This window comes from Onychostruthus taczanowskii, unplaced genomic scaffold, assembly GCF_017590055.1.
Source record: "Onychostruthus taczanowskii isolate IOZ18803 unplaced genomic scaffold, ASM1759005v1 scaffold17, whole genome shotgun sequence".
Classification (NCBI taxonomy): Eukaryota; Metazoa; Chordata; class Aves; order Passeriformes; family Passeridae; genus Onychostruthus; species Onychostruthus taczanowskii.
The window spans coordinates 9045941-9118029 of NW_024498906.1; the positions used below are offsets into that span (position 1 = coordinate 9045941).

Genomic DNA, 72089 nt, shown 5'->3' on the forward strand with positions numbered 1-72089 from the left:
CAGCTCCCTGCCTCTCAACTCCCTCAGCAGGAACAACGAGGTAAAACACATCAGTGGCAACTCCTGTGGGGCTTTTTTTCTAATATTCTTAGTTAGCTTGTGCTTTTCTCATTTCTGTGGTAGTTTCTGGGGTCCCTGTCGAAGGAAGGAAATTGATGAATCTGACTCCATGTTCTTAGAAGGCTAATTTATTATTTTATTATCTATATTATATTAAAGAATGCTATACTAAACTGTACTAAAAAATAGAGAAAGGATACAGACAGAAGGCTACAAAGAACGATAATGAAAACTCGTGACTCCTTCCAGAGTCCCGACAGCCTGACAGTGATTGGTCATTAAGTCAAAACAATTCACATGAAACCAATCAAACAACCACCTGTTGGTAAACAATGTCCAAACCACATTCCAAAGCAGCAAAACACAGGAGAAGAAAATCAGTTAATTGTTGTTTTTATTTTTCTCTGAGGCTTCTCAGCTTCCCAGGAGAAGAAATCCTGGCAAAGGGATTTTTCCAGAAAATATGACAGTGACACCTTTCCTGCTTTTTCTTCCCTCTTTGCCTAAGAGCCCACTCCTAATTTTTTCTAACTGAATTAACTAAGTTCAAACATTTTTTTCTAAGTAACTTTATTGAGAGAGTTATTTCCCTTCTAGCATGTTCTGATGTTGTAGCAGACAACTGTTATAAAGTACTTGCAACAAAACAAGACTTCCCTAACTTGGGTTTCATCAAAGGAAATACTTGTCTCTGCCTCTTCCCTCAGGTTGACTTGCTTTTTCTGTCAGAACTTCAAGTCCTACATGATATTGCAAGCCTGGTAAGGTGGTTGAAACATTTTCACCTGTCTTGTGTCACAAACTTCAGAGAACTTTAAAGTAGAGAAGCCATAGCCAGGATTGGTGGCAAGCAGTGGTACATATTCTAGTGTATCATCAGCTGGTTCCATCAATTTAAATAATGCATTCTGTTTGTATCAGCCCCATCACTGCAATTGTGAATGGGAACCTTAATCATCTGTAGTTTTCTTTTGTGTTGTGTTTGGTCAGAACAGGGGCAATTCTGAAATACTCAATGAAGAATTTGCTGGGCCTTTCTTTGGTGTCTAGTTTGAGAAGTATAATGGTAGCTAAGAACATGTTCTTTGCCCTGTTCACCATTTTACTTCAAAATATCACTTTATCTGAAAAGTCTGGAGTGACTTGTGCCATGAGTAGTGATGGTGGTAGAAGTACTCCAATGTAGGGGTGAGCTTTTAATTCTGAGGATCTTTTTACTAAGAAGCTGCTGTCTTGGTGCTCTGGTTTAGAGTTTGTTTTAGTGGGTCAGTGGTGTGTGAGTCCTTTTGTTTCATTTTGGTTTGGTTTTTTTCTGTGTGTCCTTTAGTCTGCAGCCCTTAACTACTGAAGTGAGAGTTGTGGAAAAATTCAAAAATTCACATTAGGTAAAGGGCTAGTGGTCTGTGTGTTCTTTAACCTGCAGCCCTTAACTACTGAAGTGAAAGAGAGAGTTGTGGAAAAATTCAAAAATTCACATTAGGTAAAGGGCTAGTGGAGAGAAATGGGGCTCTTGAGAAAATGAGGTAGAACAAGTTGGTTTTGTTTTGCAGGCTAGAAATGCTGCAGTTTAAGTAGTTGGGAAGATGGGATTAAATTCCTTGTTTCCAGAGGCTGTTGTCTTGTGCAGGCAAATATCAGTGCTGCATCTTCTCACCTGCAGAAATGCAAGAATGTCACTATTCTCCTTTGAGATAATTTGGGTTGTATTGGTTGGATTTTCTGAATATTGGGTGATACTTCTCAAATAAACTACTTTTGTACATGGACAACACAAGGTAGAAGTTGCAACCTACTGAGCTTTGCAAGGGCCAGCTTCAAACAGGGAAATGATAGCATCTAAGTCTTGTAGTTATGTAGTTTTGTTTTCTTGTGAGTTTTATTTTCATGGCAATTACAGAACAAAGATTCTGATGTCAATAAGTATTCTATGTCTGTTTAGTACAGCTCTCTATTACGTGGATGTAACCTCATGTTAGGAACAGATGCTACATAATGATCATCTGCTTTCTTCTGTAGAATTAAAAAAAGAAACAATTATGGACATCTTCTATTTAAGCTGGCAAGAATTCCATTTCCTGATTATGGAATATGATATATAAAAAGTGAGACAGGATTAGTCCAAGTAAATTGACTTTGTGCAATGTGTTTTTAAAGTAACCTGTGTATGAATTAATTTCTTTTTGCCCTCAATGTTTGTGCCCAAGCTGTCTCGACACAAGCACTTGGCCAAAGATCACTCTCCAGACCTTTATTCCCTGGAACTGTCTGGTTTGGAGGAGGTTGGGAAGCGATATGGGGAAGACTCTCAGCAGTTCAAGGATGCTTCTCAAATTCTTGTAGACTCTTTGCAAAAGGTATATTGTCTATCTAATGAGCAAAACTCGTGTTAATACTAAGAAAATAATTTTTATTTTAAGTACAAAGAAGTAACTTCATTAGTGCTGGCCTGCCTAATGCTTGTTTTTGTTATTTGGTTTTTAAAATGCTGTTGTTTGGTTATAATATTGAATGTCACATTTTGCCTCTCTGGAAAGTGTTGGCATGATTCTACAATGTGTTTAGATATTTTGAATAATGGAGTAGGGGTGTATTGAAACCTTGTATCAACATGACTTGATATGTTTGTTTTTCTTAAACAAACACCTTGCATTTGAAAGCACCAGAATGTCTCACAAAAGGAGGCTTTTTTAAATCTGGAAGTATCTTTATCCAAGATGAAGTGGTTAGTTTACCCGTGCTCACAAAGCTATGTAAATGTAAATTTCGAAGACTTTAAAATAACTGCTGTTCGTCCATCAGTGTGCTCAAGAAAGTAATTCCTCATTACATAATCATCAATTAAATTTTTATTAAGATCAGTCACTTTTGAGAGCTTCCAAAGTGTGATGAAAAAATGCAAACCCATCAATTTGTTAAGCCAAATACTTGTTTTCTCTAAGCATTGCTCTTTGGCCTCTTTGACCTTAAGCAATGTATTTAAATATTAGACATACTAGCATTTGGACCAGATTAAAATGTTCGGGTTCATAGTTTCCCAGTGGGAGTTTGAGAACCTAAATATTTTGTTGAAACTGACAGACACACAATTAAGAAATGATGTGGGGATGGGCATTTTGTAAAAGGGATAACAGAGTAAGTTTCAGCCCAGAAAGCAGGCATAAGCCACAGTCTGCTGAACAGTGACTGGGGCTTTGGAAAAGGCCTTGCAAACCAGGGGAAGGCTGACACTTAGTGAAATTCTAAAATAGTATAAACTTTCATAGCTTTCCATAATTATTCCTGAAGCTGACACCTTTTATTTTACTACATCTTGCTAACAAAACTGCTTAATTCCTGGCTACAGTCTACGCTTTTAGTTAAATCACCTTTTCTTTTCCAGTTTGCAGATGAGATGTTTAATCTGTATGGTGGGAATGCAGTAGTAGAAGTGGTGGCTGTGAAGGAGTTTAACTCTCCCCTCTCAAGGAAGACTCGCTCAATTCTCCAGGCTTCACAGGTAGTAGAGCCACGTTTTTCTACATCTCATTTATTAAAAGTGAACCAAAGTGTATCAGTTCACCTGAGTGTAACTTTTTTTTAAGGACTAAAACACTATGACTTTAAAAAAAGGTGTGGGTGCAGCTTAATTACTTGTCTTGATCTTCACTTTGTCATTCAGTAATTCCACTTGAGGGGGCCTCTGGAGGTCATCCAGTCCAACCTACTGCTCAAAGCAGAACTAATTTAGGAGCTAGATCAAGTTGCTCGGGTTCTTGTCCAGCCAGGTTCTTGGAAAGTCCATCCCTGGAAGTCCCACAGCCTCTCTTGCTCTAAGGCATTAACCACTTTCATGGGGAAAACTGTTTCCCTTATGCCTTGTTAGAATTTGCTTTTCTGTGTTGTCTCCCCAGTGCAGGCAAGTCCTGCCTCCCAGCTGTGGGAAACTTCTTTTCCTTGGCTGGACTCCAGGATGCAGTGGCCCTGTCATTCCAGAGGCACTGCTGGCTCCTATTCCCCTTGTCCTCCAGGAGCTCCAGTCCCTCTCTGCAGTGCCCAGCCTGTGCTGTCACCTGGGTTGTTCTGCCCCAGGTTCAGGACTTTGGATTTCATTTTCCTGTCACCTTCTTCTTTTGGATTCCACTGATGCCACTCACATAATCACTTTTTTGCATTCTGTGCCCTTGCATCAGATTTGTCTAGACAAAAGTGCATCTCTCTTATTTAACTTGCTTGGACTTTGGATGGAGTCGAGATGTTTGGTGTGCAAGCTCACTTTAAATTAATAAATATTTTCTTTATTGCAGAGTAAAAATGAAAATCCATATAACCTTGCCTATCCATACAACTACGACTACTCTGTAATCTTCAACATTGTTCTGTGGATGATGATAGGTCTTGCTTTAGCTGTGATAGTTATCTCCTACAACCTCTGGAACATGGATCCTGGCTATGACAGCATTATTTATAGGATGACAAATCAGAAGATAAGAATGGATTGAGCTGCACTGTATTTCAGCGCAGGAAGATCATGAAGAGCGTGGTGTCCTTTAACCTGTGTGGAAAACAAATGTTCTGACATGGTTAATTGTGGGAGTTTTTTAAAGGTGTATTTATTTCTAAGTATTTTTCCCCCTTTCAAGATTATTTTAGATGTTAGTAGTAGCACCAGATGGGATTTAGAAATTGAAACTTAAAGGTGTATTTATCTCTAAGTATTTTTTCCCCCTTTCAAGACTATTTTAAATGCCAGTAGTAGCACCAGATGGGATTTAGAAATTGAAATCTGCTTGTTTAAAAAAACCAAAACAATGCTCCCCAGAGTAATTGTTATTAAAGTGACATCATTCCATTTTTTTTATCTTGTAACATGAGTTTTTGAAATGCCCTGTACTGCCTCTCCCTGTGCAAACCAGATAAACTGAAATTATGATAGCAACATGTTGTTTGAAACTTTTGCACTGGAGGATCAAAAATTATAGCTAAATTGTTGTGTTGTATATTAAGAACCAGCTGTAAATGTTTGATGTAAATATTTATAATGGCTATATGTAACTTCAGAGAGGATAGTAAATATTCTTCAGTACAATACTAAATATAGAAGTATTTCTATCAGCCTAGGGCTCTAGTAGCATAGGTGGCATTTTGCTCTCATGTTGGTGGCTCAGAGGTGAGCTGTGCACAGAAGGATCCTTTCCCCAGAACTTCAGTGGTTGGGAGGTGAGTAACACTGGTGTGGCTGGTCTGTACAGTGCAGTCTGCAAATCCTGAAGTGGCACCAGTCTGGTCATGGTCTAATGTCACATACAGTTGAGAGTTCCTGTTATGATGCTTCACGTTCCTTCCATTTGTGTTGATGTTATTATATAAAAATAAAAAAAATCAGTTCTTTTTGATGATAAGAGTGGACCAACACTTGATATAAGTATATCTGGATTATAGTTCTGCTTTGACCATTCAATAAAACAGTTGTTCTGGAATGCATTTATTCCTGTGGCTTTTTAGATGTGGAAAGTTCTGTTTAGGATTTGTTCAGCTGACCTGGGCAGATGTGGCAGCATCTGATACGTGACAATGGCTCTAGGGCTGCAGCAGTTTAGTTTAAACTGTCCTTCAAAAGAAAAATAGCCTTGTGTGGATTTTCCTAAGCCAAATAATGAGCATAGTTAAAACAACTGGTTGACCTCTGGCTTGGGTCTTTTTTAAACCTACCTCTTTCTTAGAAACTCATTTGCTCTTATGGTGAAAGATCTTCCAGACTTAGAGCAGCATGAATGGAAACTACTTTTTTTATCATCTTGCCCCCTAATGTGCTAAACTTTCCCTGCTGTTAGGAGATAATTGTTTCACTTCCAGAAGAGGTGTTCTCACTGAATTAGTGTCATTTACTGGGAATGTCTGAACTGGGGGCATTCAAATTGTTCGTGTCTTGGAGATCCTGGACAGTGATTCAGGTTGAAATGGGCAAATTGCAGGTTTCCCTGAGTCCAAGAAATCCAGTTCACTAAATGTTGCAATCACTTGAAATTACTTTTAATGGCATTTAAAGTTAATCTGGATGATTGATACCAGTAGATGGAAAGGAAGAGTTGCACTGGCAGTTTCTCTGACAGGAATGTAATTACTGAAGATTCTGACATTACTGAACATTTCTGAACATACACCATGACAGAGTAGTCAAGGGGAGGCTCTCAGCCAGGTGTGAGAAGTAGGACACAGTGATTATGTCAATGATTATGGTTAGATTTATTGCTAATACAGTATCTAAATATTCCCAGTGCAGTATCTAACTAACAATTCTGTCATCTCTAACAATGGATTCAGAGGTTTGATCAGATTAGCAGTCCACTTCAGATACTGGTACAGAATTTTACAGAATCTGGTTGTTTAAGGGACTGTGTAATTAATGTAAGTATTTAACAGCTGTGTTTTAGTCAGTGTGAAGTTGGCAGTGTAGAATTTGTTTAAATGCAGGACCTGCCATTGAGATGGTCTCTGTGTGTCAGCTCTCTCCCAGCTGCTGCTGTAGGCCCTAATTTTACTTTTTAAAGCTGGTCTTAGACTACTTTGAAGGGCAAATTGCAATTCCCACTTTTCCTGTTAGTACCACATTTGTTCCTTCTCATGGCTGTAGGCCTCCAGCTGGTACTAAAGGTGCTTTTGAGCACTGTCATGTGTGCTGTCTTAAATACTAAATGCTTTGTGCAGCACAGGCTGCATTTTGAACCACTCCAGAGCCCCTGTACTTCAGTTTGAGTTAGGAAAGCCAGACAACTTTATTATACAACAGTATCACCCCAAGAATTGTAAAAAGATTTAAGTGATATGGCAAAAATCATAGGTTTTGTGCACAGAACTGTGACGAAAGCAGTGAAACTGTCAGGTGAAGGAAGGAAGAGAAAACAGGAGAAGCCAAGGTAGGAACAGGATGCAAGGAAAATAAGTAACGGTGTTGGGAACCCGTGTGCGCAAAGTGAGAAGGGCAGGAGGGTTGTTTTGCAGTATCTGGCAGCAAGCAGCTTTCACCAGGCTGGGACAGGCTCCACAGGGTGCTGTCAGTGGGATTTAGGATGCAACTGCTGCAGGAGTAGTGATCTGATCACCAAAGAGAGTTTTCCTTTGGGAGCTTGGCTGATGGCACAAAGGGTGATGTGTATTTGATTGGGTCTTCTGCAGACCTTGGTCTTAGGTTGTCCACTCTTTGGCTTGGGTGTACCTAAGCTGTTCTCAAGAAGTGCTGAAATCTCTGAAGAAGGAGAGAATTCTGAGTCAGAATTGAAGACTGAGTGTTGCTTTTGATACTTAGATTAAAAAGAGAAAATAAACCATAAAATAAAGGCTTCTTTGCACAGTCAGTATGCTGCTTTCTCTAGATAATGCCCCAAAGTCTAAACCTGGCAGAGGGAGGTGTAATCAGCCTTTGTGCCAGCATCAACCTTCCAGACTTCTCTGTGTCAGGAATGGCAACTTTCAGAGTTCTTGCATCTGTAGGAACACAGGCAAGGGAAGCCTAAAGCAGATCTGACATGTGTAAATGTTACATCTGAAAAAGGAAGTGGAAATGAAGAAACGACATTGAAATGCAAATGTTGAGCAACCTGGCAAGTGATTGCTGAGATTTATAGGTCACCCTTCATGGATCTAAGAAGAACTGCCAGAGTTTAGGTAAGGAGACAAGCATCCCTCAAAACAAAACAAAAACCCTCCAAAACAATGACATTCTGTATCCTATACTGACACAATTTTTGGCTATGGTGAAATGGGTGCTTTGAGCTAAAAGTCACAAATGTTCTCTAAGAAAAAGATTTTTTTTGCTCTAGTGAGGGTTTGGGACTCTCTTGCATTTTTATTTTCCCCTCTGCAGGCCCTGAATTATATTCTGAGAAATTTTCATCTTTGTGGAAGCAGGGAAGAACATTTCCACACAAGTATTGCAGGACAGAAATGGAGTGAGATCAAGGAAGACAGAAAGTGGAACAATGAGATTTGAAATCTGTCAGAACAAAAGAAACTTGAAAAAAAATGGGGAACACAGAAGTTTATTTCCTGTCCTGTTGTGCCACTAGTACAGAGCATCTCTGTGCAGGAGCTGAACGTTAAAGGGCTCCTACAGCTCATGGTGTGAAATCACCACCCTGGTGTTTCTGCCCAGACTTGTGCAATGTGTCCTGCCTGCCCAGGGCTGAGGGACAGGCACAGAAGCCCAGATGGCCACACTCCTCAAATAAACAAAGTGATGGATGGCACAAAGCCAAACATCCAAATAATCTGCCCCAGTGCCCTCTCCTACCTGACCTGCTGGAAAAGCAGCTGCTATAGATGCATGTGTGTGTGGCAGGCTGGAGATGGGGCTGTCTAAAACCAGGAATGCATGGACTTGCAGTGCTCTGGAAGTGTAGAGATTCTCCTGGATCTCTGTAACAACTCTCATGAGTTATTTTCTAGAATAGGTCAAAAAGGCATGCACTGCATCTGTATACTGCAGTGGCTGAGGACAGCACCTAGACCTAATCCCATCCTTAAACAGGGACTTGCCTGGCTTGTGTGCTTTCAGGGTTTAAAGAAATTCCTCTGTTGCTGAAGGATGGATTCACACTAAAGGACTCTAGCAATCAAATTTAGTATTGTTGATGTCACCCAACATCAACAAAAATACTTAGCTAAGTTCTTGGCATGAATACACATCTTAAAATGTTTCATAAGGGGAACAAAATTGACGGTTGCACAAAATTACAAAGGCAAATTCCACTTAATTATGCTCCAGTGCATGAATTTGTGATGACAGATTTACATGTCCTTAATCTAGTGAGCATATGCTTTTTATTAGGCCGGGGATACAGGAGCAGTGGCTAAGATAAATAAATTCACAGTATTTTAGCTGGTAGCTGATGGCCAGCACTGTAAATTCACAGACTTGAATGACTTCAATCTGCCAATCTGCTCACCTGATCAACCCCTGTGTTTTAAATACTTCTCTACACTGGCATGGTCCAAGTGCCCAAGCAATTGATATTAAAAATGTCTGCTGCAACACCTGGGTGGTCAGTCAGAGCATTTGGAACACTGGAGAGCTAAATGGGAGCTCCAACCACACCCTACAGCAGGTGACCAAAATCATGACTGTGGTACAGCATCAGCTTGGAAAGAAAAAAAACAGCTCTTAACTAATTCTGTCACTTTTAGACTCTGCTGTAGAAAATAAAAAAGGAAAAACATAAAAACATCTGTACCAATTATTTTACATGAGCCCATCCCAACTTTTCTGCAGGCTGCAGAGCCAAGAGGCAGCACATTCTGCTGCCAGTGCTGCCCGTAGCAGAGCTGCCAACTCCAGAGCACCTCTGACTCCTTTGGGACAGATGAGTCTGAACCACCTCTGCCCCACTGGTGAATGTGCAGCTCTCCCCTTGGGAAATCTCCAGGGAGCTGTGTCCTAGGCTGTGGTGGATTCCTTGGGAGCAGGGAGGCTCTGCTCCATGGCTGAATGGGGTCATGTTCCCCAGGGAAGCCTGGTGACACCCAAATGGCAGCAGCTCTGGATAACCTGACAGGAAAACAGGCTAGAAATAGGAAGTGCAATCAGCTGTCAGTCATGCAGAGAAGCAGATGGGGTGAGGAGGCTTAACTGGAAAAAGCACAAACTAAGATAAGCTTTCTCTGTATATGAAATGGTTTTGATCTCCTTCCTGCATGTTTGCATGCACACACATGGTGTTATATGGGTCTTTACAAATGAAGCCTTGGGAGAAGCTTCCTCCCCCCATTAAAAACAGTACTTTTAATAAAAAGTGAAAATATTTTTTGGCTCTTTCCATATATTAAAGGAGATTTGGGGGGGGGGGGGGGGGAATATGCTCAATATTTTGTAAAAATGAGGATTTATAAACTTAGAAGATGAACAGGAATACATCCACCTAAAAAAAGATGCCCATGAAAAACACCTGCAGGAAAACTGTGCCTACACCACTATCATCCCACAGGTGATGCTGACCAGAAGCTGTCTTTGATGTTTATTACTTCTGGAGAAAAACAAAATAATCCATCAAAAATAAGCACAAGTGAATTAGGAAAATAAGCAGGACACAAATAGTACTTTTGGAGTGCAAGAGCCCCAGTGCCAACCTGCAGCACAAGGGTCACTTTAATTTCACCTTTGTCCCTGAAGCACCTGAAGTGTTTTATCCAAGGGAATGGAAGAGTCAGCACTAAAGGGGAGACACAGGGAGCCAGAGGGGCTGACTCCTCACACTTCCCCAGCACACAAACAGCAGTGAGAAGCCTGAAATTTTAGAAAGTGATTTCAGGGCAGTGCTCCCTCCAAGTCTGCCTCCTCGGCCATCCCAGGGCAGAGCTGGAGTCTCCCGTGCTCCTGGTGAGGGGATGGCTGCCAGACAAACCACTCCATCCCGGGAACATCGCTCTGGAGAGCAGCCTCTGACATGTCACAACTGGAGTCATGATCTTGTCATGAGACCAGCTTCCTGTCTGGGACAGACTGTCCAGACTGGAACAGCACAAACAACCAGTCTGCACTTGCACTTTGCTTCCTTCTCTGCTCCCTTTCCCCCCGCCTTTTTTTTTTTTTTTTTTTTTTTTTTTTAAATTCTTTTTGGTTTAGTTTTGTTTTGTTGTTTGATTTTTTTTTTCTGTTAACCCAGAGGTTCCCAGGAATTCACCAGCACAGGAATTACCTTTATTTCTTCTTTCCACCCTGTGTTTGGCCACTTTCATGCCACAGATCTGGTTTTTTAAAAATTCCACAGCTGCTGAAATATTCAGATGGTTGGAAGTGGTGAAACAAGTCCTACTTGCCATCATTTCCAGCACTGTGTAGGAGTAATTGGTTACTGTAGCCTAAATTAACTATTTGGCAGAGGGGAAAATAATCTAAAAAGCGGAAGTCTTTAAATACTGACAAATTCCTTTACAAATTTCCCTGTAACGTACAGCTTAATCTTAGCTGGAAAATAAACACATATGCATTCTTAACTCTGGTTTTTTTGCTCCTCAAGCTCTTCCTCTCTGGTCTTTGTTAAAATTGACTTTAGTCATGTTTCTGTTTTCGGAAGCACTGTAGCCTCTGCACTCCAATCCTTCAAAAAGTCCTTTATAATCTGTACCTCTTGCCAGCGTTGGAGTAGCACAAATGAACAAGACTATTCTGATGGAATTAACTATTCCTATATAGGACATTATTCCTCAGGACATCCCTCACTCAGAGGATACATGAATAAATTCTCCAGGGCTGACCTGTTCCTGCACAGTTCAGGTGATCTTCATTTCATCAGCTTTAAGCTGTCCTCTGCCACTCCCTGAACTAGGCTGAGCCTGCATTGGCAACATGGGACACCCTGGCAAAGATTTGGGATGGGATGGGATGGGATAGAGGAGGTTACTTTTATTTATTTATTTGAAAGCCCGTGCAATTCAGATGGGGAGGGAAATTTGGAAAAGCAAAGAGAATCAGAGTAAGTCTTTGATCTCTTTAGTTGAAAATGAAGGTATGGAAAGCACTGAAGAACAACAATGCAGGAAGGATGTTCTGGCTCCCTGTCAGTTGCAGGGAGGATGTGCCAGCACCAGGGCTGGAAGAGAGGCCATGGGGAAGCAGCCAGGGGCTGTCCCTCTCTCCAGCCCTCTGCAGGACACTGGGCACCTCTGGGCCAGTCCCTGCTGCTCTCCTCCCTCTGCTCCCTCCACTCCTTCACTTTAACATCAGTCTTCAAAAGAGCTGAGGCTGTGTGGATTTTGTTGTTGTTCTTTGTGCCAAAGAAAGAAGCAAGATGCTTCTAAAATCACAACTTAAGAGCAGCTGCCTGACTCTGGTCCAAACTCTGCCCAAGGGACTGAAACAAGATGGGAAAAGGGCAGTTTTTTTCTTGGATTCTTACAAATATCACCTCATGCTCACAGCTTTCTCTGGCTGACTTCATCTCACAAAGCTCAGAGCAGTGAGGATCTCCACTAGTCTCCCTCCCTGGGGATTCAGGGAGGCCTTGGGAGTTTAGGCAAAAGCCTATAATTAAGACAGAGCCTGCCAAGTTTATAAACAGCATTTTACAGCGCATTTTCATGTAATGGATCTGGATTTGGAGACACAGGAGGGCACTGCCAGGCCTACATTTCTTATGGAATGCAAAGCAGAACCCCTTGTTTTATTTTTCTTTTAACAGCTGTATGAGCTGTGGCACCAACTGCACTGCAGACAGTGAATCTCGTGTCTCCCTCCCAAATCCCTTTGGCCATGAGGAAGAAGAAACTCTCGTTTCTGAGGAACACTGCAGCTCACTGAGGTCTCCAATCCCACAGGGAGAAGGGAAGAGCTGCAGCAGTGCCCCTGCAGGGCCATGACTGTGCTGAGCTCAGCTCTGGCACTGCTGCCCACAAACACCCTGCACAGTGTGGGGCTGTACAGGCTGTGTGCTGTGAAAGGAAAGAGGACTCTTGGGAAATACTCTGGTCAGGGTCACCTCTGTGACTTTCTGCTGATGTCTGTAATCCTAAAAGTTCAAAGGATGGAGGAGAGCTGCTGTGCTCCACCCAACTGGCCCAAAAACTTCCATCTGGCCACAAGTCAAGTAAATTTGCACAACAAAATCCACACAGCTGATGGGTCACCTCGGGCCTCAGCAAGCTCTGTCTGCAGTCCCTACCCACGATGAATGCCACTGGAGTTTGAAATTAAATTAAACAATCTGGAATAATCCTCTTCCAGGATGCCCAGGAGGTGCTATTTGCGTGCTGCAAACAACAGTGTGTTTGAACAAAAGGTTGATTCCTTCAACATTATCCCTGAAAATCTTCAGAAATCTTTCCCTGTTTGAGCAGCTGACTCTTGGGTAAGAGCTGCACACGGATGGTACCACGCTGTGCCAAGCTGTGCAGCGAGCAAAAGGCAGGAGGTGTGTAGGCAAACTCTGGGGTTTTTTTAAGGCACCCATCTGCAACAAAACAAAGCAGAAAAACAAATGCAAAAGTGTGTCAAGAAAAGCAACTTACAAACCCTATTCCACAGCTACCAGGCTGTTTTTAAATCTAAAATGAATTGAAGTTGACTATGACCAACTATGGATGGTTCTGGGCACCTAGAGCATAGAAAATAATTAATTTCTAAAGATTGCCCTGGTTCCTGTCTGTGAGATAACATGAAAGGAAAGGCACTATCCAGCTTAACAGTTGCTCCCAAGGTAAATTCCAGCCTACAGAAATCATAAGGAATTTATTGTTTCCAAGCATCCAGAACTACCCTGAATGTGCATATTAGGCCTGTACATTCATTGTGGAGCTCTGTGAAAGGGAGGGACTGTGCCTACACTGCAAAATGAGAGGACAGGGCCCAGTGTGGGCCCTTGGGTCAAACATCCCTGACTGACTCACACTCAAACTCTTCCACACCCACCCTGAGCCATTTCAGCTTGCAGAGATCTCACTGGAGCAGTCCCACACAGAGCCAGGGATCTTGCTGTCCTGCAGCTTCTGCACAGCAAGCCCGAGTCCCCTTTCTGGCCCACTTTATCTAGCAGAGGAAAACACACCCAAACAGAGACCACCCTTTGGAGACTCCTGCCAAGCAGAAAAGTTAATGCTGGGACCACTGCAGGGGCCAAGAGTCGCCTGGCAAAAGCCAAGGTCTAAGTTTGGGCTCCCAGCCGACTCCTGCCTGGCTGCTGGAGCTCTGTGAGGTGGAGAACACAAGGGCTGTTTCTCCACAGCAGCAGCTGCTGGGAGAGCCACTGAGCAGCTTCTGGTGTGGTGTCCTGGCACCTTAACTGAGAGCTGAACTGGAAAACTTGAACTCTCAGTGCAGAGCAGGCAGAAAGGGTAGAGCTGGGTTCAGACACAGGTTAGGTCTCAGCTTAGAGCTGGCAGCTCTCCTCTGGGCACTGAGGTGACAGCCAAGCAGGACTGAGCTAGGCTTAACCAGCTGCTTCAGTGTGGGGGGAGGATGTCTCACTAGTATTTGGAGTAACACTTCAGTTCTCACACAGTACTGTTGTCAAAATAGCTATTTTCACATAGCTAAATCCCTGGGTATCAGTCAGCTTTACAGGCTGTCCAAGGAGTTAAAGCATACATCCCCCTTTCCTTTTTTTCCTTCAAGATCATTGATGGCACATGTACACAAACACCTCTTTTCTTCGCCTTGTCCTTGCCCTCCTTTTGATGGGAGGACAGAGCACAGATGTAAGTAAACAAGATACGTCTGTCCTGCTAGCTGATGTTTACACAGATCAGCAAGTCAAAGTGTTGTTCCACAGTACCAGTGGGATAATCCCAGTCAGGTTGTGCAGTAGCTTCTGTGGGGGCACATGCACGGCGAGCAATGTGGTTTCCCAGCTGGGTGTGGAAACCATGACAAGTTCCTACAACATCTCAGCACTTCACAAGCAGAGGCCTCGTAGGTACAAGGGGGAGAGGGGTGGCTGGAGGCAGCCCTGCAGAAAGGGACTGGGGGAGTCAGTGTTGCTCCAGCAGCCAGGAGCGCAGAGCCCATCCTGGAGTGCTCCAGCCACGGCACAGTGAGTGCCAGCAGTGATTATCTCACTGCACTCTGTGCTGCCCCGTCTGTTTAACAAGGATGCTGAAATCCTTGAACGTGTCCAGAGGAGGGCAACACAGCTGGTGAAAAGGCTGGAAGGAATATCCTGTGAGGAATGCTTGAGGACTCTGGGCGTGTCTCCTTTAGAGAAGAGGCGGCTGAGAGGCGACCTCATTGCTCCCTGCAGCTTCCTGAGAGGGGGAAATGGAGAGGGAGGTGTTGAGTTCTTCTCCCTGGGATCCAGGGACAGGATGCATGGGAATGGTTCAAACCCACGCTGACAGGAGACATTTAGACTGGACATCAGGAAGCATTTCTTTACTGAGAGGATGGTCAAATGCTGGGACAGGCTTCCTGCAGAAGTGGTCAATGCCCCAAGCCTGCCAGTGTTTTAAGAGCATTTGGATTATGCCCTTAACAACATGATTTAAATTTTGGTCAGCCCTGAATTGGTCAGGCAGTTGGACTAAAAGATCCTTGCAGATCCTCTTCAAATGAAATATCCTATCCATCCTATCCTATCCTATCCTATCCTATCCTATCCTATCCTATCCTCTGTAACCTCTAGCAGCAAGGTGGAAGCTCACATGCAGAGCACACCAGAGGCAGCTCCACAGCTCCCAGCCCTGTGCCAGGCTGGCTCTGTCCCTGCTTTTTGGGATTTACATCAAAGATCTGTGCCAAAAGTGCAGCAAGGCCCAGCCTGGCCTGCAGCCCTCCAGCCACCCCCTCCGTCCTTCTGCAAAATTAGCTCCAAAGGACAGGAATGCTTTGCTTTGTCTCTTTTAAATGCTGCTTTGCCAGCTTGCCAGCTGCTTTCAGCAGCGTACTTGTGACGGAGGAAGCCTCAAAAATAAAGATGCAGGAAGGAGGGTTGCGCTGCTGAGGCAGGGCCGCAGCACCAGGAATGCCCTGGGCAAGGTGCTGGGGGCTGGGGGGCCCAGGGGGCTGCAGGTGAGGGATGGAACTCCCTGCCCACACACACCAGGTCATGACAACGTGGAGATTTGACTGCTTCAAGGCCACGGGCAGGTTTCCTGAGGGTGGACAGGATTCCTCATCTGTTTCTGATGAGCTGCCATGACCCTGAGGGGGGTTAGACATCCATGAGGGAGGCACATCCCCATGTGGGGCACAGGAGAGGGAGGGGACCCCTTCTTGCCTGAACCCCCTGAGCCCGGGGAGCTGCCTGCTCTAACACAGGGCAGGGATGTCAGCAACCCCCTTCCCACCCTGGAGCTTTCACACCCCATTTTTGTGCTTTCTGACAAGCTCCCCCCTCAGCCGCTGCCCTCCAAGAGTGCAGGTGCGGGTGACACTCCCGGCGCTCTGACAGCCTCGGTGAAGTCCTTCCAAAGGCCCGTGTGGAGGTGGGGCACCGCAGGAGGAGTAAAACCAGCGCATGGCAAGGCTGAACACGGTGCTTTCCCCGCTGTGGGAGCCCTGTCCCGCCTAGCAGGGACACGTTTTTCCGCAGCCCTGGCTGTGAGCCGCAGCTCTCCAGCAGCCCTGCCTCCAGCGCCTGCGGAGGCCCCTCCGAGCTCCTTTCCTAGCACAGGGATTGAAGCTGCCCAGGCTGAAGCTGCCGCTCCGTGCTGCTCTGCACAGCCTGCAGCCAGCCCTTCCCCGCTCAGCATCCCTTATCTCCCGGAGCAGCGGCCTCACGCTTCCTGCCGGAGCCTCCACGGGGGCTCATTTCCCAAAGCATCGATTCCTGCTCCGGAGGAACGTGAGGAGCTGGGAGTACGCGGGAGGGCGGCACGCAGTGAGGGCACAGCTCAGCACCTGCTTCCCGGGCGGGCGGTGCTCCCGGAGCCAAAGGTCAGCCTTGGAAACATTCCCCAAAATAACGATCCACCCGCTGAGCAGCAAACCCCCGGCGGCTTGCTGGAGCACCTCTGGAAAAGCGACGCATATTTGAAGTCAGCATGATTTAATCTAAATGTGAAAATCTCAATTACATCGCTATTAGGGGGTTGCACAGAGTCACAGAGCGGTAATTACAACCTCGATACTACACATGGTTAATACATTTCAATTACATGTTAATTTATTGAAATACGTCCTTACCTTAAAAACCTCTGAAATTCTGTGGTAGATGGAAAATTTGGGCCAGGGGAACAACTATAACCACTTGAGCTGAGATGGCCAGTGTAGCACAACTTCTGAAGTGACACCTTTGACAGACTAATCAAAGATCTGATTAAAATGACCCAAATATTCTCCTAGTAGTCTATTTGTCATGCAGAAGATTTTGCTTTAAAATGCCTGCGAACCACAGTAACTTCCAACTGACAGATGAAACTGAGCACATGCCTAAAGACAAACTGCAGCTCGTAAAGAAAAACAGCTTCTGGTTTTATGGAGCTTTGTTTTGTCTCAGCAGTTTATCATCAGAGCTTGTTTCCCTGCAGCCTTTCTAAACTCAGTTAAAAAAAAAAAAAACATCTGCAGACTCCAAGGCTACCTGTGAAACACTCAAACGTGGAAAGATAACAAAGAATTAAAACTTAGTTTCAAACCAAAACACCCCAGAACCTCACCTTGATTCCACTCCTTGTCTGACTATTTGCAGGGCTCAAAAAAGTCTGTTCCCTATGTTCTATCTTGAGGAAACCTTTAACAGGATCAGTATTTGTTATCTGGAAAGCCACAAAATCTATGGCTGCCACTGGGAATGACTTTTTGGACACATAAAACGTGTTTCCATCTGACACTGGCTAACATTTCTAAGCCAGAGCTGTGGATCAGCTCAGAACAACTATTCTTTCTCTCTATAATTCAATCATTCAGTAACTCATCCTTGTCCTACAGGTGGGTTATCAGGAACTTAGAAACCTCTAGAAATACTGAAGGATGTGGAATCACTGCAGCATTTTCAGTGAAATAAATGGACAAAGAAATCCACCATAAGGAAGAAATCTACAAATAATCCCAATGCAGCAGGTGGTCACATCGTCTGGCCGCCAGAAAAGGGGACTGAACACATGGAAAATGAAACTTAAAACTGAAGTTGTAAATACACATGGAAAACAAAACTTAAAACTGCAATTGTAAATACAGTCATTGCTTTGAAAGGAACAAGTGTCTCTGGTGAGTGGGAAATGCTTCCATTTACTAGTAGTGCTTACTTTAAGAATTTAGTTTTTTAGGAGAAATGTTTAAAATGTGGTGTATGAGTGCTGTGTATAACATAAAACAAAATTCAACCTTCCCATCACCTGGCATTTGGAGTGTCAGTCCATAACCATCTGTCAGTAGCTACGTGGTTTGTTTTCTCTGCCCTGTGGGGAGCCCTCTCCCCTCCTTTTTATTTCCAAGTGCTGAAGCTCTGCCACCACCACACTCAACATCCCCTGCCCCTTCCCACAGGGCAGCAGGTACTGCTCACGTGTCACAAAGCTGATTTTAGGCATGGGAATGCTCCCACCTCAAAACCAGACCAGTGACCAGAACTACAGCCAGTGTTTTTCAGACATCCTTGTGACACCTCTCAATTTTAAAACATCAGTTTAGCTGTAAAAAGGCAAAATTATGGGCCCTTTCCAACTGAGCAGCATTTAAAAACTGCAGGTTTTCACTCCAGGGGATGGGTTTTGTTGTTCAGAAGCAGAAGCTGTAAAACCATCTGTTAGATACACATGGGTGAGAGCAGCAGTGACACAGAACTCACTCTCAAACCACAAGCCCAAGGCTGAAATCTGAGGTGGGCACCAACCAAAAGCTGATTTCTAGCAGCAAGAGGTTCAGAGAAAGAAGCACTGTGACAGTTGTAGGGGCAATGGGCATCCTTGAAGACAGCAAGGCAGGCTGGAATACATTCACTAGAAGATATTTAAAATTAGTTTAAAGCATCCTTCAGCTGAGCAGGGAGCTGCCAGAGCTCTGCAAAGGCAGGGAGGCAGCACAGCTGAAAGTCACTGCTGTAGGAAATCAGGAAACCAACTCCATAAAAATTTGAGAATACTGTTCCAGGAGGACAAATGGTTAAATGACAAAGTAACTCCTAAGGACATTTTAATCAATTACAAGAACCTTCAGTCATTACTGACAAAATTATCTACAAGCATCCAATTCAGGAAGTTAAGTGTGAGGTTGTTTCTTTTTTGGATCAGCCTCTCCAATTTTGTGGTAGCAGGTCCAGCTTCTACCTTACCTGCCTCTGCAGTAAGACAAGAGTCTGTTATTACAGATTACATAGCAGATGACAAAAGGTTCTTTCTTCCACTAAGCTTTGCCTTTGGGACAGAAAAGATGTAGTTCCTGGTGTAAGAAATTATTCATTGTGCATTTTAAGTAGTTAAGTAGCACCATTTAAAATAATTACTGGTTATTTTTACAAGCAGGAAAATGAACAAACTCTGTTCTACTCTGATTTAGAACAAATGGAACCCAGAAGATAAATACATAAAGATTTGTTTGGGTTTTAAGTTAGCAGCATGTGTGTGTGTATAACCAAGATCACATACAGATATAGTGCAGGAAGTATGAACATAAGAGATCTAATCAGTGGCTACAGGGGAGAGGAATAAAATTTAAGATGATACAACATGCAGTTTAAGATTTTTTAATCCAGTTTATTAAATATTGCTTTTTGGGGACATGTTTACAACAAGCCCAAATAAATTGTTTAAGGATTCAAAGCAGTCATATTAAAATACAGCTTCAATATAAAGTTTGTCACAGTTTTACAGTATTCAAAAATGACAGACCTGCCTTAAAAAAAGACTATTACACCAAAACATAAGAAAAACAGAAAAACAAACAAGTTTGGCATTTTCATATTCTTTATAGTATAAAACAGAATATTAAATCTATTACCAGCAAGCTGATACTTCAATCTATTACCTAGTCTGAAGTGTCTCCCATTAAAACACACTATACAACAGCACTATACAAAAGTCGTGGTGATACTCGTGTGATGAAAGTGCATCCCTGAAAGTTTGCCAGTTTATAGTTAGCTCTTAGAAAAAAAAGGTAAAATTAAAACGTCCTCTTTTAACTGAAGGCTTTATTTTATTTTTTAAAATTTTTTTTTTTTGCTGTTTTGTCTCACTTTCAGCCTTCTTTTAAAAGTGTCTAGGGACGCCCCCCAGGGGGCAGCGTAAGATTAACCATCAAATCACGAACGGCTGCAAATATTGTGCATTCACCTGGAACAGGGAAAAGAGACAGGTTAGCACCGCGCCCCGGACAGCCCTTCCTCACTCTGGAGCAGGGAAAAGAGACAGGTTAGCCCCACACCCCACAGCCCTTCCTCACTGAGCCCCCTGAGCCCCCAGGGCAGAGCCGAGGGTGCAGAGGCAGCCACTCCCAAACCCCAGCAACCTCCAGGGAGGTTGGGATTTGTGGGAGTTACCAGCTGAAGGAGCTCCAGCTTTCCCAGCAGGACTGCTCTTGTTGGTGATGGAATTGCAAGTAGCTCTTAACTTTTAATTGCTTTTGAATGTCAGATTGAATCTATGCTAGAATTGATTGCACATGGACTGTTGTCCGATTTTTTCTGTATGTTTTTAATTAAGAGCACCTCATCTTATGAAAAGATAACCCAACTTTTTCAAGTTTTATTTCTATTGATTACAAGCAGAAACGAGACATTTTGAAAGACTCAAGTCTGAAACAGCTGGAAGATGTTTTCTGTCCTAAGCTTAGTCTTGGAAACATTTCTAATTCCAAGACTGGGCAACAGTCAGGAATCTGTTTCTTTCAACCAAATTGCTCTGGCTCTACCACTGACATCCAAACTGCAAAATAAAATACAGAGCAGGTGGACTTCTGTTTCCAACAGCTGAGATTCAATACTGAGAGGAAAAACCAGCCACAGCTACCCCAAGTTTTAAATAGCACTTGTTGACAAAAACACAAACGTTCTGAATAGCTTAAAGAAGTTAAAACCAACAGAAGTGAAAGGGTTAAATAAGAACAACAAAAGATGAAGCAACATGCAGCTGTGATTTTCATCAACTATTTCCTGCTAAGAGAATGCAATTAGTAGCCACTGTTGTACCCTGGTCACTGTGGGCTGAATTTCTCCTGCATATTTCAAGAAATATCAATTAGAGGACATTGAATTTTGCTGCTGAAGGAGCAACAGTGTGAGCAGAGATAAGAGCAGAGCCTGTTGGGATGCATTAATCTTAACTGCCAGACTAGGGATTCCCAAGATTATTTTGGGCAAGTCATTATCATATCAAAGCTACAAATCTGGGCTAAATACCATCCACTGCATGACTGAAAATCAGACACTGAAAAACGTTGAGTCGTGAAGTGCTTTAAGAATCATCACGAGCCCCCTGAGCTCCTCTCTTAGGTCACTTCAGGCATCCATAGGGACTTAATTTCCTTACCAGATTGATGTCCACTACATACTGTAGGTTTTGGATTTACAGCTCAAATTTAAACTTATTATTGCAGGGCATTGATTTCCTCTCAGTTCATACAAGTATTTCCCCAAAGTAAAGTCTTTTCTCCCACGGAGGCATAGGTAAAGTGGTCTTAGACAACGTGTACTAAAAATGAGTCAATACTTTACTGTTAAACACAGCAGAATGTGTTTGCCCACAGATCTGAAAAGAAAACTCTTTCAAAAGAACTTACTTTTCAGGCACTACCATTTTATTAAGAGGAAAATTAAGCTGAGTACAAAATACTTTCTCACAAAGAGAGAAAGGTAAAAAAGATACAGCCAGAACAAGGCAACACTGATTCCATGTTACAACCACAGTGCCAGTAACATCAGCTGTGCATGATGGGAGGCCCTGCTCCTTCCTGACCCAAACAGTGAAAAATTCCCTTAACCAAGCAGATTGCAATTAGTGCAGCAGAGAGCTAACAGGCAGGAAAGTCAGGAAAATCCTGGGTACAGCACAGGAGCAGCAGAAGAGAGAGGAGCATCAGACGACAAAGGACACACATCTGGGATCTCCCATGTCCTGCTGTTTTAAGAGAAGTCTCCCAGCTATCTACTTGCATCTGCTGGCTCTCCTATCGCCTTTCAATGGTCAAGAAAAGAAGGTATTCTCATTCTCTTGACAATAAGAACAGAGGAAATTGCATTTCAAGTGTCCTCAGGGAAGATCCTACTTTTGCTGGGTGATGGTGGAAATAAATAAAACCATACAGACTCATTCTTTCTTTTGGAAGTTAGAGGAAGGACTACTAGAAACTTCCTCTGCTCAGCCAGCTACATTTTCCTTTGCCTGGACAAGGTTCTGCTTGTGGCTCCAATGCTTTTCCTATGCTTTCCCCCCCCCCATCTATACTTTGCTCCCTGTACTGGATTCTGAAACTGCTTCAAAACTTGCACGACAAACAAAAATTGTCCATTTTGATCTATCTAGTGACCATCAGGAAACATCTCACCACTCATCTCCAGAGCAGCTTTGACAGTTACTTGCTCTGCCTGTGGTATTTTGTGGAGGGTTTACTTTAAAGCACAACTCAGGGCAATAACAAACAGCAAAGCAAGAACCCACCCTTCCCCACACCAGGGGAACTCTGTGGGGAAGCACCTTCCAAAAGCAACACCTGAAGTTTAGTTAATGTATTTTGAAATAAAAGTGCTATACAAACAACAGCTCTTTTCCACATACAGAACTCCTACAGGGAACTCCACATGCCCTCAAGGCTATTTTCTCTCCTATTTACCTACACTATTACTACATGTTAAACAGAAAGTGCATATTAACTTAAATCCCATCACAAGTTTCAGAAATGTATGCATATCCACACCAATTTAAGGTAAACATTGCTCATGTTCTACCAATTGAAATAATCCATCAAGCATAGTTAAAATTACTGCATAACAACGAGATGAATAATTATACAAAAGAGAAGTAAGAGTCAACCTCTGGATTCACAACTTCAATCTATTCACTGGGTTATTGGAAAAATTTTGTTCTTCATCAAAACTGAAAGTTATTGTTTTTATGAGCCATCTGTGTACTAGGACCCCAAACCACTGCTTACAGACAACATGCTGCCCAAAGAACCTGCTACAGTTCTTCCATGTTTTAGATACTAAAAGAAAAATAAAAGGCATGACAAAACAAGAGGGAAAGCAAAGCACAATGCTGCTCACAGTGCACTACCTACAGGCCAATGAACACTCAGAACAACCTAGCTCAAACACTTCACAGCACGTCTGGCGGACAGAGCTGTATGCACCTCTGCTAGTGGACACACTGACAAAGGAGTATACAACCACTGCAATTACTTTTAAATCATTCACAGCACGTGGACAAGTTCTGATAACTATTTTAACATCCCTTTATATTCTACTGTTAAGCTGAGTAACTTCATAATTAACCATGAAAACTGACACTTGGCCATAGCATATTTCTCGTGACTCATTCTAGGCCCATTTTTCAAAAAGTGTGACCCTTACTGAGCAGCAAGAGTTGGGCCAACAAGAGGTGGCTGCATTCTATCACTTGGGCAGAACAGCAAAACCCAGCCTGAATCATCAGTGCAACCTTCTGCTGTGTTGTCAATACCTCCTATTAAGTTATGTATAGCCTGTCACATCAGGAGTTTGTAATCACTAAAGGAGTAAGATAGAAACCAAGAAGAATTCAGACTTAAGAGAGGTTTCGTTTTACACTGGAGATTTGTCACAGATGTCTGGGTGAAGAGAATATATCTACTGGACATGTACAGTACCTGGTCGTGGTGAATTCAGTTCAGCAAACCTCTTTAGAATATTGCTAACCATCATTGGAGCAGCAACAGAAGAGTTCTGCTGCCTGGGAATGTCAGCCTGTTGCGTTGTACCCGAAGCCATATCATAAATAATTGGGACAATAATACTAACAGCTTCCTGTGGGACTGTTGTTTTCTGTGTTAGCTGAAGCTGTGGGGAAACAACCCAAAAAGCATGTTAAATGGAATGACCATGTACTTCAGTGCAACTTCTGATACAGTTAAACACTCCAGGCCTACAGACAGCATGTCATGTACTCCCACCCCCCTGTTTTCAGACATCAATTCTGAAACAGAGAAATTATCAGTCAGGTGGAAACTATTGTCTTCTCAAAAGCACCCCACAGTGAGCATTGCCTCGGGCACACTAATGTAGATTTGTTCTGAACATCTCATCCCTGCTCTCCTCTCCCAGCACTACTAATGTGCACTTCACCTATATGGGTGGTTAGTGCCTCAAAGAACAACTAAACACCCACAAGGGGAGCACTTGAAGATGCAGCCCAGAGGGAGATGAACTTTATATACTGTCAACATCTCTCCAAGAACACGAAACACAAGGAGCTGCTGTGCTTCAGTAGGAAGGAGAGCAGGAACACGAACTGAACTCATTACAAAAGAGATCCAAGCAAATCGAGGATTCCAAACAGCACAACACTTTTAGCTATTACAGCTGTCAGATACTGTGGGTTTATGTTTTGCTATGAACTCGTGATGATCTCAGAGACATGCAGGGTTAGAATTTTAAAACAGATAGCTCTACTTACAAAAAACAACATTTTGGATTTCAGCACAACAGCAGGTGTTCCTGGAGGAGCAATTGGTGGAGCACTGGGAGGGATTGTTAAACAAAACTGCACGTTCCATTTCAGCTGACTTGCCTGGTCAGGGAACTGTTCAGAGAGAGCAGCACAAAGAACAGCAAGGTTCTCATGTCAGTGACATACACAGCTATGAAGCACCACAAAGTAGAATGTGCCTCTTTAGGTAAACCTGCAGATGTTGCCAGTTTTAGAGAAATCAGAGTAACTCTGAAAGAACTGACCACAGTAACACAATCAGAAAGATTCTGGTCAGTCTATGCATGTGCCTGTTGTAACTAACATGTCTGCAGTTCCTCAGAATCATCAGTTTAAATTAGGAAATTTTGAGAATTTCCAGGAAAGCTAGTAGCAAAATGAAAACTTCTCCAATAACATTAAATATCTTATGTATAAATTTAGAGTAATTCATGTGTTTGTAGATAAAGACACATCAGCTTTTTTTCAAAAATGTAACAACCAAATTGGGTAAATTAAATAAAGAGAACAGTTGACTTACCAGCTCCAGTTTCATGATGTGTACACAGTCCCTGAGGATGTGTGTGGGAGCCCCTAGTAACTTTGTGAAGGCAATCAGCGTGTTTGCTTTAAAAGGTGGTCCTGCAACCTAAAGAAAGACACTGTTTAGTAGTGCCTATTTAGATAATAAATATATCATTTAATATGCTACCAGCATGCACAACTGTCAGTTTTATATTTTGCAGCTCTTACACATGCCAGTGAAAGTCAGCAGGACTACTCAAAACACCACCAGAGATTAAAAGCAAAGCATGAAAACATCAACGTTCCTGATTTCTGTACATACCCTTGTTTCAAAGAACTTCTCCAAAACCTGTAACTCCTCTGATTTCCACTGTCCTGTATTTTCAGGTGTTACTTTCAGCTGCAAGGTCTGGTTGGTTTTGGGATTGAGAGCAACCCTGCATTTCAGTGCCTCCGTCTTAAACATTATGACACCTGGTTCATTGGAGTTTATTAACTGTAGCTGCATAAAAAGGAGATTCACAGTCAATTAATCATTCATTAAATGGCATGAACTCACACAGACACACACACACACACTCTCTCACTCCTTCCCCAAAATGTAGAGATCAACCTCTCTTTCCAGAAAGAAACACATGATATTTTAACACAGGTAAATTTGCCTTGAGAATTAAGCTTATGCCAGATTTGGCTTCTTTCTCTGTCACTGAATCCATGCCACAGAAGTAGAGAGGCACATTTGCCTGTCCCAAACCCTAAAGTAACATTCCTGACCGAGTAGTTAACATTAACTACTAACTCACTTCTCTGGCAATCCTACCAAGGAGTGCTATCCACAGTAACCCCCATGGCTGTTCTAGTAACTCCCAATGGACATGCTAAACCCAAAGAACCCACAGCATCTGAAAGTCTGGTCATAGACTTGCTACCTTAACAGTTACCAAATTTCACCTAACCAAATCTGTGCGGAAAAGAAGTGGAACTAAATTATTTCTCTAAATTTTGACACTTCAGATGGCAAAAATCAGAAGTACAGCAGAAGTTTAACAGCAAACAGTTATTTTATTTGAAGCATTTCAGTTTGTGTCTGATTTGAAAGACACGGCGCAGTCACATACCCACAGGTCCGTTCAAACTGAAACCGTACCGTTTCCTGTTGAATGATCCTCTGAAGATGCCTCCTCATAATCACTGACCCAAGGAATCGCTCAAGAGGGGAGCACAGATAGCTGCCAGCTAGTCCTGGCACAAGCCCAGGGGTAGGAGAGGGCAGGAGCAGAATATTCAAGGCACTGTGGGTGAGGATTGTAGGAATGGATGCAGCCCAAGAGCGCTGAGGTAGTTTCCGAGGTGGAGGCATGCTTGTTGGCATGACTTGGGAACCTGTGGGGACACAAGGACTTGCAGTAAGGGAGGATTTAAGCTGAAACATTAGATATATGTTCACTTCAATTATCTCTATTCATAAATAAGTCCTCTGGGCCCAAGCTCAATCCTTCTTATTTAAGAATTTGTCTGCCTAGTAATAGGCATCAGACAGACAAGGAATTAGTTTTGACCCTGAACCCATGCAAAGAGTTTCAGTAACATTAAAATTCTCCTCCCTTTTCCTCTTTCTGCAGCATGCCAGCAGACAGCAGGTTTGTACAACAAACTCAATGGGACGTAAAGATGGCTAAATCAGTCGTGCAAGAGCAGCATTACAGATCTATGATGTGAAAAGTTAGTATTTGGGTTGGCAAATGTGCCTATCATTGCTTTCACTCTGAAGACTTTTCTCTTAGTCATGGAGTTCAATAGTTTCAGACTGATTTCTGCATTGCAACAAAAGCTATCATCAATCCTGCTGACATTTATGCTGAATGCTTTAGCTCACTTCTTCAATTTGTTATTGAAGATTTGAAGTAGGACAGCATCAAGGCTTAATTTCCTTAGACATTTTACTGCACAAGGACAGCAAGGACTGTTAAACTGACACAAGAACTACCAAAAAGAACACAATTAGAAAGTGTTAAACATGAGTGTTTCACAGATATAACACTGATAAAGAAGCCTACTTGTTCCAGCTCGTGGGGAGTGAGAGGCATCAGGGACAGGTGAATGAAGGGAAGGGTTGGCTGGTGACATTCCAGGCATCCGTGCTGCTGGTGATGGACCAGAGACCTGGGGAGATCCCGGCCAATTCCCTGCACGCTGACTGGGTGACATCATGGTGTATGGTGAGCTTGGGTCTATGGTACCTACAGATGTTACAAGACCATTATTATTTCTTTAAAAAGTAAAAGGCTTTCTAATAGAGAAATCTAAAAGAGGCTTACCAGAATCTATAAAGCATGAAAGTGCCTGCAAGCTTCAGACTACTTTTTACAACCGTACAAAACACACGAGTGGGGGCAGAGAGTAAAAATCAAGACACAGATTTCAAGGGTTTCCAGATTGTATTTTTTAAAAAGTAGAATGTTAAGGAAAATAGTCATGTTCAACAAGTAATAGTTTCTAAACCAAAAGGAGCTCTTGCCTACAGACTTGTACTTCTACTGCTCCTTAACAGCCAGACAGTTCCTTATTTATTCAGCATCTTACAGTTATTATTGCAAAGGTATCTCTGCTATACAGACTGATCAGAACCTTCAACCTGCTCTGTGGTACATCTCTCTCACTTTGTTCAACTCAACAGTCAAACCATCTGCACTGTTCATTTGCTGTGATCTATAAACAGTTTCCAATGCACTGTGGTAACACAAAGGATTGTTTTGGCAGCTTTCCAAAAAACCCAACCAAATTAATAAAGGAAACCAAAAGGCATGTTGCTCACATACAGATATGTCAAACCAGCCAGACTTTGACAATGTTTTCAAACTGTATGTGAATTTCTAACCTGTTCCAGTTATTTTTCCAGGAAATGTAAGCAGTGAAAATTCACTAACTAATCTAACAAAAGAAAATGCTCATTAAAAGCTGCAGCCACTGCTCTGCTACAAGACCACATTGAAATTCCCTACATTAGTAAGCAGAAAGGAGTGACTGAGAGTCAATTTTTAACATGTTAGGAACGCCTCAAGATGCCATGCAGCTGCTTTGGCTACTGTTAACAATTAGCATTCACATATATGAAAACAGCTACTTGAGTCAATTACAAATCATGAATTTTTCTCAATTAACTTAGGTCTGCTCTGGAAGACAATTTTAAGAAGCAAATCTGCCCTCCCAATCACTACATACACACCTGCCAGTAAAGAACTTACCATGTGGGCTAGCAAAGTTAGCTGTCTGTCCCATTGTGATTCCAAGAGAGGAAGGTGAAGGAGTTGGACCAAAGGATGCTGGTGATGGCGCTCTTAAAGCCCCACTAGGTGAGCTTGCAGCATGCAAATTTCCTGATCAAAGACATCACATCACTTGACATACACATTCCCCATCTTTCTGTTCTAATTTTTTCCTATCAACTGCTCCCTCCTTTTTAGGGAGACAGCAAACAAGATTCAAGAGAATTTTTTTTGCACTCAATTACTTTATTTTGTACATGCATGACTCTTATATTTTCCAGGCTGATTTACCAAACAAAGGAAACTTCCCATGATATCTGGCTTGAAGAATGGCATTTCCCCCCTGCCCAGCCCTTCCCCAAATTTAAATATTTTCAGTTGTTGTTCTACAACAGCTAGGAGCAGAAAGCAGAGCTTTGTGATAAAAAGCTTTTCTGAAAAAGCAGGTATTGAAAATTAGCAGGTTTTTGTCTTAGCAAGTTATAAACAGTAATCATGAAACAATCCCACATATTACACAGCTAAAGATGGCAGTTTTACTTAGTGGACTTTTTTAGCTTCAAAATGTACTTTTGAAAACATGCATGGCAGGACCCTGCTTTTTTTCCCCCACAGTGTAAGGTGCATTCTCTTGGCTAATCTGGGGCTAAACACAACTCAAATAATAGAAAAAACCATACATGCACAAAGACCTATTTTTCTAGGACAGGATCAGCTCCCAGCCATCCTACCTGGTGACTGTGTGTGCATCATGGACGGGGAGGGTGTCACCGTGTTGTGGTAGGAGGTGGGTGGTGAGGTGAGAGGATATGCTCCCGAGGCTCCTGCCTGTTTTGCAAAAGGCTGAAATTGTCAACACAGAACAATTAAAACTTTTGATCATTCTGTACCAAAACAAAAGTCAAGTATATGCAGGAGAATACTAATGAGGCTTTGGTCTTACAGGTTCATCCACATAATTGTTTGATTTTCTATACTATCTTGTTCAGTGCTCACTGTTTTTTTCAGTTTCTTCTAAAGACATAATACCTCTGTACCTCTCTCCTTTTATCTGCCACCCTGTAACAGCAAAGCCTCCTGACTCTCCCTCCCATCTTTTATCTTAAACAGTTGTTTTCCCTCCCTCAGTCCTTTGCTTCTAGGCAGCAATTCTCATGTGACCTTCCAAAGCTGCTGTTCATATGCTATGGGCTGTTTACACTGGAATGAGAAATGCAAAATAAATTAATACATTTTGCCCGAAGGGGAATTCTACAGCAGAGTGGGTTTACAGTCTCCCTTTCCATTTTGTTACTGCTAATCCCTTTAGAACATGAAGTTCTTAGAAATCTACTATTGTGGAAGACAACAAACATTTATTTTGCCTGAAGGGTACCTGTTGCTGTGGCTGCTGTGGTGGCTGCTGGGGTTGGAGCTGTGATATCAAAGAATCCATCATGTCTCCTCCGATAGGAGAAGGTGGGTTATCATCTTCATTTACAGATCGTCTCCGTGCATCCTGGTTGCTGTCAACAAACATGTTCAGGAATGTCTGTGGAAAAAGCAGTTTTGTTAGCAGTTTGCCCATTTAAATTTTACTATACAAATGAAGGCAGTATTTGCTAAGCTTTAAAACTACCTTTATCAGCTACAGCACATAGGAGACAGGCAAGTCTCTGGAACTAAATACTAATGGGCATTCACGAATTACAGTGTAATTAGTGTGCAAAATATATCCATTAATAAACAGACACCTGGCTCTACAATAAGAAATGTTTCCAGTAAATTGAAATACCAACATTTTTATTCTCTCCTTAAAGATAAGGAAAAGTCTACACTTGGAAATACCTGTTCCAGAACAAATCCTGAGTATCCAGAATGTACAGGGCTGCTGTATCACACCTACAACTGCTCTGTTTGGTAAAGAACATCTAAGTCACCTGCTCCACAGCATTCTCTTGTACCCAGAGGAACCTACCAACTTTCTTGAATTAATTCCTCCTCTACCTTCCCATTTCCATTCTCTTCTACCACTTTACACTGGTATCTACAATCTCCTTCTTTCCATTAGCTTTTTATTTGGCATTTTTTAAAGAGGCAGATGTTCAGGATCAGTTAAATGCAATACAAGAAAATCAATATTCAGTTGCAACTGTCAGAAAAAAAAAATTAGTAAATTAACCTGTTTCTCAAAGGGTGCCATTTTACAGTATTTCAGTATAACTAGCACTGGTACAAGTATTCTGTCAGTGTGCAGAGATTCCTTTTTAAGGAAGAGTGAAACAGCACTGCATTTAGAAGGAAAGCCACAGGCTCCTGCCACATGCTGGTGGATACTGTTTTAAAAGAGAAGTTTCTGTCTAGAATTATCTGGCATGGAGTATTGTCCCACCTGCAACTTATGAGCACTGTATTGTCACACAGAACAGTCTGTGAGGAGCAGCTGCTGCTAATCCTGGAGCACACATCTAGCCTAGACACAATGCTTCATCACGTTTCAACAAAAGGATGCCTGAATACACAGATAAGGAAAAAAAAAGCCTAGCACCTGATGTTATTTTTTTAAAGGAAATCTTTTAATCCAAACTAATTAACAGATCTACCAATAAATCAAAAACTTCCTTCTACGCTCAGAATTTTGGAAGGACCACAGGTCTCCACAAAGAAAACCTGCACCAAGCTCCTCACCTCAGATTCACACTTCCAAGTGAGAAGCTCATTTACTTACAAGCTGCCAGAAAACAGGGGGGTGCTCACCTTTAACCCAGGGGCGGGGTAAAAGCCCTCCACGATTTTGCTGTTGTCGAAGAGGCTGTAGGCGCCGTCGCGGATGGCCACCACGCCGCGGCTGCGGCAGTAGATGTCGATGCAGTACATGTTCCTGAAGGCCAGCCTGATGTGCGTGGGGGACTGGGGCAGGATGGAGAAGCACTGGTAGGCAGTGTTGGTGCGTTGGGTCAGTCCCAGCATGGGCACGGTCGGGAGTTTGTTGATGGCGTTTAGTGGAGCCTGAGTGTCAAACAAAACCTGGGAGAGAGCGGAGATTGAGAGGTCAGGTAGCTTATCCAAAAGGAAAGGTCAGGGAAAATGGGGCATAGCAGGGAAAATTTGATCTCATTCTGGCAATGAGATTCATAAACAATCATAACACTCTCAAAGAGATTCAGTTTAATCAGAATTCAGCACCCTAATGTCTTGCAATTTTCTTGACAGAAGTGTTTTACAACATTACCTGTAACAACTGCACCACGTTTGGCGTCTTATTAAACATCTCCTGGAGCTGGTGCAGAATTGTGTTGTGACAGTTACTGCAACCTGAGTTTGGGCCAACTGTTCCCAGTGAAATATGGAACTTCTGGAGGATGGAGTTCCACTGAATGCTGATCTGCAATGTCACAAACATAAAATGGTCTTGGAAGCCAGAACAAGTAGGCTGCAATAACGTACTTATTCTACTCTTATATTACAGACTGTAATAACCTGTAATATAAAAGGTTATAATAAGAGATTATAACAAGAAAATTGGTCAGATTTAATTTTTCCCCCCATTTTCTATCCAACCTCAACATACTCATAATTCACCTTCCTCAAAAGCTGCTGAGGCTGTGAAGAAAAAAAAAAAAAGGCACTTTCAGGTTTAACACCCATTTAGCTGCCTGGATTGTTGGCAGCCACAGAACTGGGCACTTGTATCAGCAACTCAACCAAAAAAGCAAAATATTCTCTTCTGCCAAAGTGAGAGAGAGAAAATTAAACTTGAGAGATTTGTGGTGTGGAAAAATGACTGCTGGATTTTCTTAAGTTACATTACACAAAAGTAAGTACTGGATAATACGTAAGGAACTTAAATGCAAAGTCCATACTGCTGCTCTGGCTACTTACATACATATACATATGTATGTATGTATACCTATATATATGTTTACACACACTTCCCGTGAAAATGCACATAAAAATACTCTTAAAAAATCAGCTTAGAAAATGAACACACAAAGGTCCCAGGAAGCAAATTTTCAAGTGTATCAAGGCACTTCACATCAGTTGCACACAAAACTATGTTCTTAATCTGCAATAAATGTGCACTTACTTCCTCCTCTACCTTGCACTTAACGCAAAGATGTGAGCAAGTACTCAGTCACTTAAGTAATTAACAAGTTGTAAATTCAAATACTACAGAGCAAGCTAGAGTTCTGAACAAGAGAACAGCTACAAAATAATCAATGAACAACTCATTGAAAGCACGGCACTACATTTAGAACTTATTAGAGTCCTCTGTTTTAAGGCAGAGTTGGGCATTCAGCTTACACATATCCATCCATATATCCCAGGACAGCAGTGAGCAGTAACAATACTTAAACGAAGTTTTTTAGAAAAAGGCTGCCACACCAGCTTTCATCAGTCAGAAGCACACAATTGTCCCTCCCACAATATCAAGCATCTAACAGAAATTCTCAAAAATACTGAACTTCTAGCAACCCTGCAAATCAGCAACGTGGCACCCTCTGTCTTTTCTACATTCATCTACATTAATTTCACTACAAAGAAAAATTGTGCAGCAAAATTCTGAGAAGTCTAGGCCTACCCATTCATGTTTTCAATCATACATTTGAATTCCATTTAGGAGGTACTCACTGAGCTCCCCTTGGTAGTTCCATAACAAAGGATAAGTTTTCGGTAGTTGTAGATCCGAACTTCTGAGAAAACGTTTAAGTGGTTGGGGATGTCTGTGAAGAGAACAGGGAAGGGAGTTAGAGTGAGAAAATCACAGTCATCTGTAAGCCCACCACTGTGACAAAAAGGAGGTGATTTCTGTACCTGGTAAGGACCGTGCAAACTCCAGGACACACTCATACAGCCGAGCAATACTGTTCCAGTCATTGAGGAACATCTCGACCACCTTGCGACCTCCAACTGGTTCAGACAACTGGTTTTCATACGTCAGGTAAACATGACGGGTTGGTCCTGCAGTGTGAGGAGATGGGAAATACTGATCAACCCAGTGGTTCCTGTGGTTTACAGACTGTGAGTGAACTGTGGCAAGTCACCAGGAAGCACATGGAAATACCAAAAATGCATTAACTCAGGAGTCAAAATTTTGATTAAGGTACACTGTGGTTTACTAGAAATCTTAGGAGCAGACAGCTGTCCAGTAACACCAAGACACTAAAACTACTGGACCAGACCATGCAAATTACAAAGAAACAAAATTTACCAGTGTTCCTCAATGAAACTTGCCTTGTTCCCTGGATGAAGTGCTGTTCAGCGGGCAGTTTGCAAACACCAGCTCAGCCACCCACGTGCGATTATTTCTACCTTGTAGTCGGAAAGTGCAATCAAGAAGAGATCGGTCCAGAGCCTTCTGCGTTTCCTCATTTACACCTTTACAGGGAGGAATTCTATACATGACAAAAACAAAATCTCCATTAGACACAGTACAGTTCCACAAGAAACAACACCACCTTCTAATATTTTCTGAAGGACTCCCAAGTCTGGGCATGAAAGAATGAACGAATCAACAGTAGAGGCAGCTGGACTGCCCAGTGAGATAACCTGCTCCTCTTCAAGGACTGTAGTAAGTGTGTCACAAAAGCACTCTGAGCTAAGACCACTTTTTGTATGGATTCAACACCTGCAAATTACAGACTGTTAAAGGATCTGCTGAATTGTCCTTATCTCCTGGTGAACTAAGAACTCACCAATATAAAGCTCTCATACAGAGAAATAAGCGAAAAAAGATGAAAATAACTAAGTTCTGTGGCAATCTGAATTAATTTGCCTTGTAGAACAAGCTTGCTCTACATGCAATGAACAACCTGGCAGTTCCCTTAGTACTCACTAATTTATTCGTATCCCAACGTGTGAACTGAGCTCAGGGGACAGACTAAATAAAGCTTAAGTAAAAGCATGCCAAAGTCTTTTTCAAATTCCTTGAGGATCTAGCCAGAAATCTCATGTTCTACCCTTAACTTCAGTTCACAAGTTCTCTGATCATATGCAAAGTTAAAGATGTAGGGCCTGATGCATTTGGACACCACTGCCTTTATGTCACTGTGCATTTCTGTAGCACAAAAGGAGTTATGAAGGTTTTACTCTGGGAAGTGTCTTTGGGGTTTGTGGTTTTCTGCTTTAAACTTTATTTGTTGCAGGTCCAGTAAGTGGCTGGTTGTGGCTGGATTGCTCAGGGTTAACACAGAGGCAGATACTATTGGCTTGCTATTAAGAATTTCAATATAACTATTTCAGTAGCCTATATGATACAGAAGAAGAGTAAATTTGCAGATGATAACAAACTGAAGGGAGCACTTAACATGCTGGAGGTCAGGGCTGCTCTTCAGAGAGATCACAGATGGCTGCAGGAACAAGTTAACAGGAACCTTTTGAAGTTCCACGAAAACAAATGCAAAGTCCTGCACTTGGGCCTAAATAACCTATTAAATTACTGTATGATTCTCAGATATTTCCTCTACAACCTCTTTACCATGCAATTGTCTTTTCTGGGATTCCTGCCATTTTCCTCTGCAGTTTCACATAATTGTCAAATAACATATGGAGTATGTAGGCCTCTGATCTGATCTAAAATTGCATGTTCATGAATCATCACCACTTCTTCGTTAGCACTGCCTGGATTTAAGGACTGAGGACTGTCAAACTGTTTTCAGAGCCCCTCAGTTTAGGCTAATGAAGTAAAAAATTTGTAGTTGACTCTTAGTCTACTCTAATTTTCCCCTTTCTCTAGCACTGCTTCACATGCAAGTACAAGACACACAGTATTAACACTCCTCCAAAAAAATAAAAGGAAAAAACCCCAAAACAAAAATCCTGTCCCTATCCTGATATTCTTATTGTTACTCTCCAAACGCACACAGAATTAACACCCCTCCAAAAAAATAAAAGGAAAAAAAAAAACCCAAAACAAAAATCCTGTCCCTATCCTGATACTCTTATTGTTACTCTCTAAACAAGCCTTCTTTTTTTCTCAAGTGTACATAAGAAAATGAAACATAGAGAATATCCTCTTACTTTAATAAACGTATTGCATGGCTGAAGCCATCTCCTTCTACTTGTACTCCCTGGTGAGGAATGTCCATATTGGATAACTAGGAGTGAAAAAGAAAAATGTTATTCCAAGGAAAAGTCAAGCAAAAAACTTGTAACATTTTCAAGGACTTTTTTATTTCCCCCTGAGGGTGACAGATGTTTCACATCCTCAAGCACTGGAAAGCCAAAAAACAGTCTGTGCAAATCTGGTATAAAGTTGTTTCCCAACCCTTCTCACAAGTGCATCTTTCATCCTCATTTTCCCTCTTCCCTCAACTTTTGCAGTGCTTTGTACTAAGAGAAGCAGCTCTAACAAGTTAGACTAGAGCAACACAGTGCAGAAGATTGAGTCACCCGGGCTCAGCTGGCAGGGGAACTCCAGAATGAGCACATGACCACAAATTTGTCAAATAGTCACATCTAGACACCAGAACCAGGAGCAGGGGAGGGGAAGAAGGAAAAAAAAAATTAATACCTACCTCTATCCGAAGCCCTATAAAGGGCATATTTGTATCACACATGGCTACAATATGAGCTAGCACTTTATTGAAGGCACACATTTCTCCCGACCGTTTTGGTTTCTTGGGTTCTATGGAACATGGATCTCCAGATAACTAGAATTAAAATAAACACCAATGTACTTGCATATTTGGAGTAAACACTTTGAAGAGATGTCAGAGAATAACCTCATTCATCTAAGTGTTAAATGAATCACACCCTGAGCACAAACTCCTGGAAGGATCCACTTCAGGACTGAAACAATTCAGTTAAAGCCTGTCTTTAAAACAGTACTTGTAGATCACTAAGCCACGTCAGCCTGGCCCTAAGAAACAACTCTTATCAGCCCCTGCAAGTCCTCCAAAATGTACACATGGCCCAAAGTGTATCACACAGATACCAGCACTCTGCATGTACAATATATACACACTCCTCTGCACAGAGCTCTGCCTTGGCTCCCAGAGCAGCAGAGCAGGCCTGGCATGAACTGAAGGACAACTGTTACTAAACAGTTTCCCAGCATCTCCCTAGAGAAGCAGCCTAAAGAACCACTACAAGTAAGATGTCAGTCATACAAACACTGGAAACATGGCTACTAAAGCTGGAATTGATGCTCAGAACCTGTGCTGAGCTTTCATACTCTGTAACCACCCCAGTGGCTTTTGGAACACGTACCTTGCGCTTGACACCACTTTTCATTTGTTTGCCACTTTTTGTGTCCAGTACCAATTCTTCAATGTTTGGTTTGAACTGCTGTAGTAAAAGTGCAGTGGCAGGGCTGTCATCTCCTTCAGCATAGCTCACAGACAGAAAATGGTACTTGTACTCTAGTTCTGTGGGGTTGCCAGGAACATCAAACATTTCTACAACCTGCATTTAAACAAAACAAATCGAGAAGGTTCTCAAGCTAACATTAAGTCTAGTTCAGTTTCTATCCTTTCCTTTTCAAGGAACAGACATTAGTTTTTTTCAATATATTAATACTGTGGATAGGAAAGGTATCCAAGAAGAGAAGGAAGACCGAACCTTTCAGGAAACACAGAGAATGGGAAGGTTGCTGAGTAATAAATCTGTATGGAAATACAGAGAATGGGAAGGTTGCTGAGTAATAAATCTGTATGAGCCTGAGTGCTTAACAAACCCACAGGAGAAGGGAGGGAGAGGAAAGAACGAAGCATTACATCAATCACTTGGCTGCTAATGTTAAGAGTTAACAGTACAACAACTGCCTGGGACATCCATGACAGGGAGCAAAAGACAGAAGCATTTTTCAGTTACTTACAATGTAGTACTGGGGAAGGCGAGTGAGTTTGATGAACAGTTTGTGTTTGGAAAGGTTTCCCACTGGGTGGCTGGCATAATTAGCTAGTTGAAGAGTTTCACTGCTCACTGTAGGCAGGTGTTTTATGGACTGCTTGCAGCGCTGCTGTCCAAGCCAGAACCTTGCATGGAAATAAAGGTATTAGTACCCTGAGACTGGTTTCATGATTCTAATACACTGCAGTGTAGAGCATTAATGTCAAATGAAGAGTCAGTCATATTCTAAGCCAACATCTATCACTGCAGCACAAGTTAAATAATGAAAAAACACATAGAAAATTTCATTACTTTATATTTTCTTATCACTATCTTTATATCTTGTCTTCAGCTTAACAGACAGCTGTTAGCTCAAGAAGAAAAGCCCTGAAATTATTTGCTGAATAAATTTTTATATACTACAATATGAAATTACAAACATTTTAAAACGTAAGAAGGAAAATGTACAAAAAACATGCAGATTGCAGTAATTTGACAATCTGAAATCTTCAATTACATTTTGCTAGAGAAAGGAAAATCTTTGCTCCCATATGCTGTTAAGCAATACAGTAAAAAAGTCACTGAGGCTGGATGTCACTCTGAGCTGTGTTATAAACAAACTCATTCACCTGAATAAGTTTGGAGATGAAGACACCAAATTTGTTCTCATGTTTGGAATTAAACTTTGTCCTACTCCAATGGATTTTGCCTATAGTGGCAAGGCCAGGGAGACTAGCTAGGCTTGAAAGGGGCTCAGAAATGCATGGCTTGGGTATTCAGTCAAACTTCCAGACAACAGCAGTGGGAATAGTGGGTGCTCAGCACCTCTCCATCACAACACACCACACTGATTGTCACAGATACATGTCAGATACAGCTGTCCTAAACGACATTCTGTGGACTGCTGAGCTTCCTCAGAAACTGCAGCACTACCCAAGCCATTATCTCAAGTACATTATTTATAACAAAGGGAGGTTGATTAGTTTCTCCGGGGTGCCAGTGCTTCATGCATCATCAAGCTTCTTTTAGAAGCAGAATTCCTCAAATAGAGATTTCACCCTGCAATTAACTCAGAGCACTGGGAATTTCCAAAACGACAGAGCAGGTGGAACTCAGTTCTCATGCAGATGCAAACTGTGTTTGTATTATTTGCTACAACCTCTTAGGGGAGTCAAATGTATCTTGTGCTTAAATCTCAGGGCTTCATGGAAGGAAGATTAGAGACTTAAACCAGCAAGGGCTGAAGTGCAAGAAGATAAACAGGTATTATTTAAATCATCCTAGGCCACTTCCTGGTTTTTCCTCTGTATTGTGAGAAATGACATAATTCTTGTTGAGAAACAAGCAGAGTTCAGCTAGAAACAGAGTGGAATAAAGGACATAGAAGATGAACACGAACAGAAAAGTGAAAAGACTTCAAGCAAAGTGTGCATATAGCAATGCATGAAGAGGCTACCTGTAAGGGGGAAAATTAAAGCAGGACTATGGAATCAATTCCAAATAAAACCAGACTCTCCATCGCTGCTTAGAAGAATGACAAATACTCAAGGTTGCTTACAACAGTGAGAAAGTATAACTCCTACTGTGGTAAAACACCAAGCCACACAAGTGTCCTCATCCACAATACAAATGTGGTGATTCATTCCATGCAAACAAACTGTACAAGTCACTCACTTGAGCTGCTGAAGCCAAGGAATGATTCGCTTCATATCATCATTAACAGACTTCTCTATGTCATCGAGGGTCAGCTGATCTGCAAGAACATCAGGTGGGAGAATGGTCTTAGCACCAGTCCTTCAAACAAAACTTCAAACTTTCATTGAAAGTGTCTCATCTAACTAATCTCATAATCATCTAACAGCCCAGGTTTGGGCTTCAAAGGGGACCTTCTGGTCCAGCCTTTTGTGGGAAAGGGAACACAGATGAGATGATCTAACTGCATCCTGAACATCTCCTGGTGATGCAGACTCCACCAAAATTCTCAGGCGCTTGTTTAATTTCTCTGTAAAGAACTGCTTTCTCATATTGAGATGAAACTTCTGGTGCAACTAGTAATTGTTGTCCCTTGTACCAACAGATGATCCATAATGCTTTTAAGACCACAGCAGGATGTTATTAACCAAATAAACTAAAAGAACTTCCTTTCTTTTCTTTAGCAATGTGAAACCTGAAGTTAAGACTCAAACAGAAGTAACTCAAGATGTATAAGGTCACATCATACAATTCTCACTCAGGTCCATGTGAAATGATCCCATCAACAGCACAACCCAGGAATCATAGTCATAAAGAATAAGAACTGCATTGATCCCCAACAATAATTACTCTTAAAATAATCTTAACTGAACTGTGACACTTAAGCACGAAGATCCTCTTTTCTATTCCTCAAACTCCAATACCTAGATTTTGATCCAAGTGTGGGGTTCATTTGCTCACAAACCTTTGCAGACCTGAGAGAACTGTTCCCACTAAATTACCTCACAGCGCAGGATTCTTGCAAGATATGAAATACCTCCTGGTTTTGTGCCTACTTACCAACACCATACAGCATCAGCTGGAACATCCCAGAGTGGAGATCAACAAACACATGCAGGCACTCTGATCGACCACATGGTTCCAAAATTGGAATTACAAGAGTTGGGAGAGCCGTCTCAATGAATGCTAAGCAAAAAATGGTGTTAATAATTTCACTCAAAATTCAAGCTTATATTAAAACTTAGCCAATTATAATCAAAAAACTGTATGTTTTTAGAGAAACAAACTTCACTTGCACATTATTATAGTGCTGACATAGACAGGAATCTGAATATAAGAATTTCTCTGTGAAAACAGTGATAAACCAATGAGAAAAGGCAGACCAAATTTGATTATTAATCCTTGAATATCTTTTAACTCACTGCTTCACAATTATCAATCTAATCCCAGAAGTTTCAACAGCAGTTTAAGGAAAGTCTCATCCAAAACTAGCTCAAAATGGTGAAAGATTTGCTTTCAATTCTGAACACAACTTTTACAGTAGGCAAATTTTAACCCTTCAAGCCAGACTGCAATGTTCTACCAGCTTCCTTTATTACACTGCATTTAGATGTATGGGTATTTTACAATTATCAAGGCAGAATAATTCAAAGCTAAGTTTTGTTAATTTTGAACATGTTTCCCTTGATTTTTTTAAAATTTAAATTAATGAAAACAAGAAGCATCAAGAGAAAAGGAAACCATCCCTAGACATAACTGGAAATGGACTAGAAAAACTTCATCAGAAAACACGTACAATTGTCATTAACATTGTAGCTCTTAAGAATGGCTTTCAGCTCCTGGAGTTTTTGATGAGATCTTGCATGGACACTGTCTATTAGGAGTTTTTCTATTGATAGATGGTCAATCTGTAAAAAAGAAAAATATTTGAGTAAGCTCAAGTATTACTTGAGTAAGCTCACTCATATTTGATGTGTAGAGCTCCTGCAGTAGCACACTGGAACAAAGGTACTTAATGAAACAATCACTTCAGAAATAATTTGCTTAGTATTGTGGTGAGCCACATTGACTATTAACTTGAGTATTTGGAGCACTATAAAATACAACAAGCTACCAAGAGATTCTGTCTGTGCAGCAGGCAGTGGGAGGAGTTTTGAGCTAAGATTAGAAGAAGGTGTAAAAGACATTGCACAAATTATGCTGTTGCAGACTCCCTGTGCAGACCTACTTGTTCTCAATCAAGCCTGGTCCATTTTCAGCTTAGCTTTTTTTTTCCTCAGCCCTTGGTAACTAGCTTAAGCTAAAGAAAAAAGACTCCAAATACAAAACACCCCAAAGCAACACTTCATTAGGATATGGTTGCCTCTACACAAACACATATGCAGCTGTAACATTAAATCCAGCAAGTTTAACAGGGTAACAATGTCGTGACAGACACAGAGTATGGCCAATCCTACTGAATTAGAAGTATCTAGGGGCTTGCATCTACATTCTGTTGTACTGCCAGTGCTGAAGCTCATGCCATGACTTATATTAACTGTAACTTACTTGTACAATCTGAATTAAAGCATTTGCAACCACATTCATTCACATTCCAGTCACATTATTCACATATTTTGCATAAGCAAAGTGCCAGATTACAGCAAAACCTTTTTTCTAGGTAACCTCACATTGCTTTGAAAGCCGCTCAAGCTGAATTAAACTCAAAATTTATTCTAGCGTAGGAGATAAATGCAGAAGAGAATTACACCATATTTGGTGCAAGCTTTTGCATACCAGAATGACCTTCCCCTGAAGACAAGCTTTCCATGACAAGGCCTTAAAAATCATGTCTTTATCCACTGCAGCATTTCACCTCAGCAGCTGCAATGGGTTGAATGCTCCCCACTAAGTGATTACATGTTCTATAGCTCCATCCAGATTTCAGTAGGTTAATGCAGAACTACCTGCTCAGATAAACATGTTTGTTTGTGCCACTGCTTTATACAGTATCTTAAACAAACAGAAACCCAGTGTGCCATCTACGTCATTGCAGCTGAGATCATTATTCAAACACTACAACAGCACTGTATTTACCATCTGATAATTTTTCTAAGCTCAGAGCAAGTCCCCATAAAGGGGGACAGCATCAACTTTGATACATCTCAAATTTACAGTGGTCTTGTATCTTAATTTACAGGCTGCAGACTTGATTCAGTGAGCTTAGATTGTGTCAGCTCCAGTGGATCTTTAGTAGATGCTGAAAATAAAGAGAATGTTCTTGGATTTACACATAAATACAGCACTTTCACTAAATCAACTATATATTTAGTAGCCTAAATATACTCATTTAGGCCATTAAATAAGTAAATGTAGTATATATTTACTGTACTAACAGCAGAATTCCTACTCTAGAAGGAGAGTAGAAGGCTACCATGCTTCACTAGGTTTCCCACATCTCTCTGTAGCTGAAACCTTGGTAGTTCTTGACATTGACCATACAGACTTGTCTGTCAGCACTGCTAACATGATGGGCCAAGATGCTGAAATACAAAGTATGTGCAGGAGGTGGAGGATACCATCAGTAGCAAGTTCTGTGAGACAGGTGAAAGAGCTGAGCTGGGGAGCTTTTCCCCGTGGAAAAACTGTACTGAAAGAGTGAAGACTACACCATTCATTCCAGTTTACTAACTCTCCTAAACCCAAACACTGAAAGCAATAATGACAAATAGACATCCTGATATATCACAGCCACATTTGCTGAGGGACTTACAGAGGATTTATTATAATACCCAGAATGCAGTTTTTCTTGACTATCTTTAACCAAGATCTAGAATTATCCCCAGTGAAGCATGATCCAAGTAGGAAGTTGACTGCAGTTACTCATTGCAACAATCCCACCTTTAAAATACAGGAATTTGAACATTCAGATAAGCCACATGATATAATCTGATTACTGCTAATGTAAAACTAAGTTTCACCTAACACTTGTAACAAACAAACCACATGAGCTCTTCAGCACAAGATTTCCAAATCACAATGTAAGATTTTCTGAAGTGCATAGCACTGCTAGGTAGCCAACTCCAGTGATAAGGGGAAGCTGATTTTCAGAGGAGCTCCAAGACAGGAAAGGGAAGAACTGTGTCTCCATAAAGCATTTCAAACCAGACCCTAATAATAACTGATATGTTGCTGTTGCTTCCCCCCAGCCTCAGCATTCCATCTCACAAGTGGTATAATGCACTGTGAAGTAGGTGCAATTTTTAAGATTAAGTCAAGGCCACTAATTTGTAACGACAATTTGAGGTCCTCACACAAACATTACACAACCTACAGTAACTGCTTACTAGAAATCTTAGAAACAGCTCCTTAAATAGAATCAAAGTGGAACAAACTGACAGTGTAAAAGCACTTGAATTTTTGTTTCTCAAAATTAGATCCCTCCTGCAAAGCAAACCTTTACCTTCATGGCTCTTTCCATCAGTTTGGAATCACAGGCTGGCAGTGGAGGCTCATGAGATATTTGTAAGGGTTTTGAGACATCAGTTTCATCAATTTTTATAGTGACCTTATGGACAGAGGCAGTCCCTGTTTTCCTGCCAAGTACCTGTTGACTTAAAATAAACAGAATAATTAAACCATGCAACTGGAAGAACAGAAAATATGTTTTTCAGTAGCTAAACCTTGAATCCGTGTGCTCTGGTTAAAAACAACATTATGTCAGCTGAACTGAAAAAGGCATTTGTTTTAGATGACATTTTAAAGCAGAACTGTTGGTAAACTGTAACTATAAGAATATTAGATGACTGCAAATTTAACACAGTGTACTGTGAAGTGTACTTGGATTGCTTTTTAAAATTTTGTCTAGTGCAAGTCAAGCAATAAATACAGTACAAGTCTGACAGAGATCTAATCAATTTTTAGATATCTGTGTAAATACAAACTCATTTATAACTGCATCCACTGCTCTTCTGTAAATTAATGTGCAAATCACGTAACACATGTAAGTACTTAATTACAAGAATTTAGGAATCTCACATCAAAAGAAAGTACAATTCAAAAAATTATAGCTCAAGCTCTGTAAATACAATCCCTCCTGAATTATTTCATTTATTGTTTGTTAACAGTCCTTTTGAAATGAACTTACTTCCAAACAGAGAGTGAGAGACATTTCCCTGCATGGTACCGCTCCACTTGCACGAGGTCACCCCAGCGCTCTCGGATCAGCATTAGTGTTTGTGAATGCAAGACTTCCAGCTGAAGAGCCAGGCAGAAGGAGTCTAATGCATGGAGCTAAGGAAATATAAGATGTCCAGGAAGTCTGTGTACTACACAAACCTGTTTCTGTATACTGCATCAACCTTTTTGTCATCTAAGTCACATAGGATGCTGTCTGAAAATACACTAATGTACTAATCCAGAGGTAAAGACATATAAACAGCACCAAGTATTTCTCAAAGGGGTTTATTTTTGTGTTTTTTTTAAACTCTAACCTAGGACAGGTTGATAGACAAGAGAGTCACAACCCAGTTTTACAGATTTCTGGTTGTCATATTTCTCAAAGGGGTTTATTTTTGTGGTTTTTTTTTTAAACTCTAACCTAGGACAGGTTGATAGACAAGAGAGTCACAACCCAGTTTTACAGATTTCTGGTTGTCATCATCTTTTACTGAAAAGATGATTACTTACACAGAAATTGCACTCACCCTATAGTTACCACTAACCCATCTCCCATGGTCACCCTAAAAATACATGATTCTTTTTGCAGAAGGCTTTCACTGAAATCCATTTCATACTGTCAAGCAATCTGCCCTTCCCAAGTGGAAAACCACTGCACATGCTGTATCCCCTCTCATTACTCACACAGATAGAATAGAGGTAACACACCCTCATCAACTGCACTTCACTGCTGCTCTTGGTAGCAAGAACTGCCAGCTCCCCGAACTTCCAAGTCAGCTCTGTATTTCATCTCCAAAATTACCTGCTGCTGCACTGACTTACCACCCAACCTGCTCCCTTGAATACCTCACCTTCACCTTTGCTGATTTAGTGTGTAGAATTAAATTTGACATGCACCTGAGAATTACCGCTTCCAAAGCCATCATTTACTTCAAGACCACCATAACTTCATGCCCAGACATTTCTCCCAAGCTTAGCAGGATATCCATCTTTCCTGACTCCCAGCTACTAAGAGCAAGGCTAAGTTAGACACCTAAATCAGAAGCCCCTTTCAGAAGGATACGCAAGCAGTTGTACATGTCCTGGAGGGGCTTCTCATCAGCAAACAGCCGGGACTGGACCAGCTGATGGATGAAGTTGATCTGCATGCTGTGAACCAAGGCTCGACCATCTTTAGCAAATGAAAAATAAGCCACATTAGCCATCAGGAAAGTAGGCATTTAAAAGAATTCAGTAAATTGATAGATTAAAAAAAAAGAAAAAAAAAAGATACAACTGTACTGAACAATTTCCATACCAGGTATTATAATAAAACAACAAAAGTCTTGGTTTACTCTGAATGTCAGTCATTTTACTACACTGTCACTGTACAGCTTTGTTAAGGTATTAAAAGCCTATAAAGCAAGGTCAAAACAGGACAAGTACATATAACTTCATTCTCTTAAGTGATGATATGCGGAAAACCCAGCATAAACAATATTTATACAGTCTCAGAGACTAATATCATGTTAAAAACAAAGTGTAAAGGTTTGATTTTTTCTTTACCACCGGTTTCCTTGTCTTCAACCAAAATTTCCAGCTTGAGAAGGCGCCAGGGGATGTCAGGGTCATCACCCATCACTGTCAAGGTGGCCTCAAACTCACCCTCAACTCGGAACTTCACACGGCCATTGGCTAAGGAAGACAAGAGCGTTTTATTTCACTCAGCCTCCTAAGCTGCCTGAAAAATAACAGTGTGGTAGTCCCTGGCACTTATAATGGATTACTTCCCTATAATTTCTGCTCTGTTGCTTATGTTTCTGTGCAACTGTGAACATTTTACAGTCTGCAACAGACCCAATGTCAATACGCAGCATAGAAAGATGTACAAACTGTCCTGAAGCTAACTTGTTAAATCTGTTAACTTGTTAACACTTCTGCTTCTGTAAAACAGAGTAACACTGAGCTGACCACCAGCCTGACAAACTAAACATCTGGCTGAAATATTCCTATTCTTTGCTACTATCAACAATGAATGCTTTCAGCAATACTCAAATGACATTCAGAACATGGATCTCAGCCCAGGATGAAATCCAGCCCTGAGAACACATCTCACTGCAAAGCATTCATTTAATATTAGAATATTTTAAATCCATTTTCATGTGAGGAAGATAATCTTTTGCAGAATTTACATATACACAACAAGCAAAATTTATGGACATTATTTATCTAATTGACATGTACATCCTCACACCTGTGAACACTGCTATCTGTTTCACAAATAGGGAGCAAGGACTTTAAAACTATGCAAGCAAGGTCATAAAAAGAATGAGAGGCAGAGCAAACAAGTAAGTACAAGTCTTTACTCTGACATGCAGGTCAACCTTCCAAATCATTTAACAAATTACATTATATACCTTTACAATTAAAGACATTTAGCAATGCTCCTGCAAAAAATTTAATCATTTAACTCAGGAAATTTCATTTTCAAGACCATCCCAGACATCCTCTTAAAACAAACCACACTACAAACCAGAAAATAATAAGTCATTGGAATGTTTAGCTAACTGAAAACTCTCAAGAGCTCAGACATATTATTCATATATCATTCATATATACTTCTGTTAGACAAAAATACCTCTAATACTGATACTGCAAGCACTCACACAGGGACTAGAGAAAACTAGCACTAAGATTCTTCAGGAACATCTTTGACCCAGGTCTGTGGGGAATGGTTTACAAATGGCTAAACTTGTCTTGGTTAAAAGCATGGACTAGGTCCGCCCTCATCCTATTCTCTGCAATAACCTAGTCCAGTTTATAGCCATCCTTCCTGTATAAAAGGTTGTCTTAATGTTTGGGCTAAATGAAAACAGTTCTCAGAACATTTTAAGAGATCTGGCACCGTGGTGAACCACTGGACAAAAGGCATGCATAACAAATTGTGTGATTCTGTGCCTGAACGTGAATATCAAAACAGCTTAAAAAAGCAACACTGAGTGACTTGTATAAACTCAAGTTCAAAGAGTTTCTGCAGAAAGACCTAACAGTTCAACTAATTTTAAAATTAAATTAAGAAGAAGTAGCCCAAAAACTGTTTCACAGAACACTTGCTGAAAGAGCAAGACAATGTCTAAAACTTTTTGGCATTACCAGCACAGGTTTTCTTCTTGGAAATAAATAATATTTCAGCAATTTTATCAGTGCTCTCATTTTTGAAACAGGGGAAAAAGCCACTTATTTTGATGTCATACAGGGACAGGATCCCAGTCTTAATTGATGAAGTATTCTTAATGGTCTCAATTAAGCTACCATTTAGCTTTGCTTTAGTGTTAAAACAGCAGTTTTATGTCAGTCTGCAATAATGTATCCTTCAAAAAATAATTCCAGTTCTTACCTACTGTAAGATTTGCCAGCTGTGGAGGGAGATCTGTAGTCACGAGTCGATGGCGAAGGATCTGGTTGAGCTGATGAAGTGTGGTTTGCTTCTCACTCTTTGTTATTGGGTCAGGAGGGATTATTTTGTCCTGTTACAATAAACACAAGCAAGTCTATGTATCTCAACAGATTGATAGCAGCAATTGTGAAAACCAACCAGACCAGAAGTCTGAAAATATAAATACTACAGGCCATTGCCCAGTGAAGTTTATACCTTACACTAGGATTTGCTTTCTAGCTGATTACATTTTACCCAAGACTGACCACTGAATAACATAATTAAATTTGGTGGAACTAAATAAATGGAGGGAATGCTTTACTGGGAAAGCATAACTTGTTCAAACAGGAAATGTTCTGCATGAGAAACTGACACTGCAGAGACTTGGCACTAGGCCTGTACTGAGCTACAGCTCCATCTGCACACAGACAATTAGTTTGATTACTGTGCATTTGATGCCGTGCAGGGGATTCCCACACCCCCCAGACAGGGCAGTCACTCACCCTAATGCAGGTGGGCAGCCGAGGGTAGGATCCAGTTGTCAGGACATCAATTGCATATGGGATGGCAAAGCTGGGCAGCCGAGCATGAACCAAAGCATCACGAGCCAGGGATGCCAGGCGGTCAGCAGTGTCCACAAACAGGATGGCTTGCTGATCTAAGAAACTTGATATCATCTGTAGAGGACAAGGAGTTTTAAAAAAAAAGCACAAATCAATGGCCCTTTATATTCAGTTTATCTGTCACTTCCAATTCAAGTAACTTCATTTACAAAACAAAGAAAGAATGAATATTCTGGCCACGGATTACATTCACATGCAAGGACACAAATCCACATGCCTTTCCTGATGCTGTGGGGGATCTGTACAGCTCACAGCTCTTCATCTGCTGATTGCTACTGGAATGCAACCATACTTGTTTGTAATCAGTAGGGACTTGTTTTTCTGCAACATTCTGGACTTTATTCTTATTTATCCAAGATCAGGATGAAAGTGATAATAAGAACTAACACAGTCAGATCATCATCTTCCCTGTCCTGTTATCACAACCCAAATCACTCCAGACATTATGTGCAGACAAGCCTTTCATTTTACACCACTGATGAGCTTTTGGGAACACGAACTGTTAAAAAACCAGATTATACAATTTCTCAAGAGGAATATTTTTTTTAAATTTCTGTAGTAAGAAGTCAGTGTGCAGCAATACCCCATATCCCTCAGAGCCTGTTTCATGCCCGACTGGCTCTAACTTACCGCACACTTTTCCACCTTCCCAGCATTATTAGCCCACTTGACCAAGGCCAACAAACGAACAAACAGCTGACGAGTGCGACTCGCAAACTGCACTATCTCTATTTTTCTGGAAAAAAAAAAAAGGCACATTAAGCCAGTGTTCAGATACATAATAAAGCTGTAATTTAACTTTGTGACAATTTTAAAAAAAAGAGCTGTAATAACTTTTAATTGTGTTAATGCAGGCATCAGTAATATGTCACTTGTTTGGTTAAGAGCATGGGGGAAAAACGTCTCTGTTGTGAATACCTAACAACATACAAATCATGACTGTCTGGTTATACAAAAAGCATATTCATAGGAATTAATCATTGACTGTAAGAGAAACAATCCCACAGTGAGCTCAACTAAATTGTCTTTACACCTTTTATAGGATTTTCCCAAGGCTTAAGATTAAGTTTAAAGTAGGCAACATACCCAAGGATTACAGCACCTGACAGTAACAATACACTTACATTCACTACAAATAGATAAATAAATAAATAAGGTACTAAACAAAACATAATTCGAGCATTTTTACAATGTCTTTACACAACATGCTACAATATGGAAGTGGGGTGATGGTGGGGAAGACCACAAAAACCCCATCCTTTAACTTTGCTTTCCATTCGTGCCTTGCAAAGAAATTAAGGTAAGAACTTACTGACTCTCAATAGTCCCCCCACCATTGTTGTACAAGACAGTCAAAATTAAGGAGTCTATGTCTGCATGTCTTCAGAGCTATTTTTTGTAAAAGAGAATGCAATAGGGGCACATGCAGATTTTCATGCTTTATTACAGATTTACATTGCAGATACATCAGATGAGACACAGAGACACCCTGCAGATCTGCAATACCATACACTCTGAAATACCACTTCATCAACAGTTTATAGAGGTTTTCCTCCCCTTCTATGTGTTCAATTTACTAATTTCACCATGGTTTTCTACTTAGTTTGGAAAAAACCCCAAACCTAAGCTGCTTTTCTGATATGGTTTTCTGAAGTAACAGAAGCGTTTGGACAAAAAGAACATTAATTAGTGCATAAGATATTGGACTCTACCAAACAGAAACTGCATCTCCTTCTGATCCCAATCTGTAAAACACAAACTCATAACACAAAAAGAGCCTGATTCTGCTGAGAGGGCTGGTTGTAATGAGGTTAACTCTTGTGCAAGCATTACCTGCTTGTAGCAGATGAACATGTAAGGCCAGAGGCACAACTAATACCATCTGGTCCTGTTTCTTCCATTACATACTGTGAACCCCATCCAAGAACTTGGGCATTAAGCCAGTAATGTCTCTGTGTTCTAGAGCACATGTTTTGGAATTCAGCCTGATACTAAGATTTCAAGTGGTGGACAAGCTGCTATACGTACACACTGCTCTAACAGTAACCACACTATGAAAACAAGATGTTGAGAATTTTGAAAGATTCAGGAAAACTTTATGAGACCTGAAAGATGACTACAGTGAGACTTTAGAAAGCCAGCAATCTAATCTCTCAGAGGAACTCCACACAGAAGTTGCTAAAATCCAGCAGTTATGTCAAGCATCTATGGTGAAAGCCACACGATAGCAGGAAAAATTCAAATTGATGTTCTGTGACTGAAAAGAAATTTAAAAAAAAACAGCTACCAAAAAGCTGTATGATTTAATGATGAAAATGATTGACAGATCTAGACAGAGTATTCTGGTAACTGTTCCATTAATACCACTTAAATTAAGTTAGAGAAGACTTGCTACCTGATTTGACAGAACCCTGCTTCCAGAACCACCTCCATCATCCCTGAATGACAACTTCACTGGGAATCTACTTCTCTAATAAAACATAAAGGCCTTCAAATTTGCAACATTGCCTTTCACTATAGGTACGTGACTACACAAAAAAAATAAATATTCAAGGAAGATGAAACTTCAGGAAAGAACAAGAAACAAAAATTTAAATTCTTTCTAACAACCATGTTGCTCAGTGAGTTTTTTACCCTTGGTCTTCACTGCTAAATTTGGATCTCAGGTTTAAGATCCTTCAGACTAATGTCTGAGTCTGGGGAGTAAAGCATTAGCTACAGTAGAATTAAATCAAGTTAAGAACAACTTAAGCAAGCTTAACATAAAAAAGTCCAATGGAGTAGATGGATTGCATCCAAGGATTCTGAGGGAGATGACCCATGCCATTGTAAAGATGCTCCCTATCATTTTCAAAACCTCCAGTGATCAAAGGTCTTGATGACAGCAAAAAGGCAAACATCATGTCCTCCTTCAAGAGAGCAAAGGAGGATCTTGGGACCTATAGGTCATTTGGCCTAAGTTCAGTTAAGAAAAATTTTATAGGACAAATCTTTCTATAAGCCATGTCCTGCTAAATACCAAGCATGAAATTATCCTGGAAACAATCATCAGAAATTTGCCAAGGGCAAACCACCCTGATCAACAAATTGCCTCCTACAGCATGAACTGCTCTGTGATCAGAAGATGGATTTACATTTGCAGAAAACATGTGGAATACAAGGATGGGCTAGGGAAGCTGAATTTGCTCCTGCTTAGGAAGAAAAGGCTGTAGCAAGATTCTACTGACATCATCTTCAAGTATCTAAAGGGGTATTGTAGGGAAGATGGAACCAGACACTTTTCAGAAGTGCAAAAGGCCAAAGTACAGCAGCTACGAACTAAACCAGTGAAAAACTAGTTAGATGTGAGGAAAACAAACACAGTGATGTGGTCAAAGACTGAAGTAGGTCACCAGAAAAAGATAACAATACTGGGCAAAACTCAGTCTCCATTACCAAGAAGAAAGCCCCTGGATTTCCCCCACAACTCAGCACTAATAATTTTCCACCACAGTACTAATGTTTTTTAATCCAACCCTTTAATGTAAGAGTTATTTATTCCTACAATTGATAACTAATAAATGACCCTGAAAAAAAAGCACTATATTATACCATGATGCATTATTTCTCATCAGTTTTTCTTATCCCAGCATCTTTTAATTAGGCATTGTAGTACATTTATATTTTATGTGTACTTAATTAGAGGACAGCACCATCATATCTTCACCAGTGTATATGTGCCATGTGACCAGACTCTAGCTCCAAGAAACAGAGCTTGAAGCCCAACTAGAGAATCCATCAGTCTCAACGCTAGAGAAAACATGGATAATTAAGTCACATTCCCACAGATGAGCTCCTCCAAGAGCTGGAAATCCATTTCACCAAGAGGAGTTCTAAGTCAAAGCTAACAAGGATGTGAACATTTAATTTCAAGACATTTTTTGTACACTGAAGGCTGTCTTATTTTCTTTTCTCTAATCCATTAGGATTTAAGTTGTTGCCCCACACCCTTTGTTGCTGCTCAACAAAGTAGAATCCATCTTTACCTAGAAATGCTAAATATCTAGATGGAAAAAGCCTGCCCATGAGTACAAGGGAGCTCTGGACCCAGGTCAGAAGCAATTTCTTCAGTAAATACTGTGATAATTAAAAACCCAAACTAAACCAAATCAAAACCCACACTGTTTCTCTTAATAAAATACTATGCAGAATGAAAAGGGGTACAAGCAATCATTCCAGGTTATGATTCCATGAAAATGGGATTAATTCCACATGCTACAACAGTTTTGGAAGCTTTGAGATAACAATTAATGATCACCCTGGTACACAGAATTCTTTATTAAGATTCTTAGAAATATCATAGCTCCTATATCTCTCTAAAGAAATTCAAGTCAATTAACATGTGAAATAAAGGGAACACTATTCTGACAAGTTTCATAACATTTATTAAGAGAAACAGAAAAGTAAATGGATTTTTTTCATCTCAGCAGGATGCTGCTCTGGTCTCTTACATTTGCTCTCTAATAATTTTCACACTTCAAAACCACATAGAAGAGGAGCAGAAAACAGTGCTCATGATAAGAAAGACCAGATAACATGGAAAAATGTGGCAAAGAGGTTTTTACCTGTTGTCATTGTTGAACTGTTTCTTCTGAACAAAATATTTCCTTATTACACTAACTAGATGTTTAAATTCTCCAGTTCCCTTTCACATCAGCTTTACTGTCAATTCATTGTTTCAAGATTCACGAGGAGAAAAACATCCTTAACAGTTAATCTACTATAGCAGCAACAAAAAAAAGCCCAAAAAACTGTAAACCCAAACACCAATATTGTCAGGATGCTGAAAAAAATATTGAAACTATGTAGGGACAGCAAGACAGACAAAGCTTATTTTCTTGCATAAAATCTAAAACTATGTGAAAAAGATTTTATTTAAGCAACAGCATATTAACAATAACAGCCTAAACAATTTCTATATTTTAACATGTATTACAGATTCTCTTATCATAACTCACCTTTCCATATCAGTCTTTCTTGGTAATCTATATGAAAGAGAGGGGGAAAAAAGAAGATGCATTATATATCATTCTATTGCATTGCAGACAACTAGAAATTTTATTAGACACCTTCAATTACAGGAACCTCTACACAACTACAAAGTATATAAAAAATAGCGCTACGAGTCACCTGCCACTAAAAAACTAGAACTACTCAAATTAACTGAAAAGTTTGATGGAGGCTGCTGGGACAGCAAGGACTTCTTGACTGATATTTTGGAAGTTTTTTCAAAGCAAACTAAAACTCTAAAATTCCTTGTCCTTTCCAGAGTTTGAACATTCTTTAACTCACGTCAGGCAAACTTCTGTTTGCATCCTTACCAGACGTGGTACTGTACAAAAGCTATACCTATCTTTTCCCATTTATTCTGTATGTCACTTCTTGAAACACACATCTTCCCCACAAGAACCTCTAAGGTTAAACAAAGCAAGAGGGAAACAGGTTTATTCAGAGTCCAGATGCTTTCAGGAAAGTTTTTCTTGGCCCAAAACCATCCCTTTGTTTTGCCACTTCAAACGCAACAACACCAGCACAGCAAATCATTACGTAAATGTAAATAACTTATTTCCCAAAAATAATCAAATGGTACGTTAAAAACTACAGAGGTAAGTCAAGGAGTTGCAAGACCTGAAAATATCTGTTTCAGACATTCCAGTTTCACATATTTGATATCAGTACCAGCACCCCAGATGGCGTTTTTTGGCAGTAACTTGGGGGCAAACTTAAGGATTTAAGCAGCCAGTCTGCAGCTGCTCTCAGTTCTCAGTCATTTTCTCTGTATATGACCGATCACTCAGCAGCTTTCGCTGTGCCCCTGGACACAGCCTGATGCAGAGACCAACCTGCCTGCACAGGCATCTGCCCGGGGGCAAGGATGGACAAGGGTATTTATGAGAGCAGGACAACGGGGAATGGGTTCAAATGGAAAAAGAGTACGTTTAGGTTAGATATCACGACGCGGGGAAGGGGCGGCGGGAGCGGGGCGACTCCGCAGCGCTCAGAGCCCGCCGGGCGCAGGGGCCGCCGCCATGATGGGGCACGGAACCGGAAGCGAACGGGGAACCTTTCCGGGAAGTGCGGGCGGGGCGGGGGCAGCGGGATAGGGGGACGCGGGCGGGACGCGGGGACAGGGGCGGGACACGGGGACACACACGGGACACGGGGACACAGAGGGAACATGGGGATAGCGCTGCTCTTGTGCCACGGGACCGCTGGATCCTGGGATGGGTCAGGCTGCGAGGGACTCAGTGCGCCATCTGGTCCCACCTCCCTGGTCAAACGAGGCCATCCCAGAGCACATGGCCCAGGATTGTGTCCAGATGGTTCTGGAATAAATCCAGCGAGGGAAACTCCACACCCCCCTCTCTGGGCAGTCTGTCCCATTTTTATGGTCCCTTCCAAACCAAACCATTTTATGAATGGGAAATCGCGACCACCTCCCCCACTCCAGCCCCGGATGAGCTCCGGGACAGATCCCTGGCCAGGCCTCCGCATCCTCCCGGGATGCTGCGAGGCGGCACGGCCAGCCGGGCACGGAGAGATCCGCGGCACTCACAGGTCGGCCAGCACGGTGAGCTCGGCGTAGGTGCGGTGCAGGAGGAACTCGATGAGGGTGCTGAGGCGGTAGCCGGGGCTGGCGGCGGCTGTCACGGCGCCGGGGGCCGGCGGGGCCGGGGCTGACGCGGGGCCGGCCGGCACCAGCTGGGCGCTCTCCAGCTGCACCGGCGCCATGGCGGCGGCGCCCTGCAGGCACTGACACACAGGGATGGGGGCCCCTCTCTGCCCTCTCTTCTCGAGGCTGGACAGGCCCAGCTCCCTCAGCCTGTCCTCAGTGAGACGCTCCAGTACCTCCATCATTTTTGTCACCCTCCCCTGGATCTGCTCCAGGAGCTCCATGTCTGTGCTGTCCTGAGGAGCCCAGAGCTGGACACAGCACTCCAGGTGATCCTCACAGGGCTCAGCAGAGGGACAGGATCACCTCTCTGCACCAGTATCTGCTGATGTTACTGAAACCCAGGGTGAAAGAGAACCAGATTATAGACTTGGTGCCTCAAAAGTGCCTTTGATGTGGCTCTTGGGGCTGACAAGGACCAGTGGGCTCTGTGGACACCAGGCTGGCCAGTCCCTTCCTGATGACCCAGGAGGTGCAGGACATTCGTGAGGAGTATCCAGATAAGAAGCACTAGTGGAACATCATCCTTTGAGGTCATTGTTAAAGAGAGAAAAGGGAGCCGTGAGCAGCAGAGCATCCAGTGGGATTCATGGATAAACACAAAGCATTGGGAATTGTTTCATATTTCTGCCTTACAGATCAACTGACATCTCTGAAGGGAGGGGAAGGGGAGGTCTGTAAACAGCTGAAGATTGATGTGTTGTGTACTGGTTACCCAAGGAGACTGTGTAAGGAAACTATAAATCCTGGGTGTTTTGTGTCATGATTCAGTCAAGTGTTAAATCATAAATTCTTGCCTTATGATTACAAAGAAATCCGTGAAATAAACATAATAAATACCCAAACTCCTCCAAGTTTAATAAAAAAAAAGGAGAGGTCCTATTTGTTTTGTGTGAAGTGCAGACTTTAAAAAACCTCTTCTCTAACACATACATTTCCAGGAAAGTTAAATATTAAAGGAAACATTTTTTAACCCAAGAAGTGTGTAATCAGTTTAATAATAATAACAACACCGATAACCCATCCAGGTAGGAAGGGCACTATTGCTGCAGCTGTGAGCCATGCAAGGTTTGTGGGCTGCTTCAGTCACAGTAAGATGAACCTTTGAGCTGGGGCTGGATGATGATTGTTGGCTGGGAATTTTTTACTCCTAAAATCTTTACAAAGTGTTTATGCCTAAATTTGGGGTGGTGGTTTTTGTTTTTGTTTTTGTTTTTGTTTTTTTGTTCTTTTAGATTAGTTGAGAGGGATTTTTTTCAATACAGATGAAAGAAATATTTGTTCCATTTATATAAATTAATCTTTAAAGGATCTATAAAGATAGACTCATGAATACTCTCTGGACCATATTGTGGTATAAGTTATTGGCTTAACTCATTTTAAGTTCTTGTCTGCCCATTTCAAAGATTTTTTTTCAAAATGTATGAAAATATATATTTTCTTTCCTCTCTAAATGCATTAATAAATGCAATGTACTCATTTTATGGCCAGCTAGCTGTGCTAATGAAGAAAATACTGACTTACATGCACAGGAATCTGATTAGGCTCTTTATAAGAACTGTAACTTAGAAATACAGGATTTTTAATTGTTTTCCCCCCTTCTTTCCATCTCTTTTGATTTAGTCTGTAATAAAGTTCCCATTGATTTCAGTGGCACAAGCTCAGACTTAGTTGATGAAAAAGCAGGTGGGAAATTCTGCTGCAGTTTAATTTTGCTGCTGTTAGAATTCTTCCTCAGAAAAGCTCTGGTCTTGGTGAAGTTTTCAGCGTTGGTTGGGGGGCTGGATGTCCTCAGTGTGTCTGCCTTGCTCCACTCCTCTTGGAGAGAAGTTAATCAGTGCTGTGGCACACATTGTGCTGAGCTCTCCTCTCACATGGCTGCATAGAGAGAAGCTCTTGATACTGTTTTCAAAGAAAGGAGGAGCAGCTACAGAGAAATTTCAGAAGGTCAAGGCTTATGGTTTTGTGCCCACAGCAATTGTGTGTTTGGAGACTTGGCAAGATCAGTTGTTTTAACTGATGGAGATGGGCGTTAGGAGTTAAAAAACAATTGATAATAGTAGTGAAAAATAAGTATTTAAGTTTCCTGCTTCTTGTTGCCTTTCTGAGCTTGGCAGGGCTACCATTCTTTGACACAAGTACTTCGAGGAAGGATGAGCATTGTGCCTAAATTCAAAACTTCAGCTTGCTGGAACTGGAAGTAGGTTCCAGAAATCTGTTGGGGTGGAAAACGCAAAACTACATGAGAGAGAAAGCTGGGCCAGTGAGGTTGCTGGAAAGAGTAGCAAGACTTCTGGGGTAGAGAGGGCTTCTTGCAAAAGCTACTGTATTTTCATTTGTGTTTATTCTCTTCATTCAGCAGGTTCCAACTTCTGCCATTTAAACCTGGTGACAAATTTTCTCGTAGCAGTGGGTCCTGCTGAGTGACCTCATGTGCAGGCTTGGCTGGCCCATACACACAGTCATAGAATGGCTTGGGTTGGGAGGGACTTTAAGGATCATCTTGTTGCAATCCTCCTGCTATGGGCAGGGACACCTTTCGCTAGAGCATGTTGTTCAGAACTCCATCCAGCCTGGTTTTGAATGCTTTCAGGGATGGGGCATCCACAGCTTCTCTGTGCCAGGGCCTCACACCCTCACAGTGAAGCAGCCATCTTGATGAGCAGCTCTGCCTGGCTCCTCTTGTCATGGAGCACAGGACAGGGCCTTAGAGCCACAGGGGAAGGAGGGGATTGCCTGGGAGGAGGATGTCGTAGGGACACAGGGGATGGGGGTGATGGCCCAGCATTGCAGCCAGTCTCTGGATCAGCCTGGCCAGCTCCTGCTGTGTGTGCCCCACTGTGTGACATGAGGATGGTGAGGGGTCTTGAGGGGAAGCTGTGTGAGGAGCAGCTGAGATCCCTGTGTCTGTTCAGGAGAAGAGGAGACTGAGGGGAGACCTCACTGCAGTTACAGCTTCCTTGTGAAGGGAACAGGAGATGCAGGTACAGATCTCTTCTCTCTCATGATCAGTGACAGGACTCAAGGGAATGGCCTGAAGTTGTGTCAGGGGAGGTTAAGGCTGAGTATTAGAAAAAGGTTCTTCCCCAGAGGGTGGCTGGCCGCTGGAACAGGCTCCCCAGGGCAGTGGTCACAGCACCAAACCTGACAGAGCTCAAGAAGTGTTTGGACAATGCTCTCAGGCACATGGTGTGACTCTTGGGGTGTCCTGTGCTGGGCCAGGAGTTGGACTTGATGATCCTGAGGGTCTCTTCCAACTCAGATTATTCTATGATTCCACGTTTCTCGTCACTGCACCCCTCTGGGTGTAAAAAGCCCTGCTGGGGAGCCCAGAAGCTTCAGGTAGGGGTTTGTTGGTTGATCAGATCCTGTTGCTATTAACTGTGGAGCCAACAGAGTTATAGAGCTAATGGGAAGGACAGCAGGTGACTTTCTGTTTCCAGGGAAGTTAAACATTTACTATCCTTGGAGCCCTGGGGCGAATGTTCAGTGCGAGGGAGCCCAGACCATATCGTGTTTGTGTGGCTCAGAGCGTGGGCATTCCATTTCTCTGTCAGGCTTTTAAATCAGAGAAATGCTTAATCACACAGGCACCTCCTGGACTAGAAGTTTAAGAATTTTTTAAAATAATAAAAAATAATACCATGCAAATATAGTGCAAAGATTTCTTGTTAATCATTTAATTCATACAGTTTTGCGACGTTCAGCAAGGTTATGTCCAAATGCCCATATAAATTATGAGTAATAAGTGTTTCATATCTTTCATTCTTTTCAGAAGACATGAGAGAATCAGATATAGTGTGGTAGAGCTCCCACTTATAGTATCAGTAATTGCAGTGCTATATATTATAAACTTACAAAGCTTACAATTCAATAAAAGTTAAGATATATATTTAAATTCTAATGAGATTTCACGTGTCACTATTAGATCAAACATGTACCAATACTGAAAAAATATTAGACTTTTCCATTATAACACTTGCATAAATGTAAGACTTTTTTTATAACTTTATGCTGAAAGTCCAGTAGTAAAATACATGACCTTTTAATCACAAACAATTTTATGTCCTGTGTCTTTATTAGCTATTTTTTTTAAATTAAAAGTACTTGTAAAATTAAATAATTTGTTGACAGTCCAGTACTTCAAGCCACAAATCACTGTTTTGTGATTGGTACAGGGCTTACTGCACCAAAAATAAAGCATTCTTTGCAAAATTGTGTGTGTGTGTTAAAGGAAGAGGGTTTATATCTGGTTATTGCACGTGCTCTGCTTTTTTTCTGTTTATTAAAAGAGTCACAAATGGAACCAACTAAAAAAAGAAAAAGCCTCCAACTTAAAACTTAATTATAATTTTAAGTCTCTTTTTAGATCTGCTTTGTTTGTGGGATTAAGTTTGACAGCTATTTTTTGGAATGACAGGAGACCTATAGTAACAGATTGAGAGTTCTCCATCAGTCACTCTGGTTAGTGAGACAGAGAATCTCTTGTGTGGTGTGTAGTAAAGTACACCCCAGTTCTAATTGTGTGTTGTGAACAACTTAAGAAAAGCAACATTCTCCAAGTCATAAAATAGAATCTTTGATTTTACTTGAATTTACAAAAGTCCCCTTTCTTATTATAAGGCAAAATGGATGATTTTTTAAATACTGAACATAGCTGTATTACTCTGAGCTTCTTTTGGAGCTTCTTTACTAACAATGTTGATATCCAGTGTAAATTTTAAATTGATTTATTTCTGTCAGGCTGGAACTAAAGCCAGCTAAAGACCTTGCCATCCTCAAAAGACTATGTTTTCATTATTATTGTGATTAAGTTAATTACAACTCAATTTACTATTTTAACCATAGAAGATGCATTTTTTTCTCTGCATAAAAAATGCTTTGTTCACAAGTAATTCTGAAATAGGAGCAAAACAGTGACATCCTTTCTGAACCCCACATGTTTGAAAAGCTAACAAAGGAGAAAGAGCCCCTGATCTGGCAATTTGGCACAAGGGGGTAAAGTGATGAATTGCACTGTTCAGCCATGGACTTGAACAATTCGACAATACCTTCCAAACCCTGTGATTTCTCCCTGTCTAACCATCCCTGGGTGTTACTCAGTATTTGAAAAAGATACATGTGTGCTGGAAAAATACAAAGTGAGCCCTTATTTCAACATGAAAGCGCTTTGGGGCAGAAAGAATTTATCTGTGCAAACACCTAAAAGAGATGGAGAGAATGTCAGGGAAGTAGATGTGATTAGTCATACCCAGTGGGAGAAGGCCTGCAGCTGTGAAGAATTCTGTCCTGACCTTAGAAGTAGACAGCTCGATTGTGTTGAACTGCTGCTGCCTAATGCATTCAGACAGAGCAAACTCTCACGCTCCTCTAAAGACAAAGGTGGGTACCAGAACATACTTAATTGCAAATTCTTTGTAGATCTCAGCTGTGCTCAGATGAGGTTTAAATGCTGACCCTCTCTCTCAGAAGTAAGGACATGCAGAATTGTATCTGAGCTGCCATCCTCCGCTCAGACTTTGGATATGAAGGAAGTTTCTGGGCTAAGATGCTGTCCAAGAAACTTCCCTCTTGCACAGCTTCTAGACTGGGATATTTTTTTCCCCAGAAGGGATAAACCAGCATTTTTTTTTAGCAGTTAGAATCTGTCTAAGCACTGCCTGTGTCACAAAGCTCCAAGATGCCAGCTCTGAAAATGGGGAATGCCAGGACAGGTTTGGCTCCAGACTGAAGAGCTGATTGTGTGTTTAACTGTGACTGCAACCTTGGCTGACTTAGTGAACTCCAGCAACTATTCACTGTCCCTTAAAATTGAAGAGTACTGTAAAAAGGCAAACCCATATCGGTAGCAGTGCAGGAATACTGGTCTTCTAGTAGATTATAAGGTATTTTGCTAGTGGGCAAGAGGTGCAGGTTGCTCTCAGATGCTATAGGGGCTTCCATGCAGGCAGCAATTTTGGCCACTGCCAGTTTTGGAAGATCAGAAATTGTAGGTTGAGGGTGGAATTGCCTCTCTTCAAGGATTGTAGTTCACCTTGAAGCACCTACTTTTTACACCTAACCAAATACAGCCTGTTGTGGCAGAGGGACAGGAAATCCTTTGCGTGGGGCCAGGCAGCACCTGGCTGAGAGTTGTTTAGAGATTTTTGTGGAGCACAGACCACATCCTGAGAGCTGCATGTAGCCCACAATTCATGCTGCTTCCAGTTAAGCGTGGAAGATTCCCTGCCCTACTGATTGCAGAAGTAATTAATAGCCTGTGGCTAGTTGCAGCACTGTGCAAAATGCTAAAAATTGTTACCTTTCTGTACAGCTGTAGAATGCAGAAGACACAGTAGACTCTCAGTAAATCCTAGCAACGTTTTATTTTCAGTTGGGGTTCAGCCAGGAGAGGTGTAGCCCCTTCTATCCCCCTTCTGTCTTTTGTTTGGTTGGTTTATGGAGATGGTTTGATCCTGAAAGTGGGCACTTTTTGTGAATATGTTCTTTCACCAGAAAACACAGCACTGCCCAATAGTGCTGTAGTGCAAACAAAATAAATTGTGTGGGGAAATGACTGCGCTTCACCTCAGAACATCACTGGAACTGATTCCTTCAGGCCTGAGAGCAAGATTGGAAAGAAGCAACAACAGAGCAATATCTCTCCCTCTAGTGCCTACAGACCCAGACTTCCCAGAGTATGACAGCTCAAAGGAAGACAGAGAGAAGAAAAAAAATCTGTCTTTCTGCAATGCATTTAGGACAAGCAAAACTATGACGGCTCAAAGGAAGACTGAGAGAGAAGAAAAAAAATCTGTCTTTCTGCAATGCATTTAGGACAAGCAAAAGCACATTCACAGCTAATTTTAAGCAGCCTTCAGAATGCAACACCTTATTAACTCACTTGTACCTAATCCTTGCATTCTGGTATTTTTAGAAGGCATCATGCAATTCAGCAGTAGCTTCAGCCCATGTCTCCTTCGTAATAGATGACACCACTCTACTTCTCATTTTAATTGAGAATTAGCTTTCTGACAATAAGCCTTGCTCACATAACTAAATGAATTTAGAAATTATATTAGATACACATGGACACTCTTCTTTCCCCCCCTCTAATTTGGCTTAAGAGAGCCCTAAGACTAGTCTAGGTGGAACTGGTTAAAGCCTGCCTCCACACTTGCCTGTCTCATCCTCTGCAGCAGAAGAGTTTGGTCTAATTTCCTACCTGAAACTGTAGGATGGCAAAGTCACCTCCATAGACTGAGGGGCTTTTCTTGGCCAGCTTTATAGTGCAAGAACCCCCACCAGTACTGGGCTGCAGCAATTTGAGTGCATGGATTTTGAGGCTTTTGAAGACAGTGCCTCTTCCTTTGGTGGCTTATTATTTTTTGATTGTGTGGGAACTCAGGGTACAGCTGTATCAAGTGTAAACAGGGCTATTTTGTCTGTGCCTGGTTTATCCTGATCCAGTATCTCCCAGCCAGGAGGCTTAGGTTAGCTCTGGGCTGCTTCTAATGAGCTGCAAATGAAAACAAAGTCCTCTAGGTGGTTTCTCTCTGTTATGTGTTATCTAATCAGGGCTCTCTGGAACAGGACTTTGGAAACCTGTTCCCTGCACAGGCATATGAACTACACTTATCAACAGTGTGTGTTAAGGCTGCTCTGGAGCAGAGAGAAATATAGAGCAGTCTTTTTGATGATTTTTTTCCCCATAAATGTATAATATGTTTTCTTACAAAGACAGACATAAAAAAAACCTCCTTCTTCTCTTTAGCATCTTGTAGAGCCCTACTTAGAGGTACAGTACATAAAGTACATCAGGAGATAAGAACTGAACATTTTCTGGAATAAAACAAGGAATGAAAACTGAAAGCAATTCCTGTTCCTTTGACTTGCTAGAATGTAGATAAAAAACCCTAACATTTCTAGGGATGGGTTTGTGTACATGGGAAAGCTGCTGAAAATCAGTGAAATATTTACTTAAAAGCTGATTATTCTGCACCTTTCCCTGGATAAATCCTTAAATACTGTACAAACAGTGTCCTTCTGCAGTGTAGGTTAATCTGTTTCTAATAGGTAAAAAGAGACCACGTAGTTCTGTAGTGCAAAATGTCTGCTGCCAGAATAGCTGGTCAGAGTCTTTTCTCCATGCAAAGATCTATCTTAATTGCAGTTAATCCAGTCAGAAAAGAGCAACAAATCTCTATGCACAAGAGGTGTTTACCAGTCCAAAATGTGATAGGAAAACAATGAAGACTTCCCCAGAGACTGCTGAGTCTGAGCTCTTATCTGGAGCTGTCCCTTCATTTCACCCCGAAGTTTCCCTGGTGAAGAGGTTCCCAGCTTAGGTTTGTATCATATCACCTCCCTGTTTGTAACATTACATTGCATGAGGAAATTGTGTCCAGGCCTTCACTGTGCTGGCAAATTGTATCCCCACATCTTGGAGAGGGGTGAGAAGGGACAAGTGAAGGACAGGGCAGTGTTTATCAGCTCTGGGTGTTTTACCTGGGAGGACTCAGACTCTTGCCATGCTCTGAGCTGCATCCAGCCTGGCTGCCCGAAGGGACAGAGGTGACAGGAGCCCCCGTGCACACACACAGGCACTGGAGGTGTCCCTCTGTGTTCACAGCGCAGAGCAGCAGGCAGGGATCAACCTGGCCAGGGCATTAATCTCTCCTGTGATAAGAGCCATAAATCACCATATTCAGAACATGCAGGGGAAGTGGCAAAGAACACTGAAGACGGGGGATGTCATCCTCCCTGCCCACCCTGAAGTACAAAAGCCTGTCTTGTAGCCCACAACAATTTTACCCATTAGTCTGTTTAGTCCTTTCTGTCAGAGCACTGTTTCATTTTCAAACACAAAAGCTTTCAAACTATCTTGGAGTAATAATTATTTTAATTCCCTAAGCAATGTAACCCGCAAATGGTATTTCTCCCATCTGCCTCCAGTATCTCAGTATATCAGAAGGCTTTCCCTACTCTCCTAGTTTTTTAAGGACTCACCTGGACCCTTTGTCTTAATGACTGATAATCTTCTACAGCCTAAAAATAACTGTTCTTAACATGGTTCTGTCTCTGAACAGATGTGGTTTCCTTAGTGTGGGTGATGTTGCAACAGGAAACCAACTTGCTACAGAACCAGAGTCACTATTTACACTAGTCCTGGGCCATGGGTAGAAACCTGTCACAAATTTCAACTCAGAAAAACAAATGTTAGTCATAGGAAAAAGAGAGAAAGTTAGAGAAATGAAGGAACTGTAGAAAACCAGACTAGTTTTAAATTGAGGCAGGAGAAATGCAATTCATAACTTGTCATGACTGATGGGGATGAAAGCTGACTAGGATACTGGTTAGACAACTGCAGGACTCTGATTCAAGGAGTCTTACAAAAAGACTCCTTAAAAACAGACTTACAGACTATTGCCAGGGCAGGCACCCACCAGTTTAATGTCTGTAGTTCAGACTGGATTTGTCTGCATGCGTTCCGAATATAAAAAGTGATAATGAAGATAGGAAATGAAAATATTTCTCCTTAACCCAAGAAGTGAAGCTGAGAGCCTTGTTGAAATAAAATATCTTCTGCGGATTTTGCAATCAGAATAGAGATTACATTTTCAGGGCCTTGAAGGTCTCCAGTGGTATTTAACCCTTTGATGCACATGCTGCTTTGTGCTTCTATCACAGCCTGAGCAGGAAAGTCTGGGGCAGAGCACATAATTTCTTACACCATGGGAGAAGCAGAAGTGACAAAAGCATTTCCATAACATTGCTAGGAGAATGCTGAGATGCCACATGTGCATTCAAAAATTACTTTTCTAAAAACAGAGAGGATACCTGCAATTGCTGTAATTGCTGGTTTGGTGCTCATGTCCGCAGATCAAAAGAAAAGGAGCTCTCCTCCTGTTAGATAAGGATTACTAATCCAAAGTGAAGGACATAGGGAGAAGTCCTCTTTGTTTTGGAAGAACAATGGGAATTGGTTGTGCTCATTAAGTAAAAAGTCTTGGTAAATTATTTTTTTTCCCTTTGTGTAATCAGTGCTTAACAGATTTATGGAATATGAGATTATTTTCTTTACCTTTAATATATCACAGAACCTTCAGTTTCACTGAACTAACAGTGTTGCTGAGCAGAACATGTTATTTACCTAATGCTTGGCACATTACCATAAAGAAAGTGCCCGGTCTTGGTGTGAAGGTATCAAAAAATGGAGCAGCCAAGGTTTCATTTCACTGTCTCAGTTTGCCTTCCACAGTCTGACAACTGTGCTGCTCTTAGCTCCCCTCACGTGGCTCTCACTAGACTCCGTAACAGGGCAGGTCATAGTTGATACCTAATGGTTTTCAGTGCTTCTTGTATTTGTGAAGCATCTGAGAGAGATTTTCTTAGCAGTGTAGAGATGCTGTGCTTGAAGGGGGTCTCTATAACACTCTCAGGCTATGAATTGTGGTAGAACATGCCAGCTGAGCATAGAAAGGAAAGAAAATTAAATATAAATTCATTACTGCAGAGCCACAACAGCGAGGATAAATTCTGTCTGTTTCCAGGCATCTACTTTATATTCCAACCTAAGGATACCATTAGTGGAGACAAACTGAGCTCTTTTGATCACTTTCCACTGTGAAAAGGGTCAATCTTCCTGGCTCTTCACACTCCCTCCTACATGATCCTGACTCACCCTTGGGCTGACTTTCATATTCATTGAGCTGATGCAGCTCATTAACCCATCAGAAAACTGTCTTTTTTTTTTTTTTTTTTGGGTTTATCTTCTGTCAGTTCAGTGAGCTGAATCGGCTCAGCAAGGGGTCAGGTAAGTGTCAAAAGTAAGGAAGCATGGGTAGGAAACAGGTAGGATTAGGGAAGGAAGAGGAGGAAGACAGGAAAAAGCAGACAAGGTGAAGGAACAAGACTGCTTCTTTCAGGGACAGAAAGCCTTAAAATTAGCTTACCATGTCTGATTAATTCCTTAGGAAGGTGATTTCCCTGGAATTCCTGTGGGTTCAGTGTAGAAAAAGGAGTTTCTTTAGAGGTTGGATAAAAAGGAAAAAAAGGGAAGTAATCTAATTCAGGCACATAGGTTAGGCAATATAAATAGACCTCTTCTTTACTGCAAAGACCCCTGTGACCAGAGCTTTAAAACACAGTTAATGACTAAATGCCTGGAAAACCAAATCAGTTGTCTCTGAATGCAGAAGTGCCTTCAGAGAGCTCCAAAAGGCCTCAGGTGTAACCAGAAAGACCATGCAAGCCCAGGGAGCAGGGCATGAGCCCCAGGTGGATTGGCTGTGGGAGTCACAGTCGAGCAAAGGCTGGTGAAGCTGATGTCACTTGGAATTTGCTCAGGCTCTGCCTGAGGAGGAAATCAGGAGCAGTCCTCTAGTGTAGGTCTTGTTTTCAGCAGAGCAGAGCTCCCCCCTGCCATTCCCTGCGTGCCACCAGCTATCCCCTTAACTTTGTTTCTGTCTTGCTCTTTTTTCACTTCTTGCCATTATTTGTAAAACTACTACTGAAAATGACCTACATAAATAAATAAATTGAATGAATAAATCATGAGGGAAAGAATGAATGTGTGAGTGTGTAGGTGGATGACACAGGGAACCAGGCTGGTGGGAGCAGCAGGAGCTATCAGTTCATTTGCTGTCAGCAGCAGAGCCCCAGGGAGGGTAAGGACATTAAGTACCTGATTGTGCAAGGTGCTGAGTGCCTTCATCTTCTGTCATTTTTGGAGATAATCAAAAGCATTTCCAGACCTTGCCAGTAGAGGCTTCCAGGAAGGATGAAGAAGGCAGAAGACTGAACCTGTGACTTTTATCCTTTGTTTTTTCAGTTTTCAGACCCCTAATGAAATAAATGGGCAGGAAATCTTTCTCCTTTTTAACGCCTTTATTAAAGAGATTCAGCTCAGGTGGGGAGAAATCGACGGGTCGCGCCCACGCCACCGCAGCTCCCAGGAGTGGCACGGAGGAGGAGGGTGATGCAGCTTTGTCCGCTGGTCTGCAGGCAGAGCTGGGGACTGCGTCCTCACGGGAGATTGGCAGATTCCTGCTTTTCGGTCCGACACCTCGGGTCCTCTCTGAGGTCAATGTCTTTTAGGTTAGGGTGAGAAGCAGAAAGGATCCAAACAGGCAATGGACTACGCGCCCGTCCTTAGACATCACCTAGGTCCCCTAATTCTCGTTGTTTTTAGGGGTTTTCCTGGAAAACTGTAAAATTTGGTGCAATGCATTTCTCATCTGCATACTAGCTCTGATGTCACTCCCATGCCCTGCTGTTGCAGGGTCCCAGTGTCGCTCCCTGGCAAGTACCAGGGGGACAATGGCTAATCACCAACCATTAACAGATAATTGAAGAAGAACTCTTAACAATGAAGCTAACTTAACAGTAACTGGTCCAACTTGTTTTAACTCTGCAACCTTAAAAAAAATAGATAACTTTTTATTCATAACACTAAGATTTTTTTCCCCCCATAATGAATCTTTTGATAATTACCTTTCATGAAGCCTTTAAAAACAATCAATGGACCCTCAAGGCCCTGTGCAACTGAGTTTCTGGGCTTCAGATAATGTAAGGCATGAGACAGTTCCCTTTTGCAAGAGCAAGTCTGGAAGGGTAATTTCCGAGTTTATGTTGGTTGTATCCTCTCAGGTATGACTTTTTCTACATGGAAGACACTTGCTGAGCCACTGGCCCCTTGCCACACCGCTGAGCCCTGGGACTTTGCTGTATTTGAGCATGAGGTGAACTCTGCAGTTCAGGAAGGATTTTGATGCTCCTTTGAGATTTGCCACATCGCACCCCAGAGATGAAATGTGCCCATTATGCTGACAGCTTTGCTCTTCAGAATGAGGCATTTACAGCTAGAATTCAACTGATTGCAGAAAGGCATGTCTATTATCAAATGGACAAATTCTGACCAAAAAAAAAAAAAAAGTGGTTTAATTATCAGTGGTGTTAGCAGTAAGTACTCAGTGCTCCTGACCTTGCAGCTGTCCTCCCTTTTTTGTTTCTGCGGAGTTTCAAACCTTCGTGTGAAGTGTCCAGAAGATAAGGTTGTATTATGGTATGAGGTAGATAGAGCAGCTTTTTAAAGAATGCTCTGGAAATGTGTGTCCATACCTGTGGGTTTTGTATATGTACATTTTCCTCTCACCTCTTTAAAATATGTGGCTCTTCAGCACTCATCACAGGAGTCTAGGTATCCCTCCTAAATGATAAGTAGCTGGATTAGAACTAAAGAAATTGTCTTGAATTTCACTTCAAATCAAGTGTGGCTTGTTCCTGTTCTCTTCTAAAAGTTTACTCTGCCACAAACTTTACAGTTTACCATTGGAGGTGCTGTGGGAGATCCAAATGACACAGTGCAGCCAGCCCTTGGGTACATTATGCACTCCCCTGAAGAGCACAGGAAAGGAACACAGGATTTTTCAGTTTCTTTTTCAGTATTCAGGGTAGCAGCAGAAATAAGAATAGGATATAGAGGATGAGGTATTGTTGGTTGCAGGCTGTGCTTTTGAGAAGATGTGATGTTCTAAATCGATTTCCTCTTTAAACTTGGCAATTGTATATGCAGGAATAGGGAATTACAATAACAAAGTTTGGAATTCATAAATACACTTATAACTCTGGTCAAGTGTAAATCCCTCAGGTGGTGAGGAAGGCACAGTGAGCCTATCAGTCACAGGCAGAACAGTCTCCATAGACAGCTGTACAGAGATTGCTCAGAATCAACCATTTATTCAGCTGCGAGATGCTGTTCACATACAAAGTAGGCCAGGATGTCACCTGACTGTGGCTGACAGCCAGTCCACTGACTGTGTCTAGAGCTTATTGCATATGTGTAAGTCCAAGGTTACCTAAGTTAACTCGAGAAGAAGGAGAAAATTCAAAGGAAAATTTGGGCAGTGACACCAGAAACCTCATTATTGTGAATCTGGGAGCCTCCAGAATGACTTGTGAACATCCCTGCCAGGTCAAACATTATTGCCCCCCATTCCTCCAGATAATACTGCTCCCTGTAGGACCTGATGGGTCAACATCACTGGCAAACTGCATCAGCTTGCTTTGTGCCAGGGCTGGGCAGGGCATGTCCAGCCCTTCCAAGTGGTTTTGAGCCTGTGACAGCAGGCCATGGCCAGGAGTGATGCAGGAGCTGTGCTCCTTGTCACCCTGGGAATGCCACCACCTTTCTGGATCCTTCCTTGCCTTGGACATCTTCTGTCCATCCTCACAGTGTAAAGTCCTGAAGCTATGGATGAGGAGGGAGTTGTGGCCATAGGCTGATGTGGGCAGCCAGACAAGTGCTGCCCTGTTAGAGATTCTGTGCCTTATCTTCTATTTGATCTCTGAAAACAATAGAATATGTCTGAAACAATAGAAATTAAAGGGTATTGATATGATGCAGCAGCCTCCATTCCATCCTCAGAGGGAACTGAACCATACAGGTACATAAAGCCCCAGTGACAGTCAGTGAGCTGGATCCTGTAGGATGGAAAGGGGAAGACAAAACACCACACTTGGTGGGATTTCCAGAAGGATTTTGTTACTTAAGGTTCACACTGATTTAAGAGCAGGTGCCTAACTACATAAGCACATTTGTAAACCTATTAAGTGTGCATTTGTATGCATAGATGTCTAAATATTTACCATTGTGCAGTACTTAGTAACTCTGAAATAAGTTTTCCTGTCCAGCTCCAGTGCAGGAGCCTGTACAGTCATGCAGACATGGCCCTGCCTCTCAGCAGGGGATATTAAGTCTGGCACTACATGGATTTAACTCAGACATTTGGCTTTTCAACCAGAACTGCACTTGAATGCTTTTAAAAATGCTCCCTTATTCAGCTAGAGCAAAAGAAGTGGTGTTAGCACACCACCCTGTCAGTGCCCTCCACTCCTTTGGGTAAGGATTGTCCCTGTGTTGAAGACAGCATCCATGGAAACTACAGAGGTGGCTGCTCTCCACTCTTTTCCAGGCATACCATTGTCAGCTTCCTTGTATGTTTCCCAGCATTTGAATCTAAAAAAGCTATTAAAAATCTCAAAAGGATCAGAGATAACATTTACTTGCTATTTACACACCTATTCCCAGTCAAATAACTCACAGTGCCTCAGCCACCTTGCCTGATAAGCAGGACAGCATGTGGAATAGTATGTGCTTCTCCCTTTCACCTCCACTCTCCCCATCACTGCTGCAATCCAGTACCCAGAGCACTGTCCTGAATACAGATTTCCTTCTCCTTGCTCTGCTTATTTCCTTTAAGGCATTTTCCCCCTCTTGTGGATTGACAGACTTACCAACACCAGCTAAGATTCATTTAATATGCCCAGCATAAGACAAACAGGATCCTGGCCTGTCACTCCATATTCTTTTCTCACAAAGAAATGGTTTTAGCTGCAATTATTTGCATTGTCTGCTGAAATATTTAGCAAATGCAATAGTTTGGTAGTCAGGCGTTGCTGTAACCTATCCTGAATGTTAAGTCTATAAGCCAATTCTGCAGATGCCTGCTTGGATTTTTGTTTTGTTTTTCTTCCTGGCTGTGATGAGGCAGGGACACAGCAGCACCCTGGGCTGGATGCTGCACTCCTGCTCTCTGTGTTGGAGATGTGGAGGGGCATCCACACACAGCAAGCCTGCAGAATTAATCCCAGATGCCAAATGTGGAGATGAGTATCACGTGGCAAAACTTTGAATTTTTCATTTTTCATTCATTAAAAGGCAGTCAAAAAGAAAAAAGCTTCATTCTCATCCTCCTGAGTGCTGTCACACTCACTCATATGCTCACATACACTGCTGCCTTTCCAGTTAATACCAAGGGATGTAATGCATCAGTAAACAGAGAACTGTAGCAGATTTCCATGGATTATGGAGTATATTTTTATGGATCCAGTTGCAAAATAATCATTGCTATTTTTTTTGATGTTTTAATATCCCGCAAAAATATTTCTCTTTTTTTTTCCTCTGTCCAATTTGAAATCTCCTCTGGCATTAGGCAAAATGTTTCTCTTATTAATCCCCATCAGTATAGTCCTAGTCTGCTGCAGATGCTCTGCTGGATGTCCTGACTTTCTCCCCCAAATCATCACCTGAATATGCTTATCTACCTGTAGGAATTCTCTCCTTGGCTACCACAGCCTTCCTGCAGGCATGGAGCAGCTATCCATGGGCAGCAGCGTGCACAGGCACTCAGAGTCACCCCTTTAATCTGAGGTTACAGGCCACTGTCAAGTGCTGGTGGACAGAGTGCAGGCGAGACTGTCAGAGGTGCCAGCTGAATGCAGAGCAGTCACATGGATATCACCTCTTGGTGATAACAGCAGAAGAAAAAATGCCTTTATTCGCTGTAAAGAACATTGGCAAGGCATGCCAAACTCACCCACAGTCCTGAAATGGAATGGAGAAAAGCAAAGACTTGCATCTCTCTCCTTGTTTATAAACCTGTGTGTAACACACTCCAGGGCTCCGTGTTCCTTTTCTGATAGATGTGCAAAGCCTGCACATGGTACCTTTGTCCAGCTTCCAGGCTAACACAGGGCCATGTCTGGGACATCCTGGGGTTCTGGTCTTGATGTTGGCACATCAGGGTCTGTGACATCAGAGGATATCCTGCCTGCAGCTTTCCAAAATTACTGGAAAGGCTTTAATGGAAAATTGTACCTTTTTACAGTGTGTCACTGACAGACAGCTGTCAGTGATGCTGTCAGACAACTGAGTGATGCTGTCACTCTTAGGGAAGTGACAGTGTTCCTGCCTCCACAGCATGTTCACCTTGGTGCATGTGTTCTGATTTAAGAGTTTAAAAAACCATCTCAAAAGAATTCTCTTAGTGTGTAACTGATATTGACACATCAAGGACACAATTATTCTGCTCACATGGAAGGGAAATGTTGCAAAGTAACCCTTCAGCCCATTCCTAGCATTTTCTATTTATCATTCACCAAATGTACACTTTTTAAATTGTAATACTTGACTAAATTTTTTTTAAAGTGTTGAGTTTTGGGGTTTTTTTTCTCCATTAGCTCTCTCTTTGTCTTCAGGCAAATGGCTTGGGGAAGTCCCCACAAGTCACTTGGGAGCACTTGCTGAACAGTTGGAGTTACAGAGCAGCATTCACCTTTGGCAAGAGCTGTCTCTGATCCTCAGGACAGCATGGGAGAGTGCATACAGGGCATTCCAGTCCTTGCAGGCAGATATTTGTCCCTGTAAAAAAAAGCATCCTCATGGCACAGGAAATCTGTCCCATGAATCTTCGAATAGGAATGTCCTTGAGCTATGGACTTCTAGAAACAGGGAAATGAGGGAAAATACTTGTCCTCTGCTTCTAAACTCTTCTAGGCATCTGGATTTGGCCATTATTGGATAAAGAGTTGTTGAGCTAGATAGACTACGGGTCTAACTGAGTGGGATATTTGTTATTAGAAGTGATGATACTTGTTATTTTGGGATATTTTTTATTAGAAGTGGTTAATGCCTGAAAAAAACAGCTAATCATGAAACCATTTTTCATGCAGTTTTTGCACCTCCATTGGCTTCAGCCTCAATGACAGGTCCCAGATCAGAATCATGCCAGTGGCTGAGAGGTGTTTTTTCAGTACAAGCAAGAATTTCCTGTTCTGTTCAAGTTGGTTGGGTCCACTGAATAGCCTCTGTGATCTGTTTCAGCCCTAAGAAGCAAGTGTAAGCCACATCTTGGGCATGACACGTTCTGTCATGGTCAAAGGGCAGCAGATGGAAATGAAAGTTGGTGAAGTAAACAGTTACTGTCATATAACAAACAGAAGTGACTCATGCAATGTCCCCTTCCCCCTCCAGTCGTTACATGAATCACCTCACCTGTGTCCAAGGAAAGGTCAAACCAGTCTCAGTTCTTGGAAGAGTTTTCAATTTAAAAGTACTGCAGGATCGTGACATTATTTAGTGTGAAGAGTTGTATGAGCTCTGATTCAGTTTAACATGGGATTACAGTACAATTCTATTAGAACCATCTCGATTACACAATGTGATTAATGTACATCTTGACTGGCTCTCACTGCCAACACAGATTTTCCTTTTCCAAACTCCTTTAGTGCTC

The 72089-nt window shown here is 41.7% G+C and overlaps 2 protein-coding genes across 3 annotated transcripts in view; one reads left to right on the forward strand and one right to left on the reverse strand.

Annotated features, from left to right (window-relative positions):
* ATP6AP2 (ATPase H+ transporting accessory protein 2) overlaps positions 1-5504 on the forward strand; it is a 12467-nt gene extending 6963 nt beyond the window's left edge. Inside the window, exons 5-10 of the mRNA XM_041399876.1 lie at positions 1-40; positions 768-821; positions 2265-2414; positions 3440-3556; positions 4344-4643; positions 4736-5504. The exon at positions 1-40 is cut by the window's left edge and continues 98 nt beyond it. Of these exons, the coding sequence (XP_041255810.1) occupies positions 1-40; positions 768-821; positions 2265-2414; positions 3440-3556; positions 4344-4538 (556 nt within the window). The 3' untranslated portion in view covers positions 4539-4643; positions 4736-5504. The remainder of the gene's footprint in view (positions 41-767; positions 822-2264; positions 2415-3439; positions 3557-4343; positions 4644-4735) is intronic.
* A 13627-nt stretch (positions 5505-19131) lies between these two features.
* MED14 (mediator complex subunit 14) lies at positions 19132-54099 on the reverse strand. Of its 2 annotated transcripts, XM_041399860.1 has the most exons (31): positions 53920-54099; positions 52322-52348; positions 47955-48060; positions 47205-47378; positions 46663-46792; positions 44832-44960; positions 44350-44457; positions 43255-43387; positions 42571-42721; positions 39925-40036; positions 39189-39314; positions 38331-38409; positions 36643-36802; positions 36036-36230; positions 35342-35476; positions 34845-34921; positions 33060-33220; positions 32640-32786; positions 32457-32548; positions 31057-31209; positions 30582-30851; positions 29221-29376; positions 28577-28688; positions 27825-27956; positions 26637-26819; positions 25727-25962; positions 24902-25081; positions 24596-24703; positions 24043-24168; positions 23237-23426; positions 19132-19728 (listed from the first exon to the last, which is right to left on the reverse strand). In XM_041399860.1, exons 1-31 carry the CDS (start codon positions 54093-54095, stop codon positions 19655-19657), a joined length of 4338 nt encoding a protein of 1445 aa, XP_041255794.1. In that variant the 5' UTR covers positions 54096-54099; the 3' UTR covers positions 19132-19654. The 2 variants fall into 2 exon arrangements, with proteins under 2 accessions (XP_041255794.1, XP_041255796.1); XM_041399862.1 differs by lacking the exon at positions 26637-26819.
* Between the last annotated feature and the right edge of the window lie 17990 nt (positions 54100-72089).

What these genes read in the sequence shown, in the direction of transcription:
- MED14 (XM_041399860.1), bottom strand. Translation starts at nt 54,095, where the DNA reads ATGGCGCCGGTGCAGCTGGAGAGCGCCCAGCTGGTGCCGGCCGGCCCC. An exon ending in CTCTCACTCTCTGTTTGGAA is followed by an intron (nt 42,722 to 43,254) that starts GTAAGTTCATTT and finishes GTTTATTTTAAG; the next exon opens with TCAACAGGTACTTGGCAGGA. An exon ending in GATGCACACACAGTCACCAG is followed by an intron (nt 27,957 to 28,576) that starts GTAGGATGGCTG and finishes GTCTTTGATCAG; the next exon opens with GAAATTTGCATGCTGCAAGC.